General features: G+C 44.9%; 2 protein-coding genes across 3 annotated transcripts in view; both read left to right on the forward strand.

Moving 5' to 3' along the window:
* The first annotated feature begins 33243 nt into the window (after window positions 1–33243).
* ID3 (inhibitor of DNA binding 3, HLH protein) lies at window positions 33244–35237 on the forward strand. 2 transcript variants are annotated; one of them, XM_043994993.1, is made up of 3 exons: window positions 33244–33663; window positions 34225–34297; window positions 34655–35237. In XM_043994993.1, exons 1-2 carry the CDS (start codon window positions 33334–33336, stop codon window positions 34279–34281), a joined length of 387 nt encoding a protein of 128 aa, XP_043850928.1. In that variant the 5' UTR covers window positions 33244–33333; the 3' UTR covers window positions 34282–34297; window positions 34655–35237. The 2 variants fall into 2 exon arrangements, with proteins under 2 accessions (XP_043850928.1, XP_043850929.1); XM_043994994.1 differs by having other exon boundaries at window positions 33244–33633.
* A 35545-nt stretch (window positions 35238–70782) lies between these two features.
* Window positions 70783–71819, forward strand: part of E2F2 (E2F transcription factor 2) — a 20389-nt gene continuing 19352 nt past the window's right edge. The window contains exon 1 of the mRNA XM_043995475.1: window positions 70783–71415. Coding sequence (XP_043851410.1) covers window positions 71125–71415 — 291 coding nt within the window. The 5' untranslated portion in view covers window positions 70783–71124. The remainder of the gene's footprint in view (window positions 71416–71819) is intronic.

Here is a 71819-nt window from a genome sequence, read left to right on the forward strand (position 1 = left end):
CCTTCATTTGGGAGAGGAGGAGCCTGAAATCTGGAGATATGAAATAACTTGCCCATGGTCTCATAGGTAGTAAGTAGCACAACTGACTCATCTTTTCCACCTTCTTGCCAGTAGCCTTCTCACCCTAGAGAAGTCTGTACTGGAGAGCCCTTTCCTCTGATTGGTGAGTCTCCAACTCAGAGCATCATTTGTGAAATTCTTAGCCTACCTTCTTCATTCCTACCTTTACTTCTCACCCTCAAGACTTTTCCATCTCCTTGCCTTGCCATGTGTACATGGGCCAGATGAATCACACATACTTGGGTTTGCCAGGCATACAGGAGTCAGATTCATTCATTCATTCATTCACTCATTCATTTATTTTATAAAGGATCCTAGCCATGCTTAACTTTATTCATTCCTGGACTTTCTTCTCAGACTCTTTTTCCTTCTCCTTCTCCTCCTTCTCCAATGCAAGAGAACCCCCTGAGGCCCTCCTCTCATGACTGGTGACTTCCTCCTCAGGACCACCATTTGAGGAAGTACCTCAGCCATACCTCATCTCACTCATGCCTAGATTCTCCTTCCTTCTCCTTTCTTGCCATATTGCCCCTGTGTGGGTACCCTTCTCAGCTCTTTTAGGTGTTGTCTTCTCCCATTAGAATGTAAGCCCTTTGAGAATAGAGATCGCCTTTTTGACTTGTATTTGTATTTCCAACACTTCATACAAAGCCTGGTAAATAATAAATTTATCTTTTCTTTTTCTTTCTTTCTTTTTTTTTTTTTTGCAGGGCAATGAGGGTTAAGTGACTTGCCCAGGGTCACAGAGCTAGTAGTAAGTATCAAGTGTATGAGGCTGCATTTGAACTCAGGTCCTCCTGAATCCAGGGCCGGTGTTTTATCCACTGCACCAACTAGCTGCTTCCTAATAAATTCAACCCTTTTTTTTTTTCCTTTTTGTTTTCTTTTTAGTGAGGCAATTGGGGTTAAGTGACTTGCCCAAGGTCACACAGCTAGTAAAGTGTTAAGTGTCTGAGGCTGGATTTGAACTCAGGTACTCCTGATTCCAGGGCCGGTGCTCTATCCACTGTGCCACCTAGTTGCCCCTAAATTTAACTCTTAATAAAATATATGTCTATTTAACAGATCAATTAACATGTCTTTCTTAAGTACCTATGATGTGCCCGGATACTGGGTACAGCTGGAAGACTGGCCTCAAACCCGTGCCAACAGCCTGATCTGAGGTTTAGATAATTTTAGAGCTAGAAGGGACTTCCTACATAATTTAATCCAACTTCTTTATTTTACAGATGAGCAAACATAGGATAAATACAAAATAAATATATCATCATACATTCCCCATCAATGAAATCTCCCATTTAGCTTTTAAAGCTCTTTCCTAACCCTGCTCCCTCCTGCCCTTCTAAGCCTGTTACACCTTCTTCCCCAACACATGCTCTCCGATCCAGTGACACTGTCTGCTCCACAATCAAGATCCTCTATCTCTCTGCTGCAGGCATTTGCTCTGGCTGTGTCCCATGCTTGCAACACTCCCCCTCCTCATCTCCGCCTCCTGGATTCTCTGGCTTCCTTCAAGTCTCAGCTAAATGCTCACCTTCTACAAGCTGCCTTTCCTAATTACCCCCTTTAACATTCAGGCTTTCCCTCTGGGTGATGTGATCCAATTGACCACATCTGTATCTTGTACATACATAGCTGTCTACATGTTGTCTCCCATTAGACTGTGTGATGTTTAAAATCTAAATTGTGGTCGCCTTAAATTAGAAGCTTTAGCACCAGTCCTTGGGCATTAAACATTTATTAAAGCATACAGATATTCCCATGGAGTTCGGAAAGTTAAGAAAAAAGCCTATTTAGCCTAGAGTTCCAGCCTGGTCTGGTTCGTCCTCAAGTCCTCTGCCACAAGCCTGCTTCAATCACAAACTCTCTCCAGCAAACTCATTGCGGAAGCTTTTTATAGGTCTGGAACAGAGGCGGTCCTTACACACTGCTTCAAGCTGATTGGTTGGTGTCATCCAAATCCATTGGTTCTGAAGGTGTTCTCAAGGTGTGATTACAATCCGGTTAACCTGAAGTAGGATAATCAGCAGTTAATTACTCTCACTTGATTCAATCAGTCTAGATTAATCTCCAGGTGGGTCTTTGAGTATCTGCTAAATCTCATTATTTCATCACAACTGTGAGATCCTTGGGGGAAGGGACTGTCTTTTGCTCTTCTTTGGATCCCCAGGCATTTAGCATGTTGCCTGGCACAGAGTGGGCATTCAGTAAATATTTGTCGACTGACTGACCTATTTTTATCTCCATACCTATTTCATACAGTTGCTGTGGAAGGTGGGGGGGGGGAGAGAAGAAGGAGGAGAAGGAGGTAGAGGAGAAGGACAAGAGAGAAAAGGAGAGATGGAGAGACAGAGAGAAAGAGAGAGACCAAGAGAGATCACATATGTTAAAAGACAGGGTTGGGGGGCAGCTAGGTGGCACAGTGGATAAAGCACTGGCCCTGGATTCAGGAGGACCTGAGTTCAAATTCAGCCTCAGACACTTGACACTTACTAGCTGTGTGACCCTGGGCAAGTCACTTAACCCTCATTGCCTGACAAAAACAAAACAAAAAAACAAAAGAGAGGGTTGGGGGGTGGATTTTTTTGGGGGGGGGGGCAGCAATAATGGTTAAGTGACTTGCCCAGAGTCACACAACTAGTAAGTGTCAAGTGTCTGAGGCTGGATTTGAACCCAGGTCCTTCTGAATTCAGGGCCAGTGCTTTATCCACTGCGCCACCTAGCTGCCCCCATGGGTGGGTTTTCTTTAAAAAAACAAAAAGCAAAAAACTTTTCAACTAGTCCTTTACTGAAAAAAATATAAAATAACAGGTTCTCATCCCTGCACATTAGAATATATTTCCAAATGGAGATCAGATCATAGTTTCTGAATTTTTCTTATGATACTTGGGAGCCCCAGACCTGACAGTAGCTCTGATCTGAACGAATGAAAACAAAACATGGAATAACAATGCTTTGGATTTCTGTACTCTTCAGATTTGAGTATATGTGCTGTCAAATCAAGCACTTGGGTGGTTTCCAATGAGCACCAGAATATTGAGAACATTCAAAATGTCAAGTACATGGATCCACAAAAGTATCCTTACACGGGAACAGCCAAGACTATGTGCCACCTTTCACCAGTCAGGAGGTACCAGAAATACAGGCAGAGGGCCTATCTTTGTTAGAAACTCCTCAGCCTCAGACACTTGACACTTACTAGCTGTGTGACCCTGGGCAAGTCACTTAACCCCAATTGCCTCACCAAAAAAAAAAAAAAAAGAAACTCCTCAGATCATCTTTAGTTCCCAATGGAACAGACCATAATGTAGACCCTTTATTTTATAGAGAGGCTGTGACTTGCCCAAGGTCACACAGGTTGTAGTTACAAAATCACAGAATTGAGGGTTGGAAGGCACTTCGGTTATCTATAACCAAAAGGAATTCCCAAATACAATATGTCTAATAAATGGTCTTCCAACGTCTACTTGGGATCTCCAGGGACAGGGAGTCCATCACCCCTGGGACCAGAGAGAAACTGGAGTGGTTTGTTGTTTTCCTATCCAGCTCATTTTACAGATGAGGAAACTGAGGCAAACAGGGTGAAATAACTTGCCCAGGGTCACCCAGCTAAAAAGTGTCTGAAACCAGATTTGAACTCAGGAAGATGAGTCTTCCTGACTCCAGGCCCAGTGCTCTATCTGACGCGTCACCAAAGTACTAACTTCATTAAAGCACCAGCATTATTGTGATGGCCTATTTGAAGTCTCAACTGGGACATAGAGTGCTAGATTTAGAATCAGGGAGACCTGGTTTCAAATCCTACCTTAGACACTTACTAGCTATGTGGCTCTGGGCAAGTCACTTAACCCCAGTTGCCTCAAAAAATAAATGAATTAATAAATAAATGCTATATAACCGCTAACATCTACCTAGCATTTTATGGTTTGCCAAGCTCTTTACATACATTATTTCACATGATCCTCACAGTAACCCTAGGATATAGATGCTATTCTTTTCCATTTTACAGATGGGGAAAGGGAGACATACAGAAGTTAAGAGATATGCCGGGAGTCACACAGCTAGTAAGTATTGAAGGCAGAAACTGATGGTTTCCAAGTCTACTGACTCTATCCCCAATATCACCTTTATATAAGGCTCAATCAATCAACAACCATTTATTAAATGATTACTATATATTATATATGTATATGTAGTATATACATGTGTATACATACACATATATACAGTATATATTCCTCCCTCCTTTCCTCCCTTCTTTCCTCCCTCCCTTCCTTCCTTTTCTTCCTTTCTTCCTTCCTTCCTTCCTTTCTTTCTTTCTTTCTTTCTTTCTTTCTTTCTTTCTTTCTTTCTTTCTTTCTTTCTTTCTTTCTTTCTTTCCTTCCTTCCTTTGGCAATGCAGTGTACCAGTGCCTCCTACTTCTCTATTCATTCATTCATTCAATAAGCATTCATATTTGTTATTTATTGATTAATCTTAATTGGATAAGCGTTACTTCAGTGCTCTTTTTTTTTTTTTTTTTGCAGGGCAATGAGGGTTAAGTGACTTGCCCAGGGTCACACAGCTAGTTAAGTGCCAAGTGTCTAAGGCCAGATTTGAACTCAGGTACTCTTGAATCCAGGGCCGGTGCTTTATCCACTAGGACACCTAGCTGCCCCCACTTCAGTGTTAATTATATGCTGGGTCCTGTCCTGGGGGTCAAAGGGTAGAAAGACAAAAAGGAAAGACTGTTCCTGCCTTCAAAGGGCTCACTTTCTCCTTGGGCCAATATTCTACTAGTCAATATTTGCTCTTCCTTCTGCAGGCCCCAGCTGTTAGCTCAAACCACCATGCCCACGGAGGCCAGCCAACCTATCGGCTTCCCTAGCTGGGCCGCCAAATTTGTAACTTCTGCTCTGTTGACAATTTCCCCCCTTTCAGAGCCACAAGTTCCAGTGGGTGGATGAGGCCCTGAAATAGAAGAGTCTTGGAAGATCCTATGATTCATCTCCCAACACCAGCTCCTTGTTTAGATCCTCTCCTACTGCTTACTTTGGTGCATGCATTGTTTTGTTTTATTTGCTTGGTATTTAGTTGTGAAACTTTTACTTTCTTTTAATAGCATTCTGTGCCCTGTTGGATAGTTGGGAGGGTTTTTGTTTTCCTGGAAGAATAAAAAAACTGGTAGACCAGAATGAAAATGGACTCTGGGATAGTTTGTTCTTTGAATGATTTTTTATTTTGCTGTGGGAAATTTGTTTTTATTTGGTATGAATCACAGATTCATAGAGTGTTTGAACTGGAAGGGGAGCCAGGCCTGGGGTGAAACAAGGTGGGCAGTGGTTGGTGGACAGTAACTGAAGTGTTGTGGGGGGTTTTTTGTTTGGTTTGGTTTTGGTTTGGTTTTGTTTTATTTTTCAGAAATGGAGGCATCATTTATTGGAGAGAGTCACAAAAAAAAGAGCAAGTTGAACAGATCTATTCAACTTGAGGAGTGGTGTTCACACCTTGGTGTGGATGCACAGAAACCAGCTTCTGGGGGCTCTGGTGGGAACTGTAGAAGACAGGCTATCAGAGCTGGAAGAGATCCCAGGGCATAGACTATTTAAGTTGGGAAAGGATTTTAAAACAGAGGATTTTGTTTTGTTTTTTTGTGAGGCAATTGGGGTTAAGTGACTTGCCCGGGGTCACACAGCTAGTAAGTGTCAAGTGTCTGAGGCTGGATTTGAACTCAGGTCCTCCTGAATCCAGGGCCAGTGCTTTATCCACTGTGCCACCTAGCTGCCCCAAAACAGAAGATTTTAAAGTTAGAAAAGCTCAGCAAAAAGAGTATTCACTCTGGAGTCAGAGGAGTTGCAGTCAAATCTTGCACTTCCTATCAGTGAAGTATTGATTAGGTCACTGGACCTAGCGTCTTCACATGTAAAATGAAGATAATCAGAATAAGTCAAAATAATAATCAGAACATAGAAAGTCAGCTTTGAAAAAGCATCCTAGAACACAGAGCAAAGCCCAAGCCAAAAGGCATCTTAGACCACAGAATATTAGAACATGGGCTGTTAGTGACACAAGTGACTAGAACATCACATTTTAGAATCGAAAAGGACCTTGGAACATCAACTGTTAGAACATAGGGCTGGAAAGGACCCTGGAACCTAGAACATTATAACAGTATTAGAGTTACCAGGAAAATTGGAGGACATTTGTTCCATCCCCCTCACTTTACAAATGAGGAAACTGAGATCCAGAGAAGGGCAGTGACTTGCTTGAGGTTACACAGTAAGGTTTGGCAATGAAAAGATTGAAATTTTAGAAAACAATCTTTATTGGGAAATTCCAGGGGAAACACAAAAGCAGAGACAGAGGTGTTTAAAGAACCCAGGATTCTTCACTAATCATTTATTTTGAGGCAATGGGGTTAAGTGACTTGCCCAGGGTCACACAGCTACTAAATGTCTGGAGTCACACAGCTAGTAAGCATTTGTGATCCAGATTTGAACTCAGATCTTCCTGACTTCCCTGCTCTATCTAGGATGCCACCAAACTGCCCTGATTCCTCACTAATCTTGAACATGACAAGACTCAGCCTGGGGCAGTGTAATGAGCCCTGGTTGGGAGGTAGAAAACTTAGGTTACAATCTGGCCTTTGCTATTAACTATGTGACCTTGGGCAAGTTGATTCTCACTTGCCTGTTTCCTCATCAAGAAAATGAGGAATGGGGGCAGCTAGGTGGCACAGTGGATAAAGCACCGGCCCTGGATTCAGGAGGACCTGAGTTCAAATCCAGCTTCAGACACTTGACACTTACTAGCTGTGTGACCCTGGGCAAGTCACTTAACCCCCATTGCCCGGGAAAAAGAAATTTTTAAAAAAAAGAAAGAAAATGAGGAATGAAGCAACTGGGTGGGTCTCATCTCTAATTCTGTGTCTTGGGCCAGGCTGCTGGCATGGGTTTGAGGTCAGTTTCCCAACTGCTAGGCAATCTGATGCTTTCTCATCCATTTATAGAGGGACCTGGGAAAGGGGCCTTCACTGGCCTGTAAAGTCCGTCCTCATATCCCAAAACAGAAGCTCATACTACCTAATGTTAGTTACCCCTGAGGCTCCAGCTCTGAGGTTAGGCTAACCTTCTTTCTACCCTCCCCATTGCTCCAGGTCTCACCCCCTCCCCCCATTAAAGCTGCTCTCAGGGAAAAAAAGTGGAGGGGGTGATAGAGGGGCCCCATTTCCCACAGGAGAGCAGACTCCACCATTCCATCTGGTCTCCAGCCAGGAATCCCTGGTAGAGACCAAATTAGCCTGAGCTGAAAATAAAGTCTTCATCCTTGGAGGACACCAGGGGTTTCCCACTCCCCCTCCTTCTGAGCCCAGCCTGGCCCTTCACAAGACCCCTTCCTACTCTATTTTTGGCCTCTCCCTGCGGATTTCCCCTGCCTCCCTCCCATGTGGAGGCAGCAATGGAGGAGAATAGAGGGGGCTCCTCAGCCTGACTTTCCAAACCCAAAGTCACGTTTCATCTCCTTAAAGAGATTAAGAAAACAGAGGCTACAACACCTCAGTTCAAGCCTGATTGTTACTTGTCATGTGACCCTGGGCAAATCACTTCACCTCACTGCTGAGTTATAGCTTCCTCATCTGTAAAATGGGGATAACAATAGCACTTCAGAACCAGAGAGACCTTCCAACCACAAAATGTAAGAACACAGGATGCCTGGTTTGCAAGGAGCATTAGCAGAGAATGTTAGAGATCTTAGCACATGGAATGTCCCAGCTGGGAAGGACATTAAAACAGAGAAGGTCAGAGCTGGGAGCAACCTTACAACATCAAATGTTAGAATCAGGAAGTATTTTAGAACATCAAATGTTACTTCTAGAAGGCCTTTAGAATGCATAATGGCAGGGCTAGGAGGACCCTTAGAACACAGGATGTCAGAAATGGTAGGAACCCTAGAACATATCATTTCAGGATTGGGAGAGTCTATAGAATATAGAATGTCAGAACAGTGAGGGACCTTAGAACACAGAATGACAGGGGTGGGAGGGCCCTTGGAACACAGAATGTCAGAGCTGGGAGAGACATTAAAACAGAACATCCAAACTGAAGAGGAGCCATAACACAGTATCAGGGCTGGGAGGGCCCATAGAACATAGAATGTCAGAGCTGGGAGGGTCCTTAGAATATATCATGTCAGGGCTGGGAGGGCCCTTAGAACACAGGATGTCAGAGCTGGGAGGGACCATAGAACACAGAATGTCAGAACAGTGAAGGCCGTTAGAGCACAGAATGTCAGAGCTGGGAAGGCCCTTAAAACACAGGACTGCAGGTCTGGGAGGGCCTTTAGAACATAGCCTGCCAGGTCCTTAGAACAAAGACTGTCAGAACTGGAAGTTAGAACCCTGGATGTTAGAGTCCAGAGGGACTTTAGGATAAAGAATGCCTGGAACCTTAAGAGAGCTGAGCTCTTCCCAACCCCAGATAGGAAACTGAGGCTCGGAGGGGCTAAAGGCTGTTGGGAGCCGAGGTCTCCAGCTCCGTAAGAAGGTGGCAGGCTGAGGCTGAAGGGTGGCCTGGGATCCCCTCTGCCCGCTCGGCCAGCCCCCTCCCTCTCTCCTCCTCCTCCTCCTCCTCCTCCTCCCCGGCGCCTGGCTGCCAGGGTGGTTTGACTAACTACATTCCTTTGGTTTTCCCACACACTCACAATCAAAGAGTCCCCAAACCGCTCCAGATCTCCCTCCCTCGGCCCTCCCCCCTCAGTAAATGCCTGCAGAAGCTCTTTTCCACCATCACCCCCCCCCCTTTAATCTGTTGTTACCAAAGAAAGCGGCTTTTGTTGGGCTGGGGGTTCCGAGGGCTGGCGGGCGGGGGGAGCGCAGCCCTGTGAAAGGCGCCCCCCTCCCCACGGCTAATTATGCACGGTGGCTGTGGTCGGGCGGCCGATTGTGTGTCCTGCAGCTGCAAGGGCGGCCGGGGAGCGGGGAGGGGACGAAGAAAAAGGCAGCCCGCCTGTCGCCGCCCCGAAACTCTCCTCCCCCCAACTCTCCCGGGCCGCTCGTATTGTCTCCAGCCTCCCGGCCCCGCGCACCTGGCTCCAGGGCCCCGCAGGCCGGCGCAGCGGGCACCAGGGACCCCTCGGCCCACTTCAGACACCCCGGCGGTAGCGCGGGAGGAGGCCAGGGGGCGGGGAGGTTCCCGTCAACTCCGGCCGGCCGGAAGGGGCGCGCTGGACTGAGGGGGCACAGGACCTGGGTTCGAGTCCATCCTCCGCTGCGCGCAGACTTCGTGATCGTAGGCCAGTCACTTCCCCGCTCTGGGCCTCCGTTTTTGTGTTTTTCATCTGTAAAATGAATGGATGGGTAGTGTCTAATGACATTTTGTGTTCTATGAACCCTCCTAGCTCCAACATCCTCTGTCCTAAGGATCTTGCTGGCTCTCACCTCCTGTGTTCTAAAGCTTCTCCCAGCTCTGACATTCTGTGCTATAAGGGCCCTCCTAGCTCTGACATCCTATGTTCTAAGGACCCTCCCAGCTCTGACAGCCTGTGTTCTAAAGCCTCTTCCAACTCCGACATTGTGTTCTAAGGGCTCTCCCAGATCTGACCTATAATTCTTTTAACTGCCCTAGCTTGGAAAATGCCTGCCTAAGATCAGTGACTTTAGAATCTTCAGACCTGGATTCAAATCCCAGCTCTCCCACTGAGTGTCTGTGTACCTTGGACAAGGCACTTCCACTCTCTAGTCCTGAGTTTACTCATCTGTAAAATGAGGGGTGGGCCTAGATGACTTCTGAGCTCCCCACTAATTCTCTTTTTTTTCCCTTCTTTTCTTTTTCTTTTTTTGAGGCAATTGGGGTTAAGTGACTTGCCCAGGGTCACACAGCTAGTAAGTGTTGAGTGTCTGAGGTTAGATTTGAACTCAGGTCCTCCTGACTCCAGGGCCAGTGCTTTATCCACTGTACCACCTAGCTTCTCCCTCCCCACTAATTCTCAATCTATGATTCTAATATCCTGTAACCTGCAGGTCATACGGTCATATAAAGACCTCAGGTCAAAAGCTGGAGGGGCTGTCTAATACCACCTATTCAGTCAATCGATAAACATTTATTAAACACCTACTATGTGCCAGGCACTGTGCTAAGCCTGGGGAATACAAAGAAAGGCCAAAGACAGTCCCCAACCTCAAAGAGCTCACAGTCCAAAGGGAAAGACAACATGCCGGCGATATCATACAAATAAGCGACATGCAGGTTGAAGTGGAAATAATTAACAGATGTCAAGCATCTCATTTTACAGTTTAAGGAAACAGGGAAGTTCAGTGACTCCTCCAGGGTCACACAGATGGTAAGCTTCAGAAACAGGATTTGAACCCAGATTTATAATCCTTTTGTAGATGAGTAAACTGAGGATCAGTATTTGAGGAGACATTTGACTCAGGTCTTCTGACTCCCAGCCCAGCCCATAGTCTCCTAAACCACAAGGCTTCTGCCACACAACTGATCACCAGGTAACATTTTTTTTTTTTGGTCACAGAAACTTGTGAAGACCATCTACTCAAATATGGAGGAATTTGAATCAGTGGAAAAAGTTGCATCCATCCATTCTTGAAGGCCATGGTCATAGAGAAGAGCCCTTTAAGGGTTATAAAGACATTTCCTTACAAAGACTCCAAGAAAGAACCAGCAAGTGTTATCATTGTTCTAAGGGGTGGGGAAACTGAGGCCCAGAGATAGAAAATGGCAATGTCAGCCATTGTCCAGTAACTTAGAATATTAGAGAGCTGTCTACAACAACAAAAGGTTAGGTCACTTACCCAAGGGCTCTCAGCCTCAGGTGGCAGAGGTTGGACTCTAGTCCCAGCTAAAATCGAAACTTCGAAGAGAAGCCTTTGGGACAGCTAAGTGATGCTGTGGATAGAGCAACCAGCCCTGGAGTCAGGAGGACCTGAGTTCAAATCCAGATTCAGACACTTACTAGCTATGTGACTCTGGGCAAGTCACTTAACCCTGAATGCCTCAGAGGCAGAGGGAGAGGGAGAGGGAGAGGGAGAAGCCTTTCCTGATCCTCCTCAATGTTAGTGCTTCCCCTCTTTAGAGTGTCTCCAATTCATCCTATATCTATCTTGTTTGTACATAATTGTACTGTGTCTCCTCCCCTCACCCCACCACCTCCAGGACACTATTTAAGATTATACCGACACATTGCCCTAAAAATGGGGGGGGGTAGAGCAAGGACCTCCAGAAGTACCTAAATTAAGCCTTAATTAAGAAGGGAGGGGCAGCTAAGTGGCACAGTGGATAGAGCACCAGCCCTGGATTTAGGAGGACCTGAGTTCAAATCCTGCCTCAGACACTTAACAATTACTGGCTGTGTGACCCTGGACAAATCACTTAACCCCAATTGCCTCACCAAAAAAAAAAAAAAAAAGAGGGGAGCTCAGGGCTCCAAGAGGAAGAGGGGAAGAGGGAGAGCGTTCCAAGTGTGGGAGGGCACTGCCTGGGCAAAGGCACAGAGGCAGGAGATGGGTTGTCTGGTTAGAGAAATAGCAAATAGGACCATTTCGCTCAGTAGAAGTTATGAACCTACTTATTAGCTGAGCAACAAAAGGAAAATCATCTCACCAGACACAGTGCGGTTGAGAAAGCAATGCTTGGAGTTAGAAGACCTGGGTTCAAATCCAGTCTCTGTTTCTTATCCCTTCTGTGACCTAGGGCAGGTCACTTCACTTCTCTAAGGTCTCAGTTTCCTTATATATAAAATAAGGCAATTGGGCTTCCTTCCAGCTCCAGTTCTTATGATCCTGGGACTGCTCTGCGGCTCTTTAAAATGGGAATGAGGATACTACATAGAAAACATGCAGGATTTATGACTATCCTTGGGCTTCTGTAGTTAAAATATGGCCCTCAGTTTTACTTCCTTTTGGGCCCTGGGGATAGAACAGTGCAGTGGAAAGAGTCCTGTCTCTAGAGCCAATCAGTCGAGAAACATTTATTAAGTGCCTACTATGTACCTGGTACTGGAGATACAAAAAGAGGCAAAGTTTGGAAGTAAGGGTGGGACCTCTTGGATCTGGCCTAAATGAATGAGCCCAGAACTCTGGGGACAATAGAAAGTTAACCTCTTAAGGAATCTATCAGCGTCCAGTCTTTCTCCCTCAAATCCATTCTGGCATCTGGCCAGAATAATTGTCTTAATGCACAGTACCAATCAGGTTGCTTCTCAGCTCAAGAATTTTCAATGACTCCCTATCATCTATAAGGTAAAGTTCAAATTCCTTAAGTGCCTACTACATGCCAGGATGGGACTATCTCCAGTCATCTTGCCAGTGGATTCCAATGGCTCTGGAGGAGAGAGTGAGGCTGGTGACTTTGCACAGCCTTCCCTCCCTTAAATCCAATTCACTGGAAAATCAAGACAGCATCCTCCCGATGTCATTGGTCCTCTTGGAGATCGAAGGATGAACAACAACAATGTGCCAGGCATCATGCTAAGCGACGGAGATGCAGAAAGAGGTAAAAGACAGTCCCTGCCCTCAAGGAGCTTACAATCTAATGGGGGAGACCACATACAAACATAGCAAACAATGTATGGGCTTGATAGAAAATAAACAACAGGGGGAAGCTGAGTATTGCAGTGGATAAAGCACTGGCCTTGGATTCAGGAGGACCTGTGTTCAAATCCAGCCTCAGACACTTGACACTTACTAGCTGTGTGACCCTGGACAAGTCACTGAACCCTCATTGCCCCACAAAAAAGAAAGAAAGAAAATAAACAACAGAGGGAAGGCACTGGAGTTAAGAGGGGTTGGGAAAGGCTTCCAGTAAGAGATGGGATTTTATTTGGGATTTAAAAGAAGCCAGGGAGGTCAATAGGAATGGAGGTGGGAGAACCATCCAAACACGGAGGAACAGCCAGAGAAAATGCCTGGAACAGAGAGACAGGGACCAGCGTCTGAACCCTGCTCTGCCGTTTGCTCTGAATGTGGACTGGCTAAGCCACTTGGTCCCAGCTCTCTCCTCTGTAAGACGGGGCTAGGGAAGGGGTGGAGAATGAACTAGATGGTCTCTAAAACCCCTTTCCTGGCTCTTGGTGTAGCTCCTAGGATCTAGCTACAGCAGAAGCCAGATGAGCATTCCAGAGGTCAAAGATGTGACCCCTAACCGTTTCAGGATCCTCAGTGATATTCCCACCGCGGGCTCCAGAAGGGTGAACTGCCCTGGGGACGGAGCTCAACACAGGCGCGCCGGCAGTTTGCAGGAGTCACCTCCTAGATGGGGCCTGGCTTTTCTCATCTCCCCACCAGCTTCTACTTCTTGCACACCTCTGCTGGCCCGTGATCTGGCAGGGGGCACTCTTGGCCAGCCCTAGCTGTTTCCTGTTTGGCTGGTAAATTATATTCTCTGGCAGGCTTGCTTTCCCTGAGCCCTCCCCCACCCGACGGACCCTGGGAGTCTGGAGCCAAAGCAGAATCCAGTCCAAGCTCAGGGAGACGCCAAGCATTGTCTCAGAAGGCCTTTTCTTCCCTTCCCCTGGCTCTGGCTCATCATCACTTGAAGGTTTCCAAAGCATTTGTCTCATAGCAACCCAGCAAGATATGGTGGAGCACATGTATCAGTAGCAACGTTTTACAGATGGGGAAATTGAGGCTCAAAGAGTTCAAATGACCAAACGATCTCTAGGGCCCCCTTTAATGCCAAGTCTTATGGTCTTCAAATGTACATAAACTGACTTTAAAATTTTATTGCTATATTTTATTTTTTCATCACCTTTACACCCCAGGGACCTGCCAGGTAGACCTGCTGCTGCCCCCTCTAGAGCAGAGCCCATGCCCTGGGGGACTTAGCAGTTCAGCTCTGGAACTTCCTCAATGGAGCCATACTGTTCTCACTGGTGAGTGTCTCACTTAGCCTCCTCTATTTAGCCAACCCAGGCATGCTGCACTTCACAACCGGACCATCTTCTAACCTGCCATTGCCCGTGCCCTTCCTGACTCCACTCCATCCCCCTTTCCAGCTCTGGTGAATTCTTCCATTCCCACTGGAAATGATGTGTCAGCCTACTGCCCTGTGGCCTACTCATTTTCCATGCCAAAATACCCCACCCTGACCATCAAAACCCTGGATGTGTTGTCTCCCCCTATTAGAATGACCTTCTTTTTGTTTGTTTGTTTGTTTTGGGTTTTTGGTGTGAGGCAATTGGGGTTAAGTGACTTGCCCAGGGTCACACAGCTAGTAAGTGTTAAGTGTCTGAAGTCAGATTTGAACTCAGGTCCTCCTGATTCCAGGGCTGGTGCTCTATCCACTGCACCACCTAGCTGCCTCTAGAATGACCCTTTTAAAGTCAGAGATCATCTTGCTTTGGGCTTTTTATTTCCAGGGTATAGCATAGTGCTTGGCCTATAACAAATACCCAATAAATGCCTTTTTATTCATTCATTTATTCACTCTCATTCATCTATATCTACATCAACATCTATCTATATTTATATCTATATATTCCTTCCCTCCCCAGAGATCCACCCCCTTATTATAAGGTTAAAATGTCAGTGAGCATTTTTTTAATAATAAACATTTTTATTTATAATTTTGAGTTCCAAATTTTATCCCTCATTCCTTTCCTTCCCTCCCCCTCTCTCTGAGGCAGTAAGCAATTAGATGTGGGTTATACATGTGCCATTATGTAAAATATTACCATATTAGACATTTTGTATAAATTTGAATAAAAGAGAAAAATGAAACAAAGTGAAAAATAGCATGCTTCAGCCTGCTTCAATCAGTATCAGTTCTTTCTTTGGAGGTGGATAGTATGTTTCATCATTAGTCTTTTGGGATGGTCTTGCTGAGAATAGTTGTCATTCACAGTTCTTCATCAAAAATATTGCTGTTGGGGGCAGCTAGGTGGTGCAGTGAATAAAGCACCAGCACTGGATTCAGGAGGACCTGAGTTCAAATTCGGCCTCAAACACTTGACACTTACTAGCTGTATGACCCTGAACAAGTCACTTAACCCTCATTGCCCTGCAAAACAAAACAAAACAAAACAAAACAAAGAAACAAACAAAATATTGCTGTCAATATTGCTGGTTCTGTTCACTTCACCATGCATCAGTTCATCTAAGTCTTTCCAGGGTTTTTTTCTGAAATCATCTTGCTTCTCATTTCTTATAGCACAATAATATTCCATCACCATCATATACCACAGCTTGTTTAGCCATTCCCCAATTGATGGGCATTCTTTGATTTCCAATTCTTAGACACCACAAAAAGAGCTGCTAGCAATGTTTTTGTACAAATAGGTCTTTTCCTCTTTTTTTGGGGGGGGGACATCTTTGGAATATAAACATAGCACTGGTATTGCTGGATCAAAGGGTATGCCCAGTTCTATGACCTTTTGGGCATAGTTCCAAATTTCAGCAAACATTTATTAAGCAGGGCAGCTAGGTGGTGCAGTGGATAGATCACTGGCCCTGGATTCAGGAGGACCTGAGTTCAAATCCGGCCTCAGACCCTTGACACTTACTAGCTGTGTGACCCTGAGCAAGTCACTTAACCCCAATTGCCTCACAAAAAAACAAAAAACAAAACATTTATTAAGCAATTATCATATGCCAGACACTGCGCTAAGCCTTGCAGATAAAAAGACAGGGTAAAACATCATCCCTGTCCTCAAGAGGCTCACGGTCTAATGGAGGAGACAACGTATGAATAACTATGGACATGCAATATAAGGATACTTTGGACATAATCTCAAAGAGAAGGCAGAAGGGAGGGCAGCAAAGCTAGGAGTTGTAGGGGAGGAGGGAGAACATTTCAGGCCTGGGGTTCAGCCAGGGAAGTAGCCCGGTGTTAGTGGATGGAGCATCATGTGCGAGGAACCCCAAGGCCAGTGTTGCTGGGTCACAGAACACAGGGAGGGGAGTGAAGTATAAGACTGGAAAGATAGAAAAGGCCCAGACTGTGAAGGGCTTTAAAAGCCGAATGTTTGAGCTGGCAGTAATGGGGAGCCACTGGAGTTTTCTGAATGGGAGGATGGGCGACATGCTTAGCTGTCAGTCAACAACAAACATTTATTAAGCACTTACTGTATTCAAGGTATGAAGGTTGAAACAACCAGATTTGGTGAGGTTGAATACTTGGGGTGAGGAGGAGTTGAGGATGACATATCGGTTATTAGCCTGGGTGCCTGGGAGAAAGTTGGGGCTCTCGACAGTAATAGGAAACTTCGGCTTAAGGGGAAAGATGATGCGTTTTGTTGCAGACATGTCGAGTTTGAGATGCCTATGGGACATCCAGTTCAAGACATCTAAGAGGCAGCTGGTAAGGGGAGAGGAGCTCAGGGGAGAGACTAGGGCTACAATGTGGTGATTTGGGAATCATTTGTGTAGACATAATTCAGTCCACGAGAGTTGGATCACTGAGAGAGATAATATAGAGGGAGAAGAGAACTTCCAGGACAAAAGCCCTGGAATACTCCCATGGTTAGTGGGCCAAGCCTGGATAAAGATCCAGCAAGAGAGAAAGAACAACCTCTCTCAGGAAAAGTCAAATCAACAAGTCAACAAGAAGTTACCGTCAGTCCGTCATTAAGCATTTATTTAACATCTCTTATGTGCCAAGCACTGTGCTAAACTCCGGGGATACAAAGGGAGGCAAAAACAAACAAAACCAAACAAAACCTGATCCCTGCCCCCAGAGTGCCATTGAGGAAACAAGATGTAAGCAACTACATACAGATGAGATGCAGACAAAATAAAATCAGACATCATCTTAGAGGGAAGAGATTAATATTGAGAGAGATTGGAAAAGGCTCTCAACAGAGGATGGGATTTTAGCTGGGACCTGAAGGAAGCCAGGGAAACTGGGAGGCAGAGATGAATTGAGGGGGAGATCTCAGCACCGAGGACAGTCACTGGAAATTCCTGGAGTAAGAAGGGAGATGGAGCATCCTTTGAAGAACTGCAAAGAAGCCAGAGTCACTGGATCTCAAAGTTGTTGGTTCTTCATTTTTGAAGAGGACCATGACATTGGGCTGACATCATGACTTACAGTGAATTGGATTTAAGGCAATCAGGGTTAAGTGACTTGCCCAGGGTCACACGGCTAGTAAGTGTGTCTGAGGCTGGATTTGAACTCAGATCCTCCTGACTCCACCAGTGAGTGTTCTATCCACTTCACCACCTAGCTTCCCTGGGTCTCAAAGTAGGTGGAACAAAGAATGGTATAAGGAGATTGGAAAGGTAGGAAGGGGCCATGTTGCCCTTCTTAAAAATTCAAGGAGCAGCTACGTGGCACAGTGGATAAATCACCAGCCCTGGATTCAGAAGGACCTGAATTCGAATCCTGCCTCAGACACTTGACACTTACTAGCTGTGTGACCCTGGGCAAGTCACTTAACCCCAACTGCCTCACCAAAAAACAACAACAACAAAAGAAAGGGAAAAGAATTGGAGGCAGCTACGTGGCACAGTAGATAAAGCATCAGACCTGGAGTCAGGAGGACATGAGTTCAAATCTGGCCTCAGATACTTACTAGCCGCGTGACCCTGGACAAACCACTTAACCCTCATTGCTCCCCCCCACCCCCCACCAAGACAGAACTGAAGATTAAGACTCGGAAAAATAAAGATTTATTTTAAAAAAAAGATTCAAGGAAGAGCAGCATCAAGAGAGGGTAATTGATGATGATGATTAAGAAAAGGCTATGAAATTTTGCAGCTAAGATCACGGCAGAGAGGCAAAACTAGCTAGCATATCCATGAAGACTGACATTTATGTGTATTTTTCCTCTGCAAAGGAGGGATGGTTTTTGGCTTCCTAGAGAGGGAAAATGACTTTTAACAGGTCAGGAGCAAGACGCTTAATAAAGACTTGTTGGATTGATTGGATTGGAAGGAGAAGGAGAATCCCAGCTCTCCTGACCTCTGGTCTAGGGGATCGTGCCTGACACTTGGTTATCTTTCTATTTGAAGTTGAGTCATAATGCAGCTGCCCGGCTCTCCTTGTAGGAAAACAGTCAAGGGCCATGTAAATGTGCATTATTCCCATGGTCCAGTATTCTGGTAAGCGGAATGGGCACCATCAGAGTAGCTGTTGCTTACCCACCAATGGGGGCTTCAGAGAGGGAGCCAGGGATGACTGCAGCAACCGTGAGACTTTCCCAGAGCAATTTAATCCTTTACTTCATTGGGTTCTTCCCTGAGATGTCTGAGGGGGAGGCAAGTGATCAACCAACAAGCATTTATTAAACGCTTACTGTGTGCCCCAGGCACTGAGATAATAATAATAATGATAGTTGTTGTTCAGTCGTGGTCGACAAGTTTTATTTTTCTTGGCAGAGATGCCATTTTATAGTTCATTTTATAGATGAGTAAACTGAGGCAAATGGTAACTTGCCCAGGCTCACACAGCTAATAAGTGTCTGAGGCTGGATTTGAACTCAGGTCTTCCTGATTCCAGGCCTGGCATTCTACCCACTGAGCCACCTAGTTGCTCCTAATAATAATAATAACAAGAGCTAATATTTATATAATCCCTTAAGGGAGATAGGTGCTATGATTATCCCCATTGTACAGATGAGAAAACTGAAGCAGACTGAGGTTATACAAGCAGACAGGGTCATACAAGCTTATGAGGCTGCATTTGAACTCAGGTCTTTTTGACTCCAGGTCCAGGCCTCTATCACCAACACACCTAACTGAGTTGGGAATACAAAGAAAGGTAAAGACAATTCTTGCCCACCAGGCTCTTACAATCTAATGGGAGAGACAACATGTAAATAGGTCCATATGAGATACCCGAAGAGCAGACCGAAGGGAAGTTTAGGAGGGCAGGGATCTAGCAGCAGGGGAGGGGGTAAGGAATGGACTCCTGCAGAAGGTGACATTTGAGCTTTGTCTCAAAGGGAGCCTAGGAGGGCCATTGATTTCATTGGTAAGAGGGATCCCCAGTAAGGGAATCCCCTTTATCAGTGTAGAGCCTAATTATTCTACTCCATGAAGTCTTAGAAGGTAGCCTGGGGGGTCACACTGAGAGGTTAAGTAAACTACTCAGAATAAGCCAGTGAGTGTATACAAAGACCTGAAAGGAAACCCGAACCCCTCTCTTCCTGGTTCCTGGCTGGCTCTCTCTACTATGCCAAGGGGTTGCTCTCATTGTGCAGATGAGGAAACTGATCAATTACTCAATCAACAGGCATTGGTCGTTAAATTCTATTTTACTTTATTTTCAGATATGCATTCTCTCCTTTTTCTTCCTCCTCTACCCCCAGTGAGAAAGCAGGAAAAACCTTACAAACATGTAAAGTTAAGCAAAACAAATTCCCATCTTGGCCACATCCAAAAAAAAAAAAATTAGGACTCCATTTGCTTTTTGAGACTATTCTCTCTGTGTCAGGAGGTACGAGACATATTTGATCCTCTGGAATTGTGGGTGGTGATTGTTTGGCAAGCACCAGGGTTTATTAAACCTCCTGCTGTATCAGGCATTGTATTAGGCACTGTAGATACTAAGAGAAAAATGAAATTGTCCTTGCCCTCAAGGAGCTTAAATTCGATGTCAGAGAGAGAGAGAGAGAGAAACAGAAAGACAGGTAGATAGATGGTAGAGAGGGATGATAATGATAGATCGATAGGTAGATAGATGATAGACAAATACACAGACAGATAGATGGTAGAGAGGAATAGATAGATAGATAGATAGATAGATAGATAGATAGATAGATAGATAGATAGATAGATAGATAGATAGATAGATAGATAGATAGACAGCCAAATAAGCAGACAGGTAAACAGATGAATGAATGAACGAATGAATGAATGAACAAACAAATGAATAAAATATATAGATTTAGATAAATATACAAAATACATGTGATAAATACAATTCATTAGGTGACTGACCTCATGGTCTCAAGAAAGATGCGTGAGCTGAACTTTTAAAAGAATCTAAGAATTCTAAGAGGCAAAAGTAAGGCAAGAGTGAATGCCAGGCATGAGGAACAGCTGGTACAAAGGCATGGGGATTGTAGATGGAAGGCCATGGGTGAGGAACAGTAAGAAGACCAGCTTGGCTGGATCCTAGGGTACAAGAGGAAGAACAATATAAAATGGGTATGAGAAGGGCTTTAAATGCCAAACACAGGATTTTGTATTTTAGCCTAGAGGCAAGAGGGAGCCACAGAAGCTTCTTGACCACCTGAGGAGCATTCTAAAAATCTGTGAAATTCTAGGTTCTAAGATCCATCCCAACTTTGAGGTTCAATATGCCAAAGTTGATCTCCCTACCCCCAGCTCTGATGCCCAATGTTCTAAGGCCCCTTTCAGTTCTGACACTCTAAATGCTGAGATTATCTCCAGTTTTGACACTTTGTGATTCTGTGATTTCAAGATGGAACCAAAAACAATTCTTAAGATTGGATCACGTGCCTAAATGAACAGAGAAAAGAAGAGTTGTGTGAGCAGCACAAGGTGATGGGAGGGTAAGAGGAGGAGATGGAAAGGAGGATCATAGGAGCATGTCTCTAGAGCTGAAAACAACATCAGACACTCTGATGCTGGATTTGAACTCAGGTCCTCCTGAATCCAGGGCCGGTGCTCTATCCACTGCACCACCTAGCTGACCCAGACTGGGAACTGCTTGAGGGCAGGGACTGTGTTTTTGACTTTTCCTCAGTGCCTGGCACATAGTAGGTACTTAATGAATGCCGGTTGACTGACTGAATCACAGAATCTTTGAATTGCAAGAGACTTGAGAAGCCATCTAAGTAAAGCTGTGTCTGAATATGAATCATGAATCTTGTCCTCCATAGAGAACGAGTAAACAGAGAGGCAGTATGGCTCAGCGGACTCAATGCCTAGGAACCAGAGGCAGAAAGATGGGGCTCAGGTCTGGACTTGGATATTTATTAGTGGTGGGACTCTGGGCAAGTCCATTAATCTCTGTGAGCTTCAGTTTCATCTATAAAAAGAAGGGGGCTAGGGGCAGCTAGGTGGCACAGTGCATAGAGCACCGGCCCTGAAATCAGAAGGACCTGAGTTCAAATCCGGCCTCAGACACTTGACACTTACTAGCTGTGTGACCCTGGGCAAGCCACTTAACCCCAACTGCCTCACACAAAAAAAGAAGGGGATTGGGCTCAATGATCTCCACCTTCCAAATCTATGGGTTATTCCGCTTTGGTTGGAAATGTTCTAGTGAAAGACCAACCTCGCTCATTTCACTTTTGGACAGTTTCCTTCCATGCTGCTCAGCCCTACCTTTGTACAGCTACCACTGCCCTCTGAAGCTTGGGGGCAGGTATCTTTTTTTGTATCCCCAGCACTTAGCACAGGGCCCAGCACATATCAGGCACTTATTAAATGCTTGTTGACTTGACTCTGGGGCCAAGCAGAAAAAATCCCTCTTTGACCTGATGGGCCTTTCAAATACTTAAAGACAACTATCATGTTCTACCAATGCAAAATGTCTCTCCCCCACTCCCTGTCAAAACAATCCCACTGACCCTTGGTGGGCAGGGGTCTCCAACCTTGACTGGATTTAAAGAAATCCTTCCCTTCTCCTTCAATCCCCAAACAGCTTCAGCATGAAAGCTCCAATCCTCCTGATAGAATCAACACTTTTCTACCTTGTAGAAGTTTGAAACCTCACGTTGTTATCAGGGGGCCACACCGAAAATTTTAAAGCACTATATAAATGTCCATTGGGACCCTGGAACACATATTGTCAGAGCTGGGAAGGACCCCTGGATAGCTACGAATAAAGTATTAACTCTGAAAGGAACCTTAGAACACAGGATGTCAGAGCTAAGAGGCCCTTAGAACCCAGAATGTCAGAACTGGATGGGTCCTTAGAACACAGAATATTAGAGCTAGGAGGGCCTTAGAACATAGGCTATCAGAAATGAGAGGGGCTTTAGAATATAGATCATTGGACTTAGAAGAGATGGGAAAAGGGGCAGCTAGGTGGCGCAGTGGATAGAGCACCGGCCCTGGAGTCAGGAGTACCTGAGTTCAAATCTAACCTCAGACACTTGACACCTACTAGCTGTGTGACCCTGGGCAAGTCACTTAACCCCTATTGCCCCACAAAACAAACAAACAAAAAAAAACAAAAAAAGAAGAGATGGGAAAGATGATGGAATCCAACCTTATTTTATATAAAAGAGCTGAAGATTAGAGGGGGACATCCTGATAAGGAGTCAAATAGAAATAGAATCTAGGTCTTCAGGCCTCTGTTTTTCTGCCTTATCAGCCTGCCTTTCTCAGCAAAGAAGAAATAATATTTTAAGCCTACTGTGTGTTTCTGTTGAAGTGCTATGCAGTTAACACTACGTCCCTAGAGGGCCAACATTTTTCTAAGAGTATTTCATTTCTGTATTCACAGTATAGGACTGTGTGGCACGTGAGTCTTCTGGAGAAAAGTTGCAGGTGTTTCCCTCCTTCCCCCCTAGCAACGCCAAACCTTATTCTCTCCTGGCCAATTGCTCTCGTCCTTTCTTTGTCCAGCAGATTGGACAGGCCACTTAACCCTCTTTGGGGCTAATGGTGTCATCAAATAGATGACCAAATAGATTCTCAGGGCCCACATTTGATGGTCCTTCCGGGCTTTAAGCATTCTAGGTTCTAAGGTCTGTTCATTCTTAAGGTTCCTCCCCACTATAGAATTCTATGTTTTAACATTCTATGTTCTAAGGCCCATTCTAGCTTCAATGATCTATGTTCTGCAAACAGTTCTCCGAACGAGAATTGCAAACTATTAATAACATATGAAAGAATGCTCCAGATCACCAACAAGAAAAATTCAAATCAAAACAACCCTGAGGTTTTTTTTGTCTCAGAATGGCCAATAACAAAAATGACATAATATGGGAATAATTCATGTGGGAGGAGTTGGAGAAAGCTTAGCACAATACCTGGCTTGAGTAAATGCTTCATGAGTGCTAATTCATTGACACTGGCACTTTGTGGGTAGAGCTGTGAATTGGAACAATTATTCTAGAATACTATTTGGAGCGATGCAACTCCAGGGGCTAAAATAATCAGGCAGGCCCTTTGCCTCAGAGATGCCAGGCATATGCCCCAGTGAGGTCCAAGACACAAAGAAAATCTCTATCTGCACCAAAATATTCCCATAAGTACTTTTTGTACATGTTTTGTATTAATATGACTTCATTTTCTATGGTACCTTTTAGCAAGATGTGGTTTCCTTCCTTATCTCTTTTAATTAGATCTATTTTTGCTTTTGCTTTGTCTGCGATAAGGATTGCTACCCCTGCTTTTTTTTACTTCAGCTGAAGCATAATATATTCTGCCCCAACCTTTTACATTTACTTTGTGTATATCTCTCTGCTTCAAATGTGTTTCTTGTAAACAATATATTGTAGGATTCTGGTTTTTAATCCACTCTGCTATTCGCTTCCGTTTTATGGGAGAGTTCATCCCATTCACACTCACAGTTATGATTACTATCTATTTCCCTCCATCCTATTTTCCCCCTTTGTACTTTTTGTCTTCTTTCACCCTATTCCTCCTCACTGGCGTTTTGCTTCCCCCAATCTGCCGTCCCTTTAATCAGCCCCCCCCCTTTTCTTTATCCTTTCCTCCCCTGCTTCTGCCCTCTCTTCTATTAGTGTCCCTCCTTTCCCCCTTACTCTTTTAAGAAGCACTTTTTGTAGCTGCAAGGAACTGGAAATAAGGAAGATGACCATAGATTGGGGAATGAACAAGCAAACTGTGGAACATGAACGTAATGGACTAGACACAAGGATGTTGTAAGTAACAATGAATATGATGACTACAGAGAAGCATGGGAAGATTTACATGAACTGAGGGCAAGTCACTTAAACCTCATTGCCCCACAAAAAAAACAACAAAAACAAAACAAAAACAAAAAACCAAAACAAAACAAAAAAAAGAAAATGAACAAAACAACCATAAACAATTGATAATATCCCAAGATTATAAACTTGTCCCCAAAAAAGAGACATAAGAAAACACTTCCCTCCCTCCCTTCCTCAGACTTTGCAGGGGTGGAGGAGTCCATGAGTGTGAAACATTGAATATAATGTCATAATTTTTCAAAGTATTGATTGCTTTTTCTGTACTTCCTCCCTTTTCTTCTTTGAACAACACTTTTTTGGGGGGGGTCTTTTTACTCTCAGTGATAAACTCTGATAGGTGCTTAATAAATGAATTAAAAAAAACACACAAGAAAGGGACCCACATGTACAAAAATATTTATAGCTGCTCTTTACGTGGTAGCAAGGAATTGGAAGTTGAGGGGGTGCCCATCAATTGGGGAATGGCTGGACAAGTTGTGGTATATGAATACAATGGAATACTATTGTGCTGTAAGAAATGATGAGCAGGAAGAGTTCAGAGAAACCTGGAGGGTCTTACGTGAGCTGATGATGAGTGAGATGAGCAGAACCAGAAGAACATTGTACACAGTATCATCAACATTGAGTGTTGACCTACTGTGATGGACTATATTCTTCTCACCAATGCAATGGTACAGAAGAGTTCCAGGGAACTCATGATAGAAGAGGATCTCCAAATCCAAGAAAAAAAAAGAAAGAAAGAACTGTGGAGTATAGATGCTGATTGAACCATATTATTTCTTTTGTTTTGGGTGCTGTTGTTTTTTTTTTCTATTTTGAGGTTTTGCATCACTGCTCTGATTCTTTCTCTTGTAACAGGATTAATGCAGAAATAGGATTAATGTTATTATGTGTGTATATATGTGTGTGTATATATATATCTATATGTATATGTATAGATATATATAGATATAACCTATATCAGATTACCTGCTGTCTAGGGGAGGGGGGAGGGAGGGGAGGGAGGGAGGGAGAAAAATCTGAAATTGTAAAGCATGTATAAACAAAAGTTGAGAACTATCTTTACATGTAACGGAAAAAATAAAATATCTCAAAAAAAAAAACACACACAAGAAAATTTTTTTAGGCAATTAGGGTTAAGTGACTTGCGCAGGGTCACACAGCTAGTAAGTGTCAAGTGTCTGAGGCCGGATTTGAACTCAGGTCCTCCTGACTCCACGGCCGGTGCTCTATCCACTGTACCACCTAGCTGCCCCCAAAACACTTTTTTTTTTGTAATGGATGATTCCCCAGGAGGAGAAAGAAAGAGAGATATAGGAGAAAAATAAGTTACATAAAAACAAAAGCTATCAATAAAAATGTTTTAAACTATCTTATGATATTTAAACTATTCTATCTCTAACAGTCTATCTTTTTAAGGTTCCATCCAGTTCTGACCATGACTCTATAATTATCTCCATAACTGGCTCCTAGGGATGGCTTGTCAAATGGATCCTAGATTTAGAGCTGAAGGTGACATCAGTTATCTAGTCTAACCCTCTTGTTTTACAGATTAGCAAACAGAGGCCTAGAGGGGACACCAATTTTCCTAAGGTCACATACGTAGTAAGTGTCAAAGACAGGATTGAAATTCTGGTCCTTGGAATACAACTCCAACACTCTTTCCACTACCTTGTGCTCTATGTTCAGTGGATAAGGGTCACTATATTGAGGTAGACTGTAATACAGCTAATACCTACCTAGACAGTGTGTATTATAGTCTGGATAATATTCAATTGGCATTCTTCAGTTTTCTGGTATGGAGAAAAGATGTGCTCATTTTACTATTTAGAAATCTAGGTGTGTTTGGTTGAGTATTTTTATTAGATGAGTATTTCTACCTCTGGGGAGATTAGGAGGTTGACCAGGATGGGATGATCACCTTCTAAAGTTCCCCTATCTTCAAGAGAGAGTTATAGGGCAAAAATTATACATATGTATATACATACATATAAATATATATTTACATATCAGATCCTTTCAGTCTAGGAGTATGATATTCTTTTGGGGTTCAAGATGAAAGCCACTTTTCCTCATTATTTCCCTGGCAGTAGGGTGGGTTTTTTTGTTTTTGTTTTTGTTTTTGGGGCAGGGCAATGAGGGTTAAATGACTTGCCCAGGGTCACACAGCTAGTAAGTGTCAAGTGTCTGAGGCAGGATTTGAACTCAGGTCCTCCTGAATCCAGGACCGGTGCTCTATTCACTTCACCACCTAGCTGCCCCCCCCCCAACCCCGCAGTAGTTTTGACCCAGACCAGGAGGGTAGCACTTAGCTTAATTTGTGCCCTTTTAGTTCCCCTCCCAACCAAACATTTATTATACAAGAGATAATCATGGATACTGAGCAAACATATTTATCAAAACAAGTAGTAAAACAGTAACTGGGGAAATCATACAGAATAGTTTAGGAAATAAAATATAGAATAATTAGGGGCTCTGTGACTTGGGGGCAAAATGAAATCTCAGCTCAACCAAGGGAAGAATGGTCTCTCATCCACTCTTAGCAGTCACTTCAGTATAGGTGTTGGGAATCAAATGACATATTGGAGCATCTGTGCCCTTCCACAAACCTGTGCCTCGACCCTCCTCTGTTCAAAGTCTGTGCTCCATCTTTGTCTCTGTCTCAGTCTCTCTCACTTTCTCAGTCTCTATCAATTCTCTATCAATCTGTTTCTCTACCCCGCCTCCCTCTTTCTCCCTTTCCTTTCCTCTCCCCCTCTTCTCTCTCCACCCCCAGAGACAATAAATTTAAAAGCCCATATTTGAACCCAACTCCTCCCACGTGGAGTGAGGTTCCACATTCAAAATCACAAGCATTTCGCCATCACATAATTTGAGTCAGAGTCAAGTAGAGGGAGGGGAGCAAGCATTTATTAAGCACTTACTATGTGCTGGACAATAAGCTAAGCGGTTTGTTTTTGTTTTTGTTTTTGTGGGGCAATGAGGGTTAAGTGACTTGCCCAGGGTCACACAGCTAGTAAGTGTCAAGTGTCTGAAGCTGGATTTGAACTCAGGTCCTCCTGAATCCAGGGCTGGTGCTTTATCCACTGTGCCACCTAGCTGCCCCCTAAGCATTTTACAAATGTTATCTCATTCGATTTTCCTAACAACCCTGGGAGGTAGGGCCAGGATTATTCCCATTTTATACTTGAGGAAACTGAGACAGAAGTTAAATAACTTGCCCAGGGTCACACAGCAAGTAAGTGTCCAAGGCGGAACTTGAACTCTAAGTCCAGGGTTCTATCTACTATATTCCTACCCCAGGTAGTTATCAGCTGTATGACTCTGGATAAGTCACTTACCCTCAATTTCCTCATCTATAAAAGAAAGTTAATAAAATTGTACCTGCCTCATAGGGCTGTTGGAAGGATCAAGTGAGATAATGTATATAAAGTGTTTTGCAAACCATAAAGCACTATACATGCAAAGTATTATTGTTATTATGACATCAGAACTAGGAGTCATGAATGAAAGTTTCAGAGAAGCAGAATTAGGTCTGATGCCAAGAAAAGTTGCTTAACAATTAAAGCTATCTAAAAGTGACTTGAGCTGCCTTGGGAAGTGGGAAATGTCATCTCACTAGACTAATAATGGCTAGCATTTCTATAGCACCTACTATGTGACAGACACTTTACAATTATTATCTCATTTGATCCTCACAACTCTGGGAGGTAGGTGCCATCACAATTGAGGAAACTGAGGCAGTCAGCAGTTAAGTGACTTGCCCAGGGTCACACAGCTAGAGTCTCAGGCTGGATTTGGACTCAGGTCTTTCTGCCTCCAGACCTAGGACTCTTTCCACTGCTTCCTCAAGACTCAAGGTCTTCAAGTAACATCTGGATGGCATCTGACATGGTTATGCTGTCAAGGGGATTCTTGTCCAAAGCTCAGCTCAAGAGCCATGGTTATACATAAGGTCCCTGATGCCCCTAGCTACTGGTGCTTTCCATCCAAAACTTATCTTGGATTTATGTTCTTGTAGGCAGCAAGGTAACTCAGTGGATAGAGAGCTAGGTCTGGAAGTCCTAAGTTCAAATCTGGCCTCAGACACTTACTAGCTGTGTGGCCCTGGACAAAGTCACTTAACCTCTGTTTGCCTCAATCCACTGGAGAAGAAATGGCAAACTACTCCAGTATCTTTGCCAAGAAAACCCCATGGACAGTATTGGTGTGCTATGGTCCACGGGGTCATGAAGATTCAGTCACAACTTAACAACAACAATGTACTTGTTCCCTTCCCCAATAAAATATAAACTCTTGGAGGGCAGGAACTCTTTTTCTTTTGTTTCTATTACCCCCTCCCCAAACCTCACTCCCAGTGTCTAGAATAATGTCTGGAACACAGTAGCCACTTAATAAATATTTGTTGATTGGTTGATTCCAATCATATGACCATCACTACTCTGGCTCGGAACCTATCATCTATTTAAGCAAAAGCATTTCACTTGAGATTTAAAGCTGAAAGGGGCCCCCAGAGATCATCTAATCCAACACCTTCATTTTATAGCTAGGGAGACTGGAGGCCTAAAGAGGAAAAGCCACTTGTATAAAGACAGAGAGACAATAAATTTAAAAGCCCACATTTGAACCCAACTCCTCTTTCTTCAGACCCAGGGTGTTTTCCACCCTGCTAAGCAGCAGGATGGGGGAGTGGGGGTGGAGGTGAGGATGGCAGGATGGGAGAGTGGGGGTGGAGGTGAGGAATAGTAAGGAGAGGTCACTTGAGCCATTCTGCTTCATGGTTTTAGTCTCTTACCCCTCCCATAGTCAGTGAGTCAGTGAAACAGTCAGTGTTCATAAAAGTGATTTTAAATCTTGGCAAAGTCAATTCCTTTCCCGGAAAGGCATCCAAAATGATTACTTACAATGCTATGAGATAACGAACTCAACAGTAATTGGGTCTGGGTTGTATTTTTTTTTTTTTGGAGTAAGAAAGCAAGAAAGATGGAGAGAAAGTGAGAAAGAGAGGGAAAGTGGGGAAAAGAAAGTGAAAAGGGAAGAGAAAGTGAGAGAGGAAAGAAAAAAGAGAAAGTGAGAAAAAGAAGAGAAAGAAAGAGGAAGGAAGGAGGGAAAGAAAGGAAGAAAGAAAGAATGAAAAAATTGGAAAGGAAGAACGAAAATGGGAAAGGAAGGAAGAAAAAGAAAAAAGAAAGAAAGGAGGAAGGAAGGAAAATGGGAAAATAAGAAAAAAGAAAGAAGCTGGGAAAGACAGAAAATGGGAAAATAAAAAGAAAGTGAGGAAAAAAGAAAATGCAAAAGAGAGAAAGAAAGAAGGAAATGGGGAAATAAGAAAAAAGAAAGAAAATGGGAAAATAAGAAAGAGAAAGAAAATGACAAAAGAAAAAAGAAAATGCAAAAGAAAGAAAGAAAGAAAGAAAGAAAGAAAGAAAAAACAGCCACTTGGAAGAAATGTTATCAAGTTCTCAGCATCTGCAATTTACAAGGCAGTCCCCCAGTTTCCGCGGCCTCCCAGGCCCCGCCCCCTGCTCGGGCTGTCGAGCCCTCATTGGTGGGGGGCGGCATTTCCAAGCCGGTGCCTGCGCCCGAGGAAAGGTTGCCTCGGACACGCATCCCTGTGTGAATGCATGACGTCCCAGGCTGGCGCCAGGCTGTCTGGAGCTGAGAGTTAGATCAACACAGCTGTGGGACAGGGACACACAGCTGGGCAAAGGAGCGGATTCCTCAACAAAAAATAGGATTGTGAGAAAAGTTCTGAAACAAAAACAGCGCAGACAAAGGCCTTAATGACATCCTTTCATAAAAATAAAAAATGCAAGAGGGAAAAAGCCTGGTAAAAGGAGCAGAACTGGGAACAGAAAGTTCAGAGAAGGGGGTCGGATGCTGTGGGCCTGCAGCAAAAGGAGCCGCAGAAGGCATTTGCATCCTTCAGCTGTTTGTGAAAACCTCTAGTTAGGCCCCAACTCCAATTCCCCAGCCCTCACTTAACCTGCCTCTATTCTGGGCCCTGGAAGGAGTGGGAATCAGGAGACCTGGTTCAAGCTGTGGCTTTTCCTTTAACTCGCTGAGACCTTGGGCAGCTTGCTCCTCACTCTCTGGGCCTCAAAGTATCTTCTGTACAAACAAAGGCATTGGACTAGCTGGCCTCTGATATCCCTCCACGCTCTAATAGTCTGAAGTTCTGAGACTAGATATCGGAATGTCCCTTCTATTTCTACCATTCTTTGTTCTACAGTCCCTTAGGGTCCTCTAGTCCAAGGCAGCTTGCACTCTCCAAGATTGCTCTGATACCCCCCTGGTCAGTATTGTTCTCTCTCCCTCCTTCAACTTGCACCTCCTCTGACACTAACTCCACAGTCCCATTCCACCATACTTGGGTAGTTTGTCTTATCTCTCATAAGCCCCTTTAGCTGAAGGTTTTGTTCTCATCTTTGTACTCCACGCTATATGAACACAGGATAAAGGGCTTTTGAACTGAATTCAATTTGAGCCCTGACGATACCAAGCATAGAAAGAGGCTTTGGGAAAGTATAAAGTGGTAAACAGATGCGAGGTGGGATTGTGATCACGTTCCCCTTCACCTTTCATTTCATTAAGCATTTATTAAACCCTGGGATGTATTAGGCACTGAGTTGAGAGGAGATGGGGGAAGTAACAAAGACATCATCACTGTTATTAAAAGGTGACTATGGTTTTGACTAATAAAAATGCTGATCTTCACAGTTCTTAAGACAGGGGTTCCTCCACCTTAGAAGGGATAAGTCCTCTATAGTCTTCAGACTTTAGAGCAGGAAACAGCAGAAGTGGAAGGTCTTTTAGAACAGAGAATGTCAGAGCTGGAAGGAACTTCAGAACTTCCTATATATATATATTAGAGATGAAAAGGACAAAAATTGATTTGCAATGAGATCTAGATCTGATGATTTTAAGATGAAACCTAAGTAGGGCCAGACTGAATAGATGGAACCTCAACAAATCTTTCAAGTGGTTAGATATGAGCAATTAATTAAATTAGATGGTTTTGTCACTGAACAGGGCTTAACTGATCTGAGCGCCCCCAAAGATCTGATCACGTTTCTAGAAACAGAATAGAAGAGCAAGGAAATCTGCTGGCTGATAACTTTTTGCCTTTATCTCTGGAGGGATGGTAGGAGAACAGGGTTAGAAAGAGATTCATTATCACCAGATTGTCCAAGAGGTTTGTATCATGAGACTGGGCCCATTTTGAGGGTTAATGCTCACAAGGAACCCGAAGCTTATCTGCTCCAGGTGCTGACTCCTCCTGCCATCTGGAATCCTAAGATTCTAGCTCTTGAGTTGGAAGAGATCTCAGAGGTCATCGATTCATTTTGCAGATGGGGAAACTGAGGCCACCAAGTCTAATCTCCCAAACTGATAATGTTCCCTATGCCTAGAATGCTCTCATTTAATTCCATTCTGTTCTATTATATTCAATAAACCTGTATTAAGCACCCAATAAGTGTTATGAGAATACAAAGACAAAACTCCCACAAGACCCCACTCCTCAAGGAGTGGGGGAGATGACATGTATCCAGATACATAAATACACAGGTCATACAAAGTAATATTCTTCACTTGTTGAATTCCTACCCATCTTTCAAAGGCAGACTTCAACACTCTCTCTTTCCCAAATGCCTTTGGTCATATAGAAGGTTAGTTGTCCCTTCTCTATCTTTGCACATCATTGTGTTTTTACCTGGCTGATGTTTTTATGTTGTAACATCATGCATTATAGCTATCATTTTGTGACTTATCCTCTCAATGAAACTATAACTTTGTGTTTGATTCAAGAAGCATTTATAACTGTGTGACCCTGGGCAAGTCACTTAACCTCGATTGCCCTGCAAAAAAGAAAAAAAGCAGCAGCAATGGTCTAGAGGTGACAGGGCTGGCCTTGTAGTTAGGAAGATCAGTGTTCTCATCTTGCCTCTGACAAATACTACTCTGTCTGACCCTAGACAAATCATTTAGCCTCTCACTGTCCCCATGCAACTCTCTGAGACTAAGTAAGTAGCAGAGATGTGTCCTTATTACTTGAAGTAGGGAGTCTCCGCAAGTGGTGTGTTCCCTCCAAATGGATGAAATCATAACTCTGGACGGAAGGAGGAGACGGGGGAGATGTGCAAAGCACATCACCCTTCCAAAGCCTCTGTACATTGTAGACATTTAGCAAATATCTGGTAAATTGAAGTTTTTGCAGTTATAGAATTGAATTTCACAAATGGAGAAACAGACCCAGAGGGAGAAAATGACTTGCCTAAGCTAGGAAAAGGTAGGGCAAGAGCGGGAATCTCTGGACTCTTGTATCCATCGAGAGGCACAATGAGAAAAGAGTTAGATTTATGGTCAGAGGACTTGGATTCAGATTCTGACTCAACCACTTCTTTACTATCTGTTGGACCCTGCAAAAGTCACTTTATCTCTGGGCCTCCATTTCCTTATCTGTTTTTTTTTTGGGGGGGGGGGGAAGAGGCTTGAACTGGATGACCTCTGAAGTCTACTTCACCAAGTCCTAGTTTCCCAACTCCTGGGGCTCTCCTTTCCTTGTGGTAATTCCCAAGCCCTGATCTAGGGTTTTGGTTGGTTTGATTTTTTTTTTTGCCTGCCACAGAAACCGTACCCCTTTCTGCAAACCGCCCCCCACTCCACGTCCCTCCCCTCTCAGTGGCCAAATTAAGTCTGTTTTCTCCATTGGAACCTCAGCTCACCGCCATTCATTTTTTCCCTCTGGTCACAAGATAATTCCTGACGCCAGAAAGTCTGGAGGTCAGATGAACAACAAATTGAGGAACAAGGCGGCACTAATTCCTTACAAGATTCCCTTGAAAATCTTTTGCCTTTTTTTTTTTTAAGTTTCCTCCTTGCTGTTTGGGGATTTATGACCTCCGACGGGCCTCCATCCGAACCAAGGTTGAGGGTGGGGGCTGGGAGGGGAGAGGGGACCAGACTCAGACTCCTGTCCCAGTAGTTTTTCCAGTGGCCTGGGAAGCAACCTAGAGAAAAAGGCATTTTCCATGTAAATTATTGTAATTGAGTTTTTAAAGACCCAGGGGCCCGCCCCCCTCATTCTCGGAATCCGCGACTACACCGCAATCGGTGTCAAGCCAAGCCGAGCAAACCTGTTTTGCAATTAAACAGCTTGTAAAGGCTCCATCCAACTTTCTCCCCCCCGACTGTCCGCAGAGGCTGATACAGAGCCCCAGCCGGAGGCGGAGCTTTATTTGCATAAATGGGCGGGACAACGCGAAGAATTCCCTAATAAGAGCGCATAGCGGGCGGGTACGGGGTGTGGCTTGCGTGGTGGGCGTGGCCCAGGTCCGGGCCCTCCTATAAGAACGAGCGGCTGCTGGCGGGCGCGCAGCGTGGGTTTGTCCTCTGCTAGTCGTTCTTCTAGGTTTTCTTTCCCCCGTAGTTCTTTCCTTTGCTCCCGCCTCAGTCCGGCGAGCATGAAGGCTCTAAGCCCGGCCCGAGGCTGCTACGAAGCCGTGTGCTGTCTGTCGGAGCGCAGCCTCGCCATCGCGCGTGGCCGTGGAAAGAGTCCCGCAGCCGAGGAGCCACTGAGCCTGCTTTATGATATGAATGACTGCTATTCTCGCCTGCGGGAGCTGGTGCCGGGCGTCCCGCGGGGCACGGAGCTCAGCCAGGTGGAGATCCTGCAGCGTGTCATCGACTACATCCTGGACCTGCAGGTGGTGCTGGCCGAACCCGCCCCGGGGGCCCCCGACGGGCCCCATCTCGGCATCCAGGTGGGTGCGCATTGGGGACAGCACCGGACGGGAAGGGGTGGCGGCTGATCCGCTTGAGGGAAGCCTGAGGGTTGAGAACCAGTGTTGGGGTGTGTAGAGGAAAGAAGGATGAGGACTGAAACCCGGAGAGGGATGTAGAACGGGGGCGTTGTCTGAGACTTGGCTCCCCCATCCCACCCACCAAGGGCAAGAAGGGACCCAGACCGGCGGTCGGAAGGGGGTGTGTGTGTGTGGGGGGTGAGTTTGGGTGGCCTGTGATGGGGAGGGGGAGTGGGGACTTAAAAGTGGTGTGTTGGGGAGGGGGCTACCGAGACCCAGAGTGAGAGATGTTAGGCTGGGTTGAGATGGGGTGGGGGGGGGCTGAAACCCGGAATGGGATGTGCCCCGCCTGGGGTGCGGTGATCTCAAGCTGGGCGCGAGGACATGAATTTTCCCTAGTCGTGATGTGAGAGGGGGAGAGAAACAATCTCTGGACCCCAGAACAGAAGCCGAGCAGGAGCTGACTTTGTCGGGTTGTAGTTGGGCAGGAGACTGACCCCACTCAGCTGGCTAGCAGAGACTAAGCTCAACTCTCCCCTCTCTCTTATGCAGACAGCCGAACTGACGTCTGAACTCTACTCAAAAGATGAGAGGAGTCTTTGCCACTGACCCCAGCCACCCCTAGGTGAGCATCCCCTCCTTTTTCTTGAAACTTGGCTTCGGGTTTGGGCTGAGCCTCTTATTCCCAGGGGACACGTTATGAAGGTGGAGCGGCAGAAATGGCCCAAATTCCCCCAAACTGTCCGCAACCCCAATTCCAAAACCCTTGGTAAGGCTTCTTCTGTGAGCCTGCGATTTGCAGCCAACCAGCAGAGATGGGGGTGGGGGGAGCGGGGGGAACTCTAGGCACAGATTTCTTATCAGCTGGCAGGGAACAAAGTTTCCTCCCTGGCGCCGACCAGTCTGCAGACCTGCCCCTGCCTGTGATCTGGGAGGAAACTGACCCGTCCCTGTATGTCTCCCTCCCCCTTCCCCCTTCCAGTTCTGTATGCAGGTGTTGTGATCCCGCTGGGACCCCGAGGATCAGGCTTTGACCAGAGCCCCAGGAATGGCCAGGTCCACACTGGCTCCAGCATCTGTTTTTCCCACTGTCTCCACCTCGCCTGGTTTAAGGCTGAAAGGAACTCTCAGCTGCGCCCCATCTTCCCGGGAGCTAGGAGAACTGAACTGTGGGGCTTCTGTAGCAGAAAGAGAAAGCAATTTTCATATCGGTTTTCCCCAAGTTTAAAAGGATTGGATTGTTAAGCAAATCGCTTTTTTGTTTTGTTTGAAGGGACATTTTGTTATTTCTCTTCCCCGACCCCACCCCAACCAATTTTGTTGAGGCAGTTGGAGACCTTAGATTGTGGTGTCCCTGGAGGGGGGAGACCCTTCAGGAAAGAGACCTGCTTGTTCCTGCCCCCTCCTCAAGACCTCACTGTGATTATGAACTCTATAATAGAGTATGTATAGCATATGTACCTTTGTGCAGGAAGGTGACTTTCTGTAATCATGCATTGTACTTTATAAACTTTTTATAAAAGTTAAAACTTTTTGCATAATAAAGGTGTTGTTTTTTTAACTTTGAAGTGTCTGCCTGTGTTCTCTAACCTCTCCTCCCCCATCCCATTAAAAAAGCTTCAAAAACATCTCTTTGTAAAAGGGTCTCAGTGCCCTCTGTTTCTTTGGCTTAGGAAAGGTAAATGAATGACTGGAAGGGAAGCTCCCTCCTCCCCAGGGGGTTGATGGGATAGGACAAAATCTTCTCAGCTAAGAAACCTGGCCTTGGCCAGCCAAGGGGTGGAGTGGGATATTATTAGGCAAAGGCCTTTTAAGCCCCAATTGCCTTTCCCTGAAGTTGTCAGAACAAGAAGCACAAAATGATAAGAACTGGGAGAGTTCTAGGAGATAAGCCTGCCCGACCTCTTCGTTTCTACAAGAGAAACTGGCCAAGTGATTTGTCTGATGTCAAATAGACCTGAGATCAAAACCCAAGTCTCCAAATCTGTTCCATAGCCTTTTTCACTGTAAAAAGGCTTTGTAATTGAGGGCATACTGTTTGTCTTTGGAGAAGGGCAAGGTTGGCACAGATGAGGAAAGGAACCTGAAGCTGCCTCGCTCTCAGAACAGTTGTTTCTCATTCTATCACCTTTTCTAGTGGAAGAGACCACTAGAACCCATTTCGTGGATGAGTAAAGATTTTTCTTAGGGACTTGGATGGAACTAAGCTTAAGTGGAATCTAGTTTGTTAACAAGCCCCTCATTCTGGGTTCTGGATCTGAAAACCGAAAACCCCTGTTAATTTCCACTTGAGGTTGTGTATTCATCTCTGTTGCTTCCATCATCCCACCTGACCTAAAAGGAGTTAAAGTAGCTCCAGCAGGGAACTGGGATGACATTCATTCCCTATATAGAGAGAGGTTTTCTATGTGTCAGCTTTGGGGAGTGGGGAGAGAGAGAGAGAATAAATAGTGAATAAGACTGAACTCAAAAGAAAAGAGTACTATCATTTTCTTGCCTGTAAGATGAGAGGACTTTAAGATCTCTCTCAGCTCTAACATTCTCTATTAAGATATTAAGATGATATGATGAGAGGTTTAGCAATAGAAAGGACTTTATAAAGACTCCATCTAGTCCAACCCCTTTCATTTTATAAATGAGGACCTGAAGCCCAGAGAGAGTAAGTGCCTGAAGTTACCCAGGTAGTAAACAAAACCAAGTTGGAAACCAAAAGTCCTCTGACTCCGAATCTAGCAGTCATTACAATGTACCCATGTACATTTCAACATCGTTTCAAGGCCCCTCCCAGCTCTGACACCCTGTGTTCCAAGAATCCTCCCAGCTCTGGCATTCCATGATCTAAGAGCCCTCCTAGCTCTGACATTCCCTGTTCTAAGGGCCCTTCCATCTCTGACATTCTATGTTCTAGGGTCCATTCCAGTTCCCAAATCCTATTAGGTAAAAAAGAAATACAGTAAATGCAAAGAGGAAAAGAGACCATTGTGGGTAGATGTGCAACTTCCTAAAAAAAGATGCTTAGAAATAGGGGCCTCTAGTGGCTCAGGCTATCACCTCTTCAAACAGTTGAACCAGCATCCTTGTAAAGAAGAAAAAGCAAATAATACCCCCCTACCCCATTAAACAGGTAAGGCAGTGGAAGACTAAAATGGTAAAGTCCCTAACCCAAAGTCAGAGAGATCATAGCAAAACTGGAACTAGTACCTGGGAGACATTGATTGAGTACCCATTGTCAAACCTTCAATAGTTCAACAAACATTTATTCAGGATAATTTATTATTTATTGCATGTAATTAACAAATAAATATTTGTAAAGCACTTTGGAAACCTTAGAGTGTTATAAGAAATGTTGACTTATTTATGTACCAAGCCCTGGGAATGCCAAGTCAAAAATGAAATAGTCTCTGCCTTAAGGAGATTATCTTTCTATCACTGGAAATAAGGTGTGTAACTGGAAGTAAATAATTTCAGGATGAAGGCGGCACTAGCAGCTAGGGAAATCAGAAAGGCTTTATACATTGATTTTTCTGTTGTTGCTTGGTCTTTTTCAGCCAAGTCCAACTTTTTGTGATCTCTTTTTTGGGTTTTCTTGGCAGAGATACTGGAGTGGTTTGCCATTTTCTTCTCTACCTCATTTTACAGATGAGGCAAACAGGGTGAAGTGACTTGCCCAGGGTCATACAGACAGTAAGTGTCTGAGGTCAGATTTGAACTTGTCTTCCACTCCAGCCAGGCTTGGTGCTTTATCCACTGCGCCACCTAGCTTCCCAATACATAGATAAATAAAAGCTATATAAATATAGCCTTTCTGATTTCTCCAGCTTCTAGTGCTTCATCCTCCCCTGAAATGATTGACTTATATGTGATGTTCAAGCTAAATCTTTTTTTGTTTGATTGTTTGTTTTTGCAGGGTAATGAGGGTTAAGTGACTTGCCCAGGGTCACACAGCTAGTAAGTGTCAAGCGTCTGAGGTCAAATTTGAACTCAGGTCCTCCTGAGTCCAGGGCTGGTGCTCTAGCCACTGCTCCACCTAGCTGCCCCTCAAGCCAATTCTTGACACAAACTAGGGCTTCTAAGAGGTAGAGATGATAAGGGAAGGCACACCAGTCATGGAGCACAGAAAGTGCAGAGGAACAGAAGTGGGGAAAGAAAGGTAAGTATCAGGAACAGCAAAGCAAGCCCATGTGGATAGAAGGTATATATGATGGAAACTGTGCCTAGAACACTGCTAGATTCTGAAGAAGATATGAAGTTCAAATAAGACATGGTCCCTGTCATTACAGGACTTTCATTCTAGTGTGGTGGGATCAGATACAAAACAGATAACTGGGGGGCAGCTAGGTGGTGCAGTGGATAGAGCACTTGAAAAAGTGGATAGAGACTGAAAAGCAGGAGCATGGAGAGCTGCATTAAAATGGGAAAATGAGGAAATGTTTTTGCTGTCCCTGGAGGTTTGCTGCCATAAATCTCTCCTTTTAAAAACAAGAATGTTACTTCTGATAATTATTAACTCAATATATGGAGAACCTGTGATTTTTATCGATGCAGATACTCCCTCCAACAAAGCAGATCCAAGATGGTGACCTTTCTATCACTTAGACTTGCCTGATGCTCAGAGAAATTAAGTGATTTACCCATGGTCATACTAAAAAAATGTCAGAGACAGGATTGGAACCCAGGTGTTCTACTCTCCCCATCTTCTGTGGCCTCCCAAAACTACACGAGGTTGGAGATAGATTCAGATTATGTAGCATCTCCACCTCAAAAGAATCTTGATTTCAGTTGGCCCAAAGGGCAATGGAATGTTTTGTGGTGGCTTCGAGCAAGGTGCAGGATATGGTCAGATGTGAATGACCTGCAAGAAATAAGCAGAAAGGCCATGAAATGGAAGATTAAGAGACCCGAAGGAAGGACTCCAATGTGTTGTGGATGGTTCTCCTCCAGATCAAATAATAGTTTCTTCTCCTTTTCCTTTTCCTCTTTCTTTTTTTCCGTCATCATTATCATCCTCCCCATCAATGGTTTGCATGCTCTTTCACCAGCTGTCCCCCATTCACACCTGGAAAGCTCTCTCTCTTAGAATCTCTAGCTCCCTTCATAGCATAGTCTTGGTGCTATGTCCTGTAGGAGCCTTTTCTTGTATTTCCCAGCTCCTAGTGCCTCTCCCACAGTCATTTTGTATGTACTTTGTTCATATTTTGCATATATAATAATGATAATACGTGGTTGGTCGATCATTGTCCTTGGTTCTCCATGAGGACCAAAATGACATTGTCATGTGGGGGTCCAGGTACGGTGTGTCTCACGGTGGCTGATCAGACTGACATGAGCTCATAAGGCAGGGCGGGCACAAATAATGTAGATGAACATTTGGAGGGGAGATGCCTCTAAATAATAATACCTAACATTTATATAGCACCTACTATGTGCTAGGTGAATTATCACCTCATTTAATTCCCACAACAATCCTGGGAGGTTAGTGCTATTATTACAGAATAGCTAGTTAATAAATGTAAAGCATTTTGTAAACCTATAGATATATAGATATATAGATATACATATATAGATATACACACACACATACATATAGACATGCATATATTCACAGCCCCATAGCTCTATATTACATACAGTATCGTGTATATATTACGCACATATAATATAGTATATATAGTATGTACATATAATATAGTGCATATAGTATGTACATGTAGTATAGTGTATATAGTATATATGGTCTTGGCATATGTATAGATACATACACACACTAGCTATTATTAGGAAGAGTTAGGAAGACATGAGTTCAAATTCAGCCTCAGGGACAGCTAGGTGACGAAGTGGATAGAGCACCGGCCCTGGAGTCAGGAGTACCTGAGTTCAAATCAGGACTCATACACTTAACACTTACTAGCTGTGTGACCCTGGGCAAGTCACTTAACCCCAATTGCCACACTAAAAAAACAAAAACAAATTCAGCCTCAGATACAACACTAGCTGTATGACCCTGAACAAGTGATTTAACCATGTTTGCCCCAGTTTCCAAATATATATATACACATATATATTTCACATATGTATGTATATATATGTATATGTGATATATTAACTGTTATTACCTTAAAGTGATCTCTATAAACATATACATCCATATATGTGTGTGCAACTCACTTTAAGGTTTGCAAAGTGCTTTATATATAGTAACTCAATAGATCCTCTCCACAACCCCATTTTACAGATATACTGAAATTGAGGAACGTTAAATGATTTGTCAGCCTTACACAGCCTAGAAGTGTATGGGGCAGGATTTGAACCCAGGGTTTTCTAACTCCAAGGCCAGCTCCCTCCTCCCCCTCCTCCCTCCTTACAGGTATGGAGCTTCCCCAGAGGTGAGTGGGGCCTGTCAGCCACAAGTGTTGCATCCAATTGGTCAACCCCAGGATCAAGGAGAAAACCCTTACCTCCCTCCATGCTCCCTCCCTGATTAGCTTCTCTCTGACACTCCCAACACTTGCCTCAGAATCTGTCCTTCCCAACCTCTCTCACATCATCTCCCTCACATCTCCCTGCCCATCTTCACTCTTGCCAAATCTCTTCCAGATGTCGGACAGCATTGCCTCCATGGTGGGACTCTGCAGCCTGCTTTTCCTCCTGAGGTAGATGGGGGAGGGAGCCTGCAGCAAGTACCCCCGTCCCAGACCGGCCCCACAGAGGTCCCTCGAGCTCAGGAGCTGAAGGGAAAGCAATAACAATGGTGGTAGTTAGCGTTTCCGGAGGGTTTAGAGCACTTCATATATGTTACCTCATTTGATCCTCACAAGAATCCTGAGAGGCAGAGGCTATGAAACTCAGGCACAGAGAAATTAAGGAAATTGCTTGGGTCACACAGCTAGTAAGTGTATAAGGCAGGTTTTGAACTTGCTTTCCTGACTCCCAAGTCCTACATTCTACCCATTGTTCCCCAAGAGAACTTGACCTGTTCATCTGCTCTTCTTTAATCTTCCTTTTGGGGTTAATTTGGGTCCTATACCCAACCACAGGCTAAATGGGGAGCCCTTGGACCCCCAACTCAAAGGTCCCTATTAACCAGCTTTGGAGGTATAAGCTGAGGAGGCCCCCAACAATGAATCAATAAGCAGTTATTAAGGGGCGGCTGGCTGACTCAATGTATAGAGCACAGGCCCTGGAATCAGGAGGACCCAAGTTCAAATCTTGCCTTAGATATTTACTAGCTGTGTGACCCTGTGCAAGTCATTTAACCCCATTGCCTAAAAATTTTTTAAAAATAATTTTTAAAAGCTATAGCTAAGTGCCTACTGTGATCTGGGCACAAAATAATCTCCCAGACCTAACCCCAGGGTCACAAAAGTTGTGGTTGTGGAAGTGTTTTCAGAAAGCCCTGTGGGAGGTCAGGGTGTTTGTGGAGGGGTGACTTGTTGAAGGAAGTGAACAGGCCTTAGAGAGGAGGCCAATAGCAACCAGGGAGTCCAATTCCTTCATTTTACAGATGAAATCTTTTGCCCAAGGTCCCTCAGCTCTGGCATGCAAACCCAGGCTTTCTGATTCCCGACCCAGTGCTCTGGGTCCTGACTTGGCTGTGTCCTGTGTCTCCCTGGCCCCGATCAGGAGCTGCCCCTGTGGGATCTGGGCCTTGTGACAGCCCAGGAGAATAGGGAAGGGGCGCTCCGCTGCGACACAGGACCTCCTGTGCCTGCTGCATACTTGTGTGTGACAGGGAAGGCTACGAACTTTGGGGCCACACAGATTTGCTTCAACCTTTGATGCCACATTGAGGGAGAGAAAGAACCACTCCCCCCTCATCTTGGGCACCCACTTCCCCACCATCCCCCACTACCTTAAAGATCTTCTCTCTCCTCCCATGGAACACAGGGCTAGGTCAGGATTGGATGAGGACATAGGGAAAAGGGAAGGGGCCCAAGGCAAAGCCGGGCAGAGCCCGAGGTTATCCATCACATCTACAGGGGGTCTGGGTATTTCGTTGCTCCATGCCTGCTAGAGGTAGGTGTGGGGGAGCATAGCCCCTTGACTTCTCCTGGCTCAGGGCCTAGGGGTGGGGGGTACTCTCCAGGTGGGGCCTCCAGGGGGGCCTCAGATTTGTGTTTATAATATGACATCATCTGTGTTTGGCTCCTGGCACGAATTACTACGATATTTAATAACAAACAGACATCAGATCATCCCACTGCTCCCCTTTAGCCCTGATGAGGTTGGCTGAAGTAAGCAGAGGTGAGTGAGGCAGCTAGGTTCAAAGGGTCTTTTCGCATTCTGACCATCTCTCATTCCTCTTTCTTACAAGGAGCAACTCAGGTACCCCCTCCTCCACGAAGCTTTCCAGGATCTCCCTTCCTCTCTCCCAGCAGAAAAATATCTTGTACTCACATTTTCCTAGTGCACTTTACCCCATCACATCCTACCATTTATTACACAGATTTGGAACCCCCTCTTTAACTACAGGCTTCTTAAAGGACTTGGAAGGTCTTTTTATTTCTGCATTTATCCCTGGGTAAAGCACAGTGTATGTAACTGATACTTACTAAATGTTTGTTGAATTGAGTTGAATGAACCCAACAGTCATTCATTCACAGACTCATGGAATTTCAGAGTAATCTTTCCCTTAAAAACTTAGCCCTCTTCTAGTCCCCTCAATTTACTCTTTTTTTTTTCGGGGCAATGGGGGTTAAGTGACTTGCCCAGGGTCACACAGCTAGTAAGTGTCAAGTGTCTGAGGCCAGATTTGAACTCAGGTACTCCTGAATCCAGGGCCAGTGCTTTTATCCACTGCTCCACCTAGCCGCCCTGTCCCCTCAATTTACAACCTCACTTTTCCTGAACTCTTTACTTCCTCTCACCTCCCCTCAATTTAATTAGTCATCAAGTTTTGTCAATTCACCTCCCCAACACACTCCAAACCATTCCCTTCTCTTTTCTTACAAGTTCACCACCCTAATTCAGACCTCATCCCCTCTTACCTGTATTATAACAACCACCTCCTAATTGGTTCCCACAACTGTCTCTCCCCTTCCCAATCTATTCCCCATACAGCTGCCAAAGTGATATTCCCCTTTTAAAAAAAATTAATTAAATTTTTTTTGTTGCATTTTAAGTTCTGGACTATCTCCCTCCTTCCTTCCCTCACCACCCCACACTAGAGAAAGCCACCATATGACATAGATATAGAGATAAAGCTATAGATTTAGTTATCATCTATCTGTCTGTCTGTCTATCTATCTATCAGATATCCGTAAAACCATACCCATGCATACTTCTGTTTTCTTAGTTCTTTCTCTGGAGGTAGACAGCATCTTCCTTCATCCGTCCCTTGTAGTTGTTCTGAATATTTATAATATTCAGAATAGCTTAGTCATTCACTCTTCGAACAATATTGATGTTACTATGTACAACATTCTCTTGGTTCTGCTCATTTCACTTCTCACTATTTCATGCAAGTCTTTCCATGTTTTTCTAAAATCAACCAGTGCATCAACTATAGCACAGTAGTATTCCATCACAATCATATACTACAACTTGTTTAGTCATTCCCCAACTGATGGACATCCCCTCAGTTTCCACTTCTTTGCTATCAAATATAAATATTTTAGAACAGGGGCAGCTAGGTGGCACAGTGGATAAAGCACCGGCCCTGGATTCAGGAGTACCTCAGACACTTGACACTTACTAGCTGTGTGACCCTGGGCAAGTCACTTAACCCCAATTGCCTCACTAAAAAGAAAATATATATATATATATATAAGAACATTTAGGTTCTTTTTCAAGGGATCACCTTGGGAAACAAACCTAATAGTTGTATTGCTGGGTCCAAAGGTGTACAAAAGGTAGACACAGTTTTATAACTCTTTGGGCATAATGCCAGATCGCTCTGCAAAAATGGTTGGATCAGTTCACAGTTCCACCAACAGCATAACACCAATTAGCGTCCCAGTTTTTCCACATCCCCTCCAATGTTTGTCATTTTCCCCCTTCTATCATTTTGATCAATTTGATAGGTGTGAGATGATATCTCAAAGTTGTTTTAATGTGTATTTCTCTAATCAGTGATTTAGACTATTTCCCCATATGACTCTATATAACTTTGATTTCTTCATCCAGAAACTGCCTGTTCATCTCCTTTGACCATTTATCACAAAGTGATGTTGTTAAAGCACAGCTCAGTTCCATTCCCTGCCCCCTGTTCAGAAAACTCCAGGGGCCCCTTACTGCCGCTAAGATAAAATACAAAGTCTTTCGTTTGGCATTAAAGGCCTCCCTTTGCAATCGGGCTCCTGGATGCCTCTCGGGCTGTCCTGTGTCTCACTCCACTTCACACAATGCCCATCCCAGTCAAACTGTCCTGCCCGCTGTTCTTGTTCAGTTCAAAATGTTCCAACCCTCGGACTGTCTTCCTGACTCTGTGCCGACAGTGAGGCCCTCCCGTCTCCCACACCTCTTCCCCTTGGCATCCCTAGCTTCTTCCAAGGCTCGGGTCAGGAGCCGCTGGCTGTGCCTCTCATGATCACCTAATTGTCAAGGCCCTCCCCCTGTTACTTTGCATATGTTTTGTACGGCTTTACTTCCCTGGGTACTCCTTCACCCTCCCCACCTCCCGGTAGAGCATCAGCTCCTGAAAAGCAGGGACTGTTTTTCTTGTCTTTCTGTCCCTGAACCTTAGCACGATGTCTGGCACCTACTTGTTGTTGTTCAGTTGTTTCAGTCTGACTCTTGGTGACCCCATTTAGAGTTTTCTTGGCAAAGTTACTAAAATAGTTTGCCACTTCCTTCTCCACTGGCACCTACGAGAAACTTGAGAAATTTTTGCTGGATGAAGGAAGGAAGGAAGGAAGGAAGGAAGGAAGGAAGGAAGGAAGGAAGGAAGGAAGGAAGGAAGGAACCAACGAACAAAGGAACGAACAAATGAAGGAACTTAGAGGCAATTCAGTGACAATTTGGTCCAACCTGTACCTGAAAAATAATCCCCACAAAAACACTGACAAGTGTTTTATTCTGCCTTTGTGAAGATTTCAGTCAATAAATATTTATTAAGGGTCTACTATGTGCTAAGTGTTGAGGATATAAAGAAAGATAACAGTCCCTGCCCTCAAGAAGGAGCAGCTAGGTGATTCAATGGATAGAGCACTGGGCCTAGAGTCAGAAATGACTCATCTTCATGAGTCTAAATCTAGCCTGAAACACTTACTAGCTGTGTGACCCTGAGCAAGTCACTTCACTCTGTTTACTTTAATTTCCTCATCTGTAAAATGAGCCAGAGTAGGAAATGGCAAACCCCTGCAGTATTTCTACCAAGAAAACCCCAAATGGGATCACCAAGAGTCGGAAGGGCTGCACAACAACAACAACATGCAGACAACTATTTCCAAACAAGCCATAGACAGCAAAAATAGGAAATAATCAAGAAAAGGAAGGCATTAGGATTAAGAGGGTAAAAAAAGGTAAAGGCTTCCTGTAGAAGGTAGGATTTTAGCTGGGACTTGAAGGAAGTTTGAGGTGGAGATGAGAAGAAAGGGCATTTCAGGCATAGGGGAAAGCCAAGGACAATTCCCAGAATTGAGATGGAGGATGTTTGTGGAACAAAGAGGCCAGTGTCACCGGATGGAAGAATCCCGGGAGGTATATAAGGAATAAGAGGACCAGAGAGGTTGAGTGGGCTAAGTTATGAAAAACTTCAAATGCTAAACAGAGAATTCCATATTTGATCTCGGAGGTGATAGGGAGCTAAAGAAGTTTCTTGAGTAGGGGGTGACATGGTCAGACCTGAGCATTAGGACAATCACTTTAACAGCTAAATGGAGGATGGACTGGAGTAGGGAGGGACTTGTGGTGGGCAGACCACCAGCAAGTTATTGCACCAGTCCGGATGTGAGGAGGTGAGGGGCCTGCACCAGGATGGGACATATTCTATATATCTTACAGAGCTAAAAAGGGAGGTGTTCTGTCTCCTAAGGCAGCCCAATCCTTTTTAAAATGTTGTTTGTTTTTTTTTTCTGGTGGGGCCATGGGGGTTAAGTGACTTGCCCCAGGGTCACACAGCTAGTAAGTGTCAAGTCTCTGAGGTCGGATTTGAACTCAGGTACTCCTGACTCCAGGGCTGGTGTTCTATCCACTGCGCCACCTAGCTGCCCCCCCACCCCAGCCCAATCCTTTTATGGAGCACGTTCATCGCTTAGCAAGATTTTCCTGACACTAACAGAATTCTGATAGACGGATTGTATTTCTATCATGACAGAGCCAGAGGGGCCTTAGAGCTCATCTAATCTCTCTCTCCTCTTGCCTCTTTTTAACTCCCTCCCATTGCTTATACTTCTGCTCCCTGAGTCCAGTTGGATTGGGTTCCACACCTCCTCCACCTGGCAGCCTTTGTCTCCTTCCAGCGTCCCCCTCCACACCATCCTTCTTCTCCAAGTTAATCCTCCTCAGTTCTTTCAATCGATCCTCATTCAGGACGAACTTGTGGCCCCTTCCCCGTGCTGGTTGCCCCCTTCTGGATGCCCTCCAGTTTATCAAGGTCCTTCCTAAAATCCAGGGCCCAGAACTGAAATGATACCCTAGACGAGGTCTGCCCAGGAACTGGTTATCTGTGTGTCTTAATGCAGCCCAAGGTCACATCACCTTCTATGGTTGCTGTATCGCATTCACCGTTGACTTGTCCTCTACCAAACCAACCTGGCCTTTTTCGGGCAAATTCAAAAAGCAAACATGAATGAGCATTAGGACACAAATGACTGGCCCTGGCACTGACTGCCCTCCGTCAGCTGGCCATCTACCTTTCTGGGGTACACAGACAGCAATGTCCAAGGGGCATTGTTCTCCTTTCATACACTACGTTCCAGTCATGCTGACCTCCTCACTGTTCCCAGAATGCCCCACTCTACCTCTCTACCTCCAGCACAGTCTGTGTTCTCTATCTGGAATTTACTCTTTCCTCCATTCCCCCTCCCTAGCTTTCTTCAAGGTTCAATTTAGCAGCCACCTTCTTTCCCCTGACACCTTTCCTGAAAGATCTAGTCACGAATGCTCTTTCCTACCTCAAATTATCTCATCTAATCAACATTGATTAAGCACCTACTATGTGCCAGGCTGAGCACTAAGGATACAAAAAGAGGCAAAAGAGTCCCTGCCTTCAAGGAGCTTAGAATCTAAAGAACAGCATCCATCCTTACTTATTTGCTTAATTGTAGAATTCCCCAGTGGTCAGAGAGGTGTTATACTGGATAGAGTCAGGAAGATGATCTTCCTGAGTTCAAATCTGGCTTCAGACACTCACTAGCTGGGTGACCCTGGGTGAGTCACTTAACCCTGTTTACCTCAGTTTCCTCATCTGTAAAATGAGCTGGAGAAGGAAATGGCAAACCTCTCCAGTATCTCTGCCACAAAAAACCCAAATGGGGCCACGAAGAGTAGGACACGACTGAACAAAGAATCCCCCAGTAGAGTGTGGGCCAAGTACTGTCTTTCTTTACAAGGCTCTTCCTGGAGTAATGAACGAATCTATGGTTTGAAGTGCAGGAAGAAGGGGAGAGAAAGGGGGGACTATAGAGAATTTAGAGTGGGAAAAGGACCATCTAAACCGACAAAAAGGGAGGTGTTCTGTCTCCTAAGGCAGCCCAATCCTTTTTAAAATGTTGTTTGTTTTTTTTTCTGGTGGGGCCATGGGGGTTAAGTGACTTGCCCCAGGGTCACACAGCTAGTAAGTGTCAAGTCTCTGAGGTCGGATTTGAACTCAGGTACTCCTGACTCCAGGGCTGGTGTTCTATCCACTGCGCCACCTAGCTGCCCCCCCACCCCAGCCCAATCCTTTTATGGAGCACGTTCATCGCTTAGCAAGATTTTCACAGATTGGGAAACTAAAGCCCAAAGGGATTTGGCCCAAAGTTACACAGCTAATGAGGAATGGGGCCAGGACCCAAGCTTAGGTCTTTGGGGTTCTAAACTCAGCTATTTCCAGGATAGTAAACTGACATGGGGCAGGCAGAGGGGATGGGGAGGGGGGCAGGCGCCTGGCCAAAATAGGAAGTAGGTGGAATTTCTTCCACCCTTTCTCTTTCTCCTACAAAGGGCAGAGGTCAAGCCTCAGATAAATTTACTCAGGAAGGTGTTAGAGATTTCCTGATTTGCTCATCCTAGGGGGATCTGCATCTTAATAGAGGACCTAGTGAAAAGGTAGCTGCAATGCTTAACCCTAGTGAAATAACTGGTTCAGGGCAGAACCGCAGGCTTTGGTGACAGGCCCTAGGGGAGATTGGCCAAATGGGTAGGGATGGATAATGAGGTGCCAATTTGGAGGTCAAGAGCCTCAGGAGAGGAAATAGCAAAGAGAATTCTGAATGAGGGGTCAGAAAACCGGGGGTTTGAGGTCTGCCTATGTGACAGATGTTGGGCAAATCTCTTTTGTCTGGGGATTCACCTTCCTCTTCTGAAAAATAAAGATTAGACCAGGAGCTCTTCACCTTCTTGTGTGTTGTGGACCCTTTTAACGATCTAGTGAAACCCATGGACCTGTTCTCAGACACAAATCATAATTGAAGCAAATACTAAGGTTAGACGGTAATGAAAATAAGGATGGCCTACAAAAAAGAAAAAAAAATAATAAATGGGGGCAGCTAGGTGGCACAGTGGATAGAACACTGGCCCTGGATTCAGGAGGACCTGAGTTCAAATCCAACCTCAGACACTTGACACTTACTAGCTGTGTGACCCTGGGCAAGTCACTTAACCCCAATTGCCCCACAAAAAACCAAACCAAAAAAAAAAAAAAACTCCACGAAAATAAGGATGGATTTTTTTTCCAACCCAAGTGTGGTCATCAGTTTGGACCTGGAAGCCACCTCAGAGGCCATCTGCCCGGACCCTTGCCTCAGAGAAGGAAACTGAGGCCCACATAAGTAAAGTAACTTGTCCAAGGTCATATATTGTAAATAGCAAAAGCTAGCAGGCTGACACCAAACCCAGAGAGCTCTTTCTATAGTGCTGCCTTCAGCTGAGCACAGAAGACCAACAGTTTCCCTGCCCTCCCCCTTTCCCCATCTGCTTCTCCTAAGGGTTTTTCCAATGCTCTCTTGGACCCAGACCCTCTTCCCCACCTACAAGGCTGAGCCTCTCAAGTCGTCAAGTCAATTGTTGGGGGAGGTAAATCCTTTGTCTCATTTTTTTTCCTTTCTTTTCTTTTTTTTTTTTTTTAGTGAGGCAATTGGGGTTAAGTGACTTGCCCAGGATCACACAGCTAGTAAGTGTTAAGTGTCTGAGGCTGGATTTGAACTCAGGTCCTCCTGAATCCAGGGCCAGTGCTCTATCCACTGCACCACCTAGCTGCCCTCATTTTTAACATAGTAGTAAAAGACTGCTAGCTGTGTGGCAGCTAGTTGGTTGGTTAACTTCTCTGAGACTTAGTTTGCCCATCTGTAAAATGGAGGTAATATTTTTATTAACACTTAGGATCAGAGATTCTGAGCTGGAAGGGGCTTAGAGGTTGAGAACCAACCTTCTCCTTTTATTGTTTGTTTGTTGTTGTTTTTTTTAGTGAGGCAATTGGGGTCAAGTGACTTGCCCAGGGTCACACAGCTAGTAAGTGTTAAGTGTCTGAGGCCAGATCTGAACTCAGGTACTCCTGAATCCAGGGCCAGTGCTCTATCCACCGCGCCACCTAACTGTCCCTTCTCCTTTTATTGTTGAGGAAACAGAAGCCCACAGAGGTTAGGTGACTTACCTGGAGTGACACAACTAATAAGTCTCAGGGTTGGGGTCCAAATGCAACTTGGAGTCAGAAAAAAACCCCAAACACTGCTCTGTCTTCCATGTCACCCTGCCTCCCAGACCTCCCAGCGTTGTTATGAGGAAGGGCTGAAAGCTCAGAGAAACGTGGCTTGTTATCCTGAATAATAAGAATGGAGAAGATATGCCAGTTGCCTGGAGATCCCAGAGTTCCGCATGCCTCGCTGTCCAGGCCTGAAGCGATTAGACCTGCCCTCCTCCCATCGCCCCCCCCACACACACACACTACAGAGTGGGGGAGGCTTGGCCCGGCTCAGCCCTCCCGCCCTGGGCCCCCTCCCTCCCGCAGACACTGTGTGTGTCTGTGCTGGGCACGGCTGGCCTGGGAGTCGCTCACAGGTGTTTGCTGGCGCCCCGATGTCTGAGCTCAGGCCTCCTTCCCTCCGCCTCCCCCTCCCCTCCACAGCCTGGTCCTGGAGCTTCCCAGCACCCGCCTACCCTCTGCAGACAGCCTCGGCTTCCTTCCCCGATCTGCCAGCCCCTGGCTGGAAGCACAAGCCCTCCCCACCCCAACCCGCCGCCACCCCAAACGGGGCAAAGGAGGCAGCTGCCCACAGCTGGCCGGGGTTCCGCCAAGCTGGGAGGTGGGAGTGGGGGTGGGGCTGTGACCCAGCGGGAAAGGCCCTGGACTGGGTGCCAGTAGCTTTTACGGTGACCCTAAGCAGGCCTGGGCCTCAGTTTCCTTCTCTGTAAAGTAGGGAGATTGGATTGAGATGATTTCTAAACCCCACTCCCCTGCCTCAACCCCCATCCAGCTCTGATGTTTGATATTCTAAGTGGTAGCTAGGTGGTGCAGTGGATAGAGCCCTGGGCCTGCAGTCGGACATGTACTAACTGGGTGACCCTGGGCAAGTGACTTCACCCTGTTTGCCTCAGTTTCCTCATCTGTGCAATGAGCTGGAAAAGGAAACCACTGCAGAAGCTTTGCCAAGGAAACCCCAAATGACATCACAAAGGGTCATACAGGACAGAAAAAAACAATATTCTGTGTTTTAAGATCCCTTCTGGCCTTTTGTGGTCCCTTAGAAAAACTCTGACATTTTATGTCCTGACCCTCTGTGCTTACTCTGTTGGATGGCACAGTAGATAGAGCTTGGGTCTGGAGTCAGGAAGACCTGAATTCAAACATGGCCTCCTGAGACACTGACCAGTTGTGTGACCCTGGCCAAGACAGACTGTTTGCTTTAGTTTCCTCATCCATAAAACGGGGATAATAATAGCACTGACCTCAGAAAATTGTGAGAATTAAATGAGATATCGGAAAAGCCCTTAGCATAGAGCCTAGTGCATAGTAGGTGCTTGATAAATGCTTATTACCTTACACCTCTAACATTCTTAATTTTAAGGTTTCTTATTGTTCTCAAATTCTGCAACTTCTTCCAACTTTAACATTCTGTGTTCTAAGGGCCCTCCCAGCTCTGATATGCTGTGTTCTAAGGGCCCTCCCAGCTCTGACACTCTGTGTTCTAAGGGCCCTCCCAGCTCTGACACTCTGTGTTCTAAGGGCCCTCCCAGCTCTGACATCCTATGTTCTAAAAGCCCTTTCCAACCCTGGCACACTATATTCTAACATCCTTTTCAGTCCTTATAGTTGATGTTCTAAGGTACCTTCCAGCTGGACATGACCTTAAATTCCTGACCTAGAAGACTTTTGCTCATCAAACCTTAAAGTGCTTTTGAATGCCAGCTTTCCATAGTTCCTCCTAGGTCCTTCCACTTCTCCTTTAGAAAGGCTTAGTAAGGAGAAGCTTCTCCATCCTGCCCTTGGGGCCACACTGGGATTTCTCAGTTCCCCTGGGCACCCATTCATCACATGATCCCTAGAATGAAGGTGCTAGATGTAACTTCGGGACCAAAGGATTTCAGAGCCGGGCCCGAAGCAGAGAGGGGCAGACAGGGCCCATTGGGCCGGCTCCCTTGGGGGTGCTGCAGATCAAAGAGCCTGCCGTGAAGCGGGCTGGTTGTGTGAGCCTGTGGCAGGGTTAACCCAGGCAAGACAATTCCTGGCCCTTGCAGGGCCCTCCCCTGTGCAGCTGGGACCAGTGCAGCTGTGAATCTTGTGAGCCAGGGAGGAATTCCTTGTAATCACAGGCCTCAGCACGGGCACCAGCACAGCTGGCAGAGCTGAGGGCATGGGGGAGGGAGGTTCCTGTCTACACTGAAGCGGGAAGGTGGTCCCGAGGAAGATGATCCCAAGTCCCTAAGGAGTCTTTATTCCCCCATGAATATAGAGTCAGTTCCTGGAGGACTAGGGAGAGACAACTACTGAAAACATGAGGACGGGCATGGAGGGAAGTAAAAGGTCTGGCCTCCTTGGTGGCTGGGGCTGGGTCCCTAAGGCCTAAGAAACCACACAATCACAGGCTCATAAATCATAAGTTTTAAGCTGGAAGAGATGACATATTGGAGATTTTAGAGGCAATGTGATACGGTGGAGAGGGTCCTGCTTTGGAGCCTGGGAGATGCTGTGGAATCAATTCAGTGCTTGTGTGACTGGGCAAATCTCTCTCTTAACCTTGCTGAGCTGTGATTTCTTCCACCCGTGAAATGGGAATAAAAGCATCTACTTCCTAGGGTTGCCTGGGGAAGGGGGGGTAACCAAGTAGGAAAACTTGGCAAAACTTAAATTGCTTTGTGGACATGACCCATTCCATCAGCCAGAAAACAGCTAAACAAGCTGAGGTTCATAGACATGATGAAACGTGACTGGACCTAAAGGAACCTTAAGAGAAGAATTCAGACAAGCACTGGAACATTTATTCAAACCGATGCAGAGCGAAATGATAAGAAACAGGAGAACAATTTACACAATGACTGCAATGTGAATGGAAAAGTACAAAATTGTATGCCTTGGGTCAGCTAGGTGGCAGTGGATAAAGCACCAGCCCTGGATTCAAGAAGTCCTGAGTTTAAATTGAGCCTCAGACACTTGACACTTATGAGCTGTGTGACCCTGGGCAAGTCACTTAATCTCTGTTTGCCTCAGTTTCCTCTTCTGTAAAGTGAAGATAATAATAGCATCTATCTCCCATGGTTGTTTTGAGGATCAAATGAGATAATCATTATTATATAATTAAGTATAACTATTAAGATACTACAGGTATGATTTTTTAGGTTTTATAGATGAGGGAACCAAGACAAAGAAAGCTTATGAGGTTACACAGCTAGGAAGTATCAGAGGTATAACTTGAACTTAGTTCTTTTCTGATTCTAAGACCACCAATCCTTCCACTCTCACATACTTGTCTTTCTAGATGTTGTTGTTATTAAGTTGTTTTTCAGTTGTATCCAACTCTTCATGACCCCATTTGGTTGGGTTTTTTGGGCAGAAATACTGGAGTGGTTTGCCATTTCCTTCTCTAGCTTTTTCTCTCTCTCTTTGAGGCAATCAGGGTAAAGTGACTTGCCCAGGGTCACACAGCTAGTTAGTGTCAAGTGTCTGAAGCCAGATTTGAACTCAGGTTCTCCTGACTCTAGGGCTAGTACTCTATCCACTGTGCCATCTTCCCTAGCTAATTTTACAGATGAGGACACTGAGGCAAACAGGATTAAGTAACTTGCCCAGAGTCACATGACTAGTGTCTGAGGCCAGATTTGAACTCAGGAAGGTGAGTTTTCCTGACTTCAGGCCCCACGATCTCTCTACTGTGCCACCTAGCTGCCCCTAGGTGCTAATAGAAGTCCAGTACTAAGACTCAAGACTTCTTGGGGGGCCAGCTAGGTGGCACAGTGGATAAAGCACCGGCCCTGGATTCAGGAGGACCTGAGTTCAAATATGGCTTCAGACACTTGACACTTACTAGCTGTGTGACCCTGGGAAAATCACTTAACCCTCATTTCCCCACCAAAAAAAAAAAGAAAAAAAGACTCAAGACTTCTGTCTCCTTCCTGAGACCAATCAGAATTAGGAGAATTCCAGATTCTTTCTAGCCTTTTTTAGGGGGGAGAGATCAACCTTTAATTCAAACTCACCCTCTTCTAGGAAGCCCAAGGATCCCTCAGTAATTCCTAATATGTCTAATCCAATCCAATTCAATCAACACTTATTAAGTACCTACTACATGCCAGCAATTGTGCCAAGTGCTGGAGATAACATTAGTTGAAAGAAACAGTTCCTGTCCTCAAGGAACTTAGAGTCTAATGGGGAAAGATAACACAAGAGGAAGAAAAGTTGGCAGTGGGGGACCAGGGGGACCCAGTGTGGGGGAAGCTTGTTCCCTGGGGTTGAAACCAGGTAGAGCTATAGGTGAAGAGTGGGTCCATCTTCACATCTTTACATAAGAACAATAGGCATTGATATGGCTTCAGAATTTACAGAGGATTTTCATATCTATTATTTCATTTCTTCCTCACAGCCACCCAGTGAGGTAGCCAGAGATGATCATCCCCCCAATTTTACAGATGAGAGAAATGTGCCTCAGAGAGGGGAGATGATTCATTCATTCATGTACTATTTGGTTCTTATTTTTTTTTTTGCATTTACAATACCTACATTTCCCAAAGGACTCCTTCCCTTTTTCAAAGAATCATCCATTCTAATGAGGAATAAAAAATAGGGGAAAAAATAGTCCAGCAAAACTAACCAACACATCGTGCAAATTTGACATTATATGAGTCTTACAACCCCACAGGCCCCCATCTCTGCAAAGAAGAGAAAGAGGTTTGTTTTCCTCTTTCTTCTTTGGGACCAAACTTGGCCATTATAATCTCACAGCATTTAGGCTTAAGTGTTTTGTTTTTGCTGTTCCTTATTTTTTAAAAATAATTGTATTAATATCTTATGTTTTGATATCACCTGCCCTAATCACAGTGTTTTTCTTTTCTACCTCCATCCTTCAGAACAAAGAATAAAAACAAGGGAAACAAACTTCAGTAAAATCATCCAATGCATGGAAAGTTTGACATTATATGAAGTGTTCACACCCACAGGCCCCAACTCTGCAAATAAATACGTGTAGGGGGGTTGGCTTCATATCTTTTCCTTGAATCCAACTTGGCCATGATTAGCTCATAACATTCAGTTCCCATCTTTTCGTGGTTATTCTTATCACTTACATTGTTGGAGTCAATGTCCATGTTGTTTTAACTTCACTTTGTCTAAGTTCATAGAAGTCCTTCCTTTTCTTTCTTTCTTTCTTCTCTTTTCTTTTATTTTTTGGTGGGGCAATGAGGGTTAAGTGACTTGCCCAGGGTCACACAGCTAGTAAGTGTCAAGCATCCGAGGCCGGATTTGAACTCAGGTACTCCTGAATCCAGGGCCGGTGCTTTATCCACTGCGCCACCTAGCTGCCCTTGAAGTCCTTCCTTTTCAAAGAAGACTGACGACCTCACAGGATGAAGTCTTGACTCCTTTGTGGATTGGATTTAAGTGAGGCAAAGCTGCACGAAGTCATCAGCCCCACTCTGTCTTCCTGAGTCATCAAAGTCCAGCGGGGAGACAAAAGTCAAGATGACTTGTGATGGCCTGGGATGCAGTCGGTGACCTTGGTGTCTTCAGTGTTTTACCAAGCTCTAAGACTCCATAGCGCCCGCTTCAGCTGCCCTCATAGCTGGTTGGAATTGTTCTCATCTGTCCATTCTGCCAGGGGAAGTGTTCACATACTTGGGCTAGACACCCCCCTAACTCACCAACAGGTTTGAGGCCTGTCAACCTGGTTTAGCCTGGGCTGAGACAGTTTTGCCAGGGCATGGTCATTAAGCTTGTTGGAACCACAGGAGAGTTAGGTGACAGTGGACACCAAAGGTGGATGAACAGCCCTGAAAAGGTCTCAGCAACCCCTCACGCCAGAGATGCTAGTCCTCCTGAGCACCCACACACCCTTCTCTGCCATGCACACATTTACAAAGCACCCACTATGGGCAAAGCCTTTAGTGACAGCAAAATAAATGTCCAAAAAAAATCCTCCCCAAAATGACAGCCTCTGCTCTCAAGGAAACTGAGACCTAAAGAGGCCAACTTACAGTTAAGGATATTAACAAGGTCAACTGTAATAAGAGCAGAGACAAACCAAAGATAATCCGGGAAAACAGAAAGAGACGTTGCCCTCAGATGAGAGGAAAAGAGGAGGCAAGATAAGGCTTCATGGAGGTGGCATCTGAGTAGAACCTTGACCAAGAGAGTATAGACAGGAAGAGGTGGGATCAGGAGGGAATTGTACATATCACAGGGTAATGGACATAGGAAAGACAGATTATAATGAGACTGAGTCCAGTTGGACCGGAAGAGCATCAGGATACTAAGGCATGAGCTAAGGCTGGATAGACAGCTTGGAGCCAAATTGTGGATTTGTTTACATAACAAATGGCAGAGCCATGACTAGGAATTCTTGGGACCAGGGCAAAGGTAGGACTAGATCCATGGGAGTGATGTAAAGAAGAGACTGACCCTGGTGTAGACATGAGGAAGGTAGTGTGAGGCTCGGGGAAGCCTGCTGGATTCGGAGTCAGAGAATCTAAAGTCAGTTTCTAGCTCTCTCACCTGCTAGTTGGATAAACGTGAGCCTCTCTGAGCTTTCTGGGCCTTGGTTTCCTTGTCTGTACAAAGGCCTCCGAAGTCCTCTTAGCTTTAATCTTTTGAGCCTACGGCAGTAGAATCCATCCCATGGCTCTAAAGGCAATGGTAGGGCTGTGTGTGTGTGTGTGTGTGTGTGTGTGTGTGTGTGTGTGTGTGTGTGTGTGTGTGTGTGTGTGGTGGGAGGACAGGCTCTGGTATTGGGTTAGCCCCAGACATAGTTGTTTTGCAGAGTGCCAACAAATTGTGGAGGACCTGAGGGATGGCAGTTACTTTGGGGAGAAAGCACATGTCCAACCCCATGTTGGTACCATGGGCCAAAGCCCTGGTCACTTCTTCCTAGTTATGGATCTGGAGCCAGGACAAGAAAGAACCCTGTGACCTCTGACTATAAGTCGGATACTTACCACACTACCTGTATCATCACTCCATAACCAATGGTATCCTCATCTCCATGTCGGTCCCAGAAAATGCAACATTCCAAAGTCCCCCAGACATGTGGGTCCAGCGGAAGAAGTACCTCTAGAGGAAGAGATAGTGTGATACTCCTTATTGTTACATGCCATCCCTTCCCTGGATAAAGCACTAAATGGTTGATGGTGGGATTTATTTTTTAATTCAATTTTATTCTATTTCCAGGTCTGTAATTATCTCTTTCCCACCTTCCCTATTCCTCATTAAGAAAACAAGAAAAAAAGAGGGGGAAAAAGGGAAAAAAAAAAAAAAGAAAGCAAGCAAAGCACCGACCCTAGATTCAGGAGGATCTGAGTTCAATTTCAGCTTCAGAGGCTTGATGCTTACTAGCTGTGTGACCCTGGGCAAATCACTTAACCCTCCTTGCCCCACTAAAGAAAGAAAGAAAGAGAAAAAGAAAGAAAGAAAAACCCATTACAATCATACATAGTGAAGCAAAATAAGTTCCTACATCAGTGAAGTCCAAAAAAGTTCTCAGTCTTTATTCTATCTAGGGAAACAGTTGTATGTTTCATGAGTAGTCTGGAGTTGTGGTTGGTCAGTGTGTAGATGGCAGACCCTGAGTCCTTCAGAATTGCTTGTTTTTACATTACTATTGTTACTGTGTAAGTTGTTCTGTTTCTGCTGACTTTGCTCTGCATCGATTCATACAAGCCCTTAGAGATCATTTAATTCAACTGCCTTATTTTATTTTTAAAAAAAAGTTTGTGTGTGGGGCAATGGGGGTCACACAGCTAGTTAGTGTCAAATGTCTGAGGCTGGATATGAACTCAGGTCCTCCTGAATCCAGGGCCAGTGCTTTATCCACTGCGCCACCTAGCTGCCCCCTCAACTGCCTTATTTTACAAATGAAAAAACTGAAGCCCAGAAAAGCAGTGACTTGCCCAGTCACACAGATAGTAAGATGGTAAGCAGCAGAACTTGGTCCTTTGACCAATTCAATGGCGTCCCCCTCTCCCCCACCCTTAACTAAGTATCAGTGTGGTCTTCCCATCTAGACTGTGAGTTCTGGGACAGTACTCAGAGATGCTCCCTTAGATGCATAGATTGAATTCAAGGTCCATAATCCTAGGTCTCAGCCCGTGACTGCCCTCTGGTGACAAAGCCATGCACTGTCACTCTCAACCAATGTTGAATGGATTTTTAAACACAGGACTTTGTTCAAAGGCACTCCCATAGGGGAAAAAGAGAAAGGATCAGGGGACGGCAAAATGTTAGAGTTATAAAGGTCACTGGTGGTGTTGGGAGGGGGGGGGGGAGTTGCAACATAGGATGTTTGTTTTTTGTTTTGCTGGGCAATGAGGGTTAAGTGACTTGCCCAGAGTCACACAGCTAGTAAGTGTCAAGTGTCTGAGGCTGGATTTGAACTCAGGTCCTCCTTTTTTTTTCTTTTTTTTTTTTAGTGAGGCAATTGGGGTTAAGTGACTTGCCCAGGGTGACACAGCTAGTAAGTATCAAGTGTCTGAGGCTGGATTTGAACTCAGGTCCTCCTGAATCCAGGGCCAGTGCTTTATCCACTGTGCCACCTAGCTGCCTGCAACATAGGATGTTAAAATATCCTCACTTCTTCTCTAGGACTACTGCAAAATGCCACAACACCCAGTCTCTCCTCTCTCCAGCTCCCCAAATAACCTTCCTAAAGCACAGATCTGATTGTGTCACTCCATTCCTCTGCTCAGGAATCCTCAATGGCTCCCTATTGCCTTCAGCATAAAATACAAACTGGCATTTAAAGCCCTCCACAGTCATCCAGTCTGCCCTTTTGTGCTTATTACCTACTGCATGAGTTATTCCCCTTCATGTTCTCTATATTCAAGCCAAATTGGCTTATTAGCTGTCCCTAGAATTCAGCATTCTGTCTCCATTCTTGGGGTATCTGCACCTCCCCCAGAGGAACACATTCAACCACAACCAAATTCCATTGTTTCATGGATCCTACAGAAAGTTTTTGCTGATCCCCATCGTTGTCAGTATTCTTTCCTGCCTTAAATTATCTTGGATTTATTTATCTGTTTATATGCTGCACAGCCCTCCCACCCCTAGAATATGTCAAGGACTAGGGTTTTTTAAAAAATTTCCAGCACTGAGCATATTACCTTGCACACAGTGGGTGCTTAATAAATGCTTATTGCATAACTGAATGGACCATAGAACTCAGCCAGTTAGAGCAGGAAAGAATCTCGACGATCATCTATTTAGTCTAATTTCCTGATTTAACCCAGCAAATGGAAACCCAGAAGAGGAAGGGAACTTACTTGCCCAAGACATCAAAGTTAATATCTGAGCTGGGACTAGAGCCCAGGAATCCTGAGTCATGCTGCCCTGTGCCTTTGAAAAGAACATCAATGACTACAGAGACGTAAGAACATAACAAGTACTTAAGATCATAAGAACATGCAGGTAACCCTGAGAAAACCTGAGGGAGCTTGGAAGGTGTCCTGGGCCTCCCTCATCTCTCATTATGGGCCTGTTCCTCACTCTTACCAACTCCAAGCTCATGGGGATAGAGAGCATCACCTGTTATATGGGTTATATGAAAGCACTGTGCTTAAATTCAGCTTCAAGGAACTTGGTCTTTCTTTCAACTGGCTGTCTTTATGTTTCACAGCTTAGAAGGAGAAAAAGATAAGAATGTGGGGGAGAGAGGGAGAGAAATTAAGTATATGGACTTTAAAACACTTACTGGGGGCAGCTAGGTGGCACAATGGATAGATAAAGCACTGGCCCTGGATTCGGGAGGACCCGAGTTCAATTCCCATCTCAGACACTTGATACTTACTAGCTGTGTGACCCTGGGCAAGTCACTTAACCCCAATTGCCTCACTAAAAAAAAAATAAACACTATCTGTTATGTGGGAGGCATAGGAGAATTCAATTGATTATGTGATACAGGGGAGAGAGCAGTAGACTTGGCAGTCAAGCCCCCGCTTGACCACTTATTTACATGATCTTTATGTATCATCTTTCACCCATTAGGATGGAAATTTGTTGAAGGCAGGATCTATCTTGCTTAGGGAGATCTATTCTCTGTGCTTGGAAGGATGGTAAGTAACGAATGCTTTATCTACTTATATATCTCCAGCCATTCACTTCCCTTGCTGGCCCTCATTTTTCTCCTCTGGAAAATGAGAGAATGGGACTAAATGACCCCTGAGGTCTCTGTTAATATTGTCACTGCCTGATAAAAGTCATGGTCAATAACCCAGAGTAAATAGCGTCAGTCAATAAGCATTTATTAAACACCTACTAAATGCCAGGCACCGTGTTCAGCCTTAGGGATACAAAAAGAGGCAGAAAGCAATTCCTGCCCTCCAGGAGCTCACAGCTAAGGGGTGAGACAACAGGCAAACAACTATGTGCCAACAATCTATATACAACATAAATAGAAAATAATTGACAGAGGGAAGGCACAAGAATGAAGAGGCATTGGGAAAGGCTTCCTGTGGAAAGTATTTTAGCTGAGGGGCAGCTAGGTGGCTCAGTGTATAAAGCACTGGCCCTGAATTCAGGAGGACCTGAGTTCAAATCTGGCCTCAGATACTTGATACTTACTAGCTGTGTGACCCTGGGCAAGTCACTTAACCCCAATTGCCTCACCAAAAAAAAAAAGAAAGTATTTTAGCTGAGACTTGAAGGAGGCTGGGGAAACCAACCTGGGAAGTGGTGATGAGCAGGGAGAGAGTTCCAGGCATGGGGGAACAGCCAGAGAAAATGTCCAGGCTGGGAAGATGGGGTGTCTTGTTGGTGGAATTGTAAGGAGGTCAGTGTCAGTGAATGGCAGAGTCTTTGCAAGGAAGTAAGGTGTAAGAAAACTGGAAAGGTGAGTGTGTGGGTACGTTGTGAAGGGCTTTGAACACCAAAAAGAGAATTTAATATTTGACCCTAGAGATGATAGGGAGTGGGATCAACATTGTCAGACCTTCGATTTAGGAAAATCACTTGGGCAGATGAAAAGAGGATGGACTGGCATGGGAAGTGATTTGTGGCAGACTGGCCCATCAGTGGCTATTGTAATAGTCCGGGCCGTCGATGATGAGGGCCTGCACTAGGGTGGGGACGGTACCAGAGGAGGGAAAGGAATGTATTAGATGTTGCAAAGATAAAATCAACAAGCCTTGGGAACAAACTGGATGTTGCAGGAAATAGTGAGGAGTAGAGAAAGACATCCAGATTGGAAGCCTGGGTGACTGGGAGGATGGTAGTAAATAGTCATAGAGAAATCTGGAAGGAGGGAAGGGTTCGGGAGCAAAGATCATGAATTCTGTTGAGTTAAAAATGTTTCCAGAGCATCCATTTGAAGATGCCTTGAGGTCAGCAGAGAGATTGGGGCAGGATAGCTAGATTTGAGAATCATTAGCATATGGGACACCTATGATTAGCTGGTGTGACTTGGATAAGGAGCCAGCAAAGAAGACTGAGGAGGAGCCGTCAGAGAGGTAGGAGGAGAGCGAGGAGAGAGTGGAGTCCCAAAAACTTAGAGAGAAAAAATAAAAAAAAAACCTAGAGAGAAATAAATAAATAAATAAACCTAGAGAGAAGGAAGTATAAAGAGGAGGAAATGATCCACAGTGTCAGACGCTGCAGAGAGGTCAAGGAGAATGAGAAAAGGCCATGGGACTTGGATAGTGCTGTTTGTCCTTCGTTCTCGGAGAGGACCATATCAGGGTGATATCATAACTTGCAATGAATTGGATTTAAGCGAGGGAGGGCTGTGCAAGGTCACCAACCAAGATTATATATATGTGTATGTGTGCATGTGTGTGTGTGTGTGTGATACACACACACGCACACACACACGCACACACACATATATATATATCAGGATGATTGGAGATGGCCGCAAATGTTTAAGGCAATTGGGGTTAAGTGACTTGCTAAAGGTCACATAGCTAGTAAGTGCCTGAGGTAAAAAAGAAAAGAAAAGAAAAAGTGTCTGAGGTGAGATTTGAACTCAGGTCTTCTTGACTCGAGGGCCAGTGCTCTATCCAACTGTGCAACCGAGCTGCTCCCCTGGATTTGGCAAGTAAGAGATGTCTAGTAGCTTTGGAGAGAGCAGCTTCCATAGAATGATGAGGTCAGAAGCCAGATTACAAAGAGTTAAGGGGAGAGCAAAAGGAGGCATCTTTTATAAATGGCTTTTTCCCTGGTACTTTAGCCACAAAGGACAAAAGAGATACAGGATGAATAGGAAGAGAAGGGAATAATGGGACTTATATGATGCCTATTCTGAATGAAGCACTGTGCTAAACACTTTCCACATATCTCATTTGATCTTCACCGTGATCCAGCCTTGCTGAGGGTGAGTCACACAGCGAAGTGTCTAAGGCAAGATTAGAGCTGAGGCCTTCCTGACTCCAGGCCCCGGCTCTAATCACTGTCCTACCCACTGTCTCAGGGCTGGAGCAGACAGGAACACATTTATAAATAGTAGGGAAGGGGGCAGCTAGGTGGTGCGGTGGATAAAGCACCTGCCCTGGATTCAGGAGGACCTGAGTTCAAATCTGGGCTCAGACACTTGACACTTACTAGTTGTGTGACCCTGGGCAAGTCACTTAACCCCCATTGCCCTGCCAAAAAATAAATAGATAGATAGATAGTAGGGAAGGGGCAGCTAAGTGGCTCAATGGATAGAGCACCAGCCCTGGATTCAGGAGGACCTGAGTTCAAATCCAGCCTCAAACACTTGACACTTACTAGCTGTGTGACCCTGGGCAAGTCACTTAACCCCAATTGCCTCACCAAAAAAAAAATCTCATATTATACATTTTTGAACCTATACTATCAATAATATTTACTGATGATGATGAAGGAGGAGGAGGAGGAAGAAGAGAAGAAGAAGAAAGAAGTTAGAATATTAGACAGAGCTTGAAGAAATACCAGAGAACATCAGTCTCTCTCCTGTTACAGATAGGGAAATTGGGGACTTACAGGGTATTTGCAGAAAAAAGCAGATGTCAGTCAATGCTAAAAGCAATAGGTTTTTAATTGGTCTGTTTAAGAGAAAGTCATGTAGCTCACCTGGATACAACCAAAAGAACATGGAGAGGAAGGCAGAGAAAGAAGGGAAAGGTTTATTATTGTTGTTCTTGTTTGAGTCATTTCAGTTATGTCCAATTCTCCATGACCCCATTTGTAGTTTTCTTGGCAAGGATACTGGAGCAGTTTGCCATTTCCTTCTCCAGCTCATTTGACAGATAAGGAAACCAAGGCAAACTGGGTGAAGTGACTTGCCCAGGATCATACAGCTAGGCCAGATTTGAACTCATGAAGATGAGTCTTCCTGATTCCAAACATATCTCTATGTACTTTGTCACCTAATTGTCCCGAGGGAAGGCATTTATACACCACTACCAGAAACTGGGACAGTAGTTAATACCTCCAAAACTAGGAAGGTTTGATGATTTCCCCTTTGCCCCCCATTTACCCATCTCAATGAAGGATAGGACTGATCCCTTCAATGGGTGACTGGGAAAGGCCAGTCAAGAATACAACCCAGGAAGTCATCAGAAAGCTTCAAGGGGGGGGGGGCAGCTAGATGGCACAGGGGATAAAGCAACCGGCCCTAGATTCAGGAGGACCTGAATTCAAATTCAGCCTCAGACACTTGACACTTACTAGCTGTGTGACAAGTCACACAACAAGTCACTTAACCCAAATTGCCTCACCAAAAAAAAAAAAAAAGAAAAACAGAAAAAAATAAATGTTTTTCCTTGTTAACAGCCACACTGCTTCTCAGATGAGTACTACTATAATTGACTTCTATATAATAAATAAATAAGGTTCTACTATAATTGACTTCTTTGTAATAATATAATACGGAGAGAACCATTCGCAGAGTTACCCAAAGAATGTCTTAGTTTATATAAGAGGTATCTTAAGCAGACTGTTTTCAGCCAAGGGCTCATGCTTTGTTATCTGGAAGAAAATGTCCTGAATCATCTGGGGAGAACCCTGACCAACTTGAGAGAGATTTAGATGAGATTTAGATTTGGCCAATGGGCCATATTTTTTATCTTCCTACCCGACCTTGCAGGAATCTCAGAGAGTTTACTCTCTCTTTTTTTGTTTTAAAGTAGTTTTATTGATGCCTGATGTTACCTCACATTCATTTCTGAATATATTCCTCTCCCTGCCCTCCCTCTGGGGACGAACTAAAAGTTACAGGAACGGGTGGAAATTTCAGAAAGGTAAATTTAGCTGGGTGTCAGGAAAAACTTCCAGACAATTAAACCTGCCCCAAAGTGGACTGGTCTCTGAAAGAATTATGAAATATAACCATCTTCATGTGGCATTTAGTTCGTCTGTCCAAGTCACTTTTATTATTTTATAAGTGAAGCATCCCCTTGCACTCAGACTCATTGTTGGGATACATGGGGGTAACTGACTAAGGGTTCTAGGGCTAGGTAACTCTGAGGAGATAGGTTTCTAATTTAGTTCAGTCGTTTTTCAGTCTTGTGCCACTCTTCATGACCCCACTTGGGATCTTCTTGGCAAAGATCCTGGAATAGTTTGCCATTTCTTTCTCCAGCTCATTTAACAGATGAGGAAACTGAAGCAAACAGGGTGAAGTGACTTGCCCAGGGTCACACAGCTAGGAAGTGTCTGAAGGCAGATTTGAACTCACAGAGGTGAGTCTTCCTGGGGCAGCTAGGTGGCGCAGTGGATAGATCACCAGCCCTGGGGTCAGGAGGACCTCAGTTCAAATCCAACGTCAGACATTTGACACTTACTAGCTGTGTGACCCTGGGCAAATCACTTAACCCCAATTGCCTCACCAAAAAAAAGAAAGAAAGAGAAAAGAAAAGAAAAGAAAAGAAAAGAAAAGAAAAGAAAAGAAAAGAAAAGAAAAAAATAAACTGATGAGAGAACTCTTCATCATGATATAGTACAACCCTCATGAATCATCATCCCTACTTCCAAACTTCCCTATTACTGTTCAGGGTATAACCATCCTCCTGGTTCCCCAGGCTCAAAACCTAGGTATCATCCTTGACTCTTCACTTCCTCTCATCCCTCATATCCAATCTGCTGCCAAGGGCTGTGGATCTTTCCTTCCTAATCTCTCTCTCTCTCTCTCTCTCTCTCTCTCTCTCTCTCTCTCTCTCTCTCTCTCTTTGCAGGGCAATGAGGGTTAAGTGACTTGCCCAGAGTCACACAGCTAGTAAGTGTCAAGTGTCTGAGGCTGGATTTGAACTCAGGTCCTCCTGAATCCAGGACTGGTGCTTTATCCACTGCGCCACCTAGCTGTCCCCCTAATATCTCTTGAATACCCCTCCCCCTTCTTTCAGCTGATCTTGCCAACATCCTAGTGCAGTCTCTCATCACCTCTCTCAATAACCTCCTAGTTGGTCTTCCAGCCTCAAGTCCCTCCCCATTCCAATCCATCCTCAAACTGATCTTCCTCAAGTATAAGTCTGACCATGTCAGGCCCTCATTCTTTAACTCCAGTGGCTCCCTATTACCTCCTGGATCAAATAGAAAATCCTAAGCCTTTTCAAGTCCTTCATAACCTGGCCCCTTCCTACCTTTCCAATCTTCTTACACCTTACTTTCTTCTATATGACACTGACCTGTTTGTGGATCCCCACACATGATATTCCCTCTCCCAATTCCCTGCATTTTCACTGGCTGTCGCCCCCCCCCCCCATGCCAGGAATGTTCTTCCTCCTCCTCTTAGGATCTTGGCTTACCTGGCTTTCTTCAAATCCAGGCTAAAATCCCACCTTTGGCAAGAAGTCTTACACAATCTCCCTTCATGCTAGATCCTTCCCTGAGTATACAGAATGTTTAGAGAGGTTTAGTGCATTTGGTATGAGAGCTGCTAAGCCCTTTTCAGGGCTGCTCATCCACCTTTGGTGTCCACCTAACCACTTAACTCTCACCTGTGCCTCCAAGAAGCTGTAGCACTCACAACGGCCACACCACCTGTAAACCATTTTGGCAGATAGGCTAAAGCAAGTGGTGGGTAACCTGCTGCTCTGAGGTGAGTTGGGGGTGTCTGCCCCAAGCACATGAAGACTTCCCCTAGTGGAATGGGCAGATGAGAACAATCTGTTCCAATGGCTACAAAAGCAGCTGAAACAGATTCTGTGAAGCCTTAGAGTTTGGTCAGACATTGAAGATGCCAAGTTCATCCCCTGCATCCAGGGCCATCTCCAGCCATCTTGACTTTTGTCTTGCCACTGGACTTTGATGACTCAGTAAGAGAGAGTGAGGTTGATGATTTTGTGCAAATCCGCCTCACTTAAATCCAATTCACCCACAAACCAAGACATCACCTCATGATATCATTGGTCCTCTTCGAAAAAGCAAGAACAAGGGGGCAGCTAGGTTGCACAGTGGATAGAGCACCAACCCTGGATTCAGGAGGACCTGAGTTCAAATCCAGACACTTGACACTTACTAGCTGTGTGACCCTAGGCAAGTCACTTAACCCTCATTGCCCTGCCAAAAAAAGAAAGAAAAAGCAAGAACAAGTTCTTTCCCTCTGTTGATTATTTTGAATTATCTGTGTATGGTTTATACATAGCTGTTGGCATGTTGTTTCCCTTATTAGACTGTGAGCCTCTTGAGGGTAGGGACTGCTTTTTCCCCTTTTTTGTATCCCCAGTGCTTAGCACAGTGCCTGGCACATAGTAGGCACTTAATAAATACTTGTTGTTGACTTGATATATAGATCTGATAATCATATGCATAAAAATGATAACTGAATGCACTGGAGCTGATAAGATCACCCAAGCCCAGGGCATAGCCTTCAGGGACTCTCATAGTTTGTAGATGTGACCTGGATGAAGATCCAGCAAAAGAGACTGAAGAGGGATCAGACAGGGAGGAGGAGAACCAGGAGAGAGCAATGTTTGGAAAACCCAAAGAGGAGGAAGTAATGGTGATGAATGGCTGCAGATAGGTCAATAAGAATGGAGATTAATTTGGAGAGAGCTATTTCAGCTGCGATGAGATCAGAAGTCAGACTGCTGAGGATTTAGAACAGAATTTGAAGAGAGGAGGTGTGGGCACTGAGTGTAGATGGCTTTCTCAAGGAATTTGACTATGAAGGGTAAGAAAGATATAGGATGATAGCTAGAAGGGATGGTAGGATCAAGTAAAGGTTTCTTAAGGATGGAGGAAACACAAGTGTGTTTATTAGTAGCGGGGAAGGAGCCAGTAGATGGAAAAAACCTAAAGACATATATGAGAAAGAGAATGGGGAGAAAAGGGGGGTCAATTTGCTAGAAAAGTTGGGAGGGGGTTTGATCAAGGGTGTTTAGAGAGGGGGTGGTGCTGATAAGGAGAAGGGCCACCCCAATAGCTGAAAGAGTCTCATCCCAAGCTTCCATATACATGATTGTTTAGATCAGATCTAGGCAAGAAATATCTTTGCATTAAAGTAATAATCCACATTCAAGTAATAAACAGCCTATCTCTAAAAGCAACTGATTGGAGAAAGAGTTGACTAACAGAATTTACTATTTAAGATCCTGCTATTTAAAAACTCTGGGACAAAAAAAAAATTATCCAACTCACATTTATAATCACTGTGAAAGAAAAGATGCAGAAATCTGCAGCAATAAAAAGTCAAGGGTAGGGGCAGCTAGGTGGCGCAGTGGATAGAGCACCGGCCCTGGAGTCAGGAGGATCTGAGTTCAAATCTGACCTCAGACACTTAACACTAACTAGCTGTGTGACCCTGGGCAAGTCACTTAACCCCAATTGCCTCACCAAAAAAAAAAAAAAGTCAAGGGTAGTTTCCAGTTATAGTTTTGCATAATTTACTGAAAGGAACAATGGTAAAGTGAACAAGCACATCCTTGAGATAGTTTAGTTCTATTCCTGGCCTCTTGGTGATCAAGCATGTCCCCAAAACCTAATCTGGTCATCAATCCTTAAAAGAGATCACTTTTATAACACTAATCCTTAATTATTTCAATACCAGGAAGGCCTTGGCAGGTACCTGATCAAGGAAGGCATCACCCACATGAAATGAAGGAAGCAGGGTGCGTTTTGCCAACTATTCTGTTGAGCAAGGTTTGGGCACTGCCATTAGTGTTCTTTTTCATTTTATTGTTCTTTCTGCTCACATTGTAATCATTGTGCACATTGATTTCTTGTATCTGCTGACTGTTTGTAAAATTCTTCCTGTGCTTCCCTAAATTCTTCATTTTCATCTTTTCTTACAATGCAATAATATTCTATTAGATCCACGTACTACAGTTTGTTTTGCCACCCCTGGGCTGATGGACACCTATTTTGCTTCTAACTCTTTGCTACCACAAAAATAGAACACCTGCAAAGACTTTGGTGTATATGAGATCTTTTTTTGCATCTGACCTTTTTTGGGTCTAGCCCTAACAGTTGTTTTGCTGGGTCAAAGAGTGTAGAGTTTTTTTAAGAGTAAAATTTAGGGGCAGCTAGGTGGCTCAGTGGATAGAGCACCAGTCCTGGATTCAGGAGGACCTGAGTTCAAATCCGACCTCAGACACTTAACACTTACTAGCTGTGTGACCCTGGGCAATCACTTAACCCCAATTGCCTGACTTAAAAAAAAAGAGTAAAATTTAAAAATAAATCTTATTGATATTTACATTTTCTAATGTATCTAATCCACACCCCTCTTAGAGAGTCATCTCATGACAGCAGCAGCAACAACAAAAAGACAGTTCATCAAAACTAACTAGGTAGGGGCAGCTAGGTGGCGCAGTGGATAAAGCACCGGCCCTGGATTCAGGAGTACCTGAGTTCAAATCCAGCCTAAGACACTTGACACTTACTAGCTGTGTGACCCTGGGCAAGTCACTTAACCTCCATTGCCCCACCAAAAACAAAAAACCAAAAACCCTAACTAGGTAGATTATGCTCTGGATTTGCTCTCCCAAAATGAGGCCTACTTGATCTTTTGGTCAGGATTCTAGCGGTATCCCCTCATTTTCTTCCCTAGAGTCATCCTTGTGAACACCCAATGCTTGTATTCCGCCTCACAGTGGGGAACACTAACATTTCATTTAACCACTTAACATCAACTAGCTTTTACAAAGAGATATTTACTTTGAAAATAAAACAGTAACAAAAGTACAATTATTTCTTGCCAATGCCCTGGGGGGCACATTCTCTCTTAGATCACCTAGGGAGAGTGGGCTCCCCTTTAGCACAAGTTTCCACATAGCCTGGATCCCACCAAGTCGTGTCTCACGAATTCCAGATGACCCCTTATCATGGATACCCCTGGGCTAGGTCTGGATGGTCATTCCTTGCTCCAGAGGGAGTGAAGCTAGACTGGGTGTGTGATGAAATCTCAGATTGTTTAGCTTTTCATTTCCCTTAGTATTTGTGATCTGGAGCAATCTTTCCTAAGTCTATTAATAGCTTTCAATTCTTTGAGAACCTGTTTGTTCATGTTCTTTGTGCATCTTCTGCAAAATGGATTTTAAATCTGACTTATTATATATTTATGTTAATTCTATATGTTGGATAAGCAATCTTTACCAGACATATTTGCGGCAGAGACTTTTTCCCTATCAAGTTTCCCTTCTTATCTTGGCTACATTGAGTGTGCAGAGCTTTCCAATTTTGTGTAACTGAAATAATCTATGTAATCCTTCCAGATCTCTCTCTTCTTTGGTTAAAAATTCTCCCTCTTGGGGGCAGCTAGGTGGATAAAGCACTAGCCCTGGATTTGGGAGGACCTGAGTTCAAATGTGGACTCCGACACTTGACACTTTCTAGCTGTGCGACCCTGGGCAAGTCAGTTAACCCATATTGCCCTGCCCCCCCAAATTCTCTCTCTGGCCAACTGAGGAAGGTACCTGATCTAGTTTTCTTTTAATTGCTAATGGTGTGAACTTTGATATTTAGGATGAATATTTATTTGAGTTCATTGTAGAATATGGTGTAAAGGTCACAGTGGAAAGAACATTGTCACTGGAGTCAGGGGACGTGAGTTCAATTTCTGCCTCTGATCCTTACTGATCTTACTGATCTAAGAGTGTGACCTTGGGCAGCTAAATGGTGCAGTAATTGAGTCAGGAAGTCAAGAAGAACTGAGTTCGAATTGAAACTCAGACACTTACTTTCTGTGTGACCTTGGCCAAGTCCCGTTTGCTTGTTTCCTCATCCCTAAAATGGGGATAATAATAACACCTACATCCCCAGGTTGTTGTGCCAAGCCCCTGTCACAGAATAGGCATTATGTAAATGTCACATTATTATTATTATTATTATTATACCTCTTTGGACTTCAGTGTCCCTATTTGTAAAGGACTGTGTTTGATTAGATGGCTTATCTATTTTTCTTTGTTGGTGAAAGGCTATTTCTGCTTTCCAGTTTCCTCAATAACTCTTGCCTCACAGGGTACTCTTCCTCAAATAAATTTATAGTCACTGGCTTATTGAACTTTGTGATTTATGATTTTTGCTCTTTCACTGTTCAGCTTTTCTATTTTAAATTTTTATTTATTTTACTTAATTTTTATATTTAACTATTTGCCAAACAGTTTTGATGATTCTGGCTTCCGAATATAGTTTTGCGCCATTCCTGCAGGGGCTTCATGAATGCTTGGGGACAGATTGACTTGACTTGGAATCAGTGCCTGCGGTCCGTTGGAGTAGCATGCCCCAATCGTCACCTCTAGAGGGCACTCCCCTCCTTAGAGGCCGCTGATTGGCTCCTCTAGGATGTCCCTGGGGAAGAGAAGGGGAACACTGATGCCTCTTCTTCTGCCTAGCATTAATTAGCCTGGGGTCCTTTGCAACCTCTTTAATGACAAACCATATCCAGCTCTCCTTAATTACTTACTATACGCTTTAACTTGTGGCAGGTATTGTCGATAGAAAAACAAAACAAACACAGCCGTAAAATGTGGATAATCACACTCCTACTACCTTTAAAGCTTTTTGTCTCTGGATACAGCCATTTAAAAAACTGGGAGGGAAGAAAAAGAAACTTGCACCGGTGACCCGGCGAGGAAGGCAAAGATGCCCTCCCCCTCCTACATCATGCCCGAGCTCCATCCTGCCTCATTCTAGTTTCTTCCGTCACTTCCTTGGGAACCAAATGTCCCCAAACTATTGGTCTGCGTCTTTCTAGGACCAACAAATACTGCCCTGAATGAAGAAGCACAGATCCTCGCTAACTAGGGGACTACGGATGCGGCCCCTTTAAGGGAAGAACCCACAGCTTGCAATTTACTCAAGGCAGAATGTATCCTTTCCGGCGGGCGGAGCCTATGTATGTTGCCTCGACCAATCCGAGGGCGTTATTTTCCGCGGGAGATCCGAATTTCGCGGCACGCAGTTTGGCGCTAAAAAAAAAAGGGAGGAAAAAAAGGAGCCCCAGACCGAGAAAAAAACGGAGGGATCACTGGGGCAAGTGGAGCGCGGTCGGAAACTAATCCGGGCCTATCTCGGCGGAGCGAGCCCCGCAGCCCCCAGGCACCCGGCAGGGGCCTCCGCCCCTTGGGGTCCTGGAGTTAAGCAAGGTTTCGCCCGCGGGGCTGCCTGGAGGAGGTGACGCGGGCCCCTCCTACCCTCCCCGCCCTCCTGCGGCTTGCGGCTGCCTTACCGGCTCGGACCCGAGCCGGCCATGCCCATCGCATCCTAGCCCCCACCGGCTTCCCTGGGCCCAGCCTTGTGCTCTCCTCCTTTATCCCCAAAAGCTCCGGATCGTCACCCCAGAACCGATGTTGAGGATCCCCAAAGGGTTCTCCCCGGCCCCGGGGGGCTCCGCCCCGGCAGGACCCCAGAAGCCTCCCCAGCCGCTGCAGATCAAGAAGGCCCTGCCGGTGGTGAGCCCAGTGTGGACGCCCGACGTGCGCAGCCCGCAGGGGGGCCCAGTCCCGGCCAGCCACTTCACGCCGTTGTACCCCCCGATGGTGGCCGCCGTCGCCCCTGCCGCCCCGGGCAGCTGCCTGGACGCCACCCCGCAGGGGCCCGAGATCCGCGCCGGCCGCGCTTCCGCCGGCCGGCTGCCGGTAATGCCCGGGGACCCCTCTCCCGTTCTTTCCTCTCTTCCTCCCTTTATCCTTGGTTTCTCATCTTGCAGCGGGAAAAGCACTGGGCCTTTGGCGGGTCTGAGTTCCCAGGCCTTTTCTCATTTTACAAGGTCGAGGTTCAATCTGTACAAGGAGAGGGGGGCCCCTGGGGAGGGTCGTGGATAATAGGATTTAACTGAACCTGTCGTTTCCCAGGACAAGGAAACGAGGGACACATACCCCTGTTTTGCAGGGCGGATTGTAGTTTTCAAAGCGTCCTGTCTCGTTAGCTCACGCCCCTGTACAGATAGAGAAACTGAGGCTACGAGCCGGGATAGGGGCTGGGCCATAGTCACAAGTGTCGGGCTGCATCCCCAGACCTAGACCTAGCACTTTGTATTCGA

Source organism: Dromiciops gliroides, chromosome 3, assembly GCF_019393635.1.
Source record: "Dromiciops gliroides isolate mDroGli1 chromosome 3, mDroGli1.pri, whole genome shotgun sequence".
Classification (NCBI taxonomy): domain Eukaryota; kingdom Metazoa; phylum Chordata; class Mammalia; order Microbiotheria; family Microbiotheriidae; genus Dromiciops; species Dromiciops gliroides.

Coding starts and splice junctions, on each gene's coding strand:
- ID3 (XM_043994993.1), top strand. CDS start 33,334: ATGAAGGCTCTAAGCCCGGCCCGAGGCTGCTACGAAGCCGTGTGCTGT. Junction 33,664..34,224: donor ATTGGGGACAGCACCGGACG/GGAAGGGGTGGC, acceptor TCTCTTATGCAG/ACAGCCGAACTGACGTCTGA.